Genomic DNA, 69209 nt, shown 5'->3' with positions numbered 1-69209 from the left:
AAAGGTGGGCATCACCATGGCCAGCTAGACTGATCTTAAACTTCTCCCCAAATACTGGGCCTACTTGCTTCCTGGTTTTTGTGAACTTATTTCCTCTATTAGAATACAATTTCCTTCTTCATCTAGCTAACTCCTACTGGTGATTCAGTTTTTGGATTATCCCCAAAACTTAGTAACATACAGATTCCTGGGTAAAAAACAGGTCTGAGGTGGGCCCTAAAAGTGTGTTCTTTTAACAAGCTGTCAAATGGCTCTGATGCAGACCAGCTACTGAGAAACAATGGCAATGTTTACCCCTAAACTAAGGTATCCTGCTATTCTAGCACCTTACACTTATTCCCATTTAATACTTATCATACTGATTCTATAATCAACCTATCTACATACCTCTTCCACTTAAGAATATTTACTACATACCAAACACCATACCAGGATAGATATGGATTATCACGTTTAATCTTTATGAGAATTCTGAGGTAAATACTGTTATGATTTCTTTTCGAAAGAGGGGAAACCAAACTTCAGACCTTTGCAACAAATTTCTGCAAAAAAATTTCAGAGATTTGAAATCAAATCTCTCTGGCCTCAGAGATCAAGCTCTTAAGAAATCCTTCAAGCTGGTTCTCCCACAAGAGCAAAGTTTACTACTCCAAAATCAGTCCATGCTAGAGTACCCTGGGCTGAAGGCAATGGAAAATTACAGGAATTATGACTCCTAGCAGTGGGTGGGAATCCTCCAGGACCATGTAGCAGGTGGGAAGAGGCAGCAGTGACCAAACCTCTGGATGACTTGAACCAGTTTTCTTTCTTAGAATACCTGGGACAAGTCAGCAGGTAAAGTAAAGTGGGGTGGAGGGGGGAAAAGCACCATTTCTTCTATTCCAGAACCCTTTTCTTCCTGCATTCCTTTTTGACATTTCTCTCCAAGCATAAGTCCAGGCAACATGACACTGTAACAGAATGCAGAAGCAAAAGCTGCCACCATACACCAGCATGTACAAGCAATGTGCCAAACTCCTTGTAGGCTTTGCTGCATTTCTTCCTCCTTTCAGTCCTTTATACAGATATTATTTCTCCCATCCTACATGTGAGGAAACTAAGATTTAGGGGCCCTTATATGGTTTGTCCCAGGACACATAACTATTAAGTGACAGAGTTAGGATTCTAGTCCAGTTGTGTCTGACCTGATGACTTGAGCCAGTTTTCTAGGATGCATACAACTCAACCCCAAAGCTCAGTAACGTGCAGATAGGTTCTTTTAACAAGCTGTCAGATGACTCCAATGCAGACCAGCCACTGTGAAATGTACTATGGCAATGTTTTCCAAAATTGCATTTCTCAGGAATGCTAATATCACAAAAATGACTGATATAAAATACATATTCTATTTATTTCTGGAAGAGTTACAATGTACATTAGCAAATTAAGAATTCTAATCTGTCGTATAATGAATAAATCTATTCTGCTTGACATAGTATTTCCCAAAATTTTTGACCACAGAATTCTCCTCTATTAACAATAACTATTAACATCTCACAAGACTCAGCAAATGGAAAGGGGTTTGGGAAACACTGCTATGATACAATTCCTCCTAACCTAGCCCATGCTGGTCTCTCTAAAGAATTCTAAGTTTTAGCCCTGGTGTCACCCTTATTTGCTATGTGTGACATCTAAGCCACTTAACCTCTCTGGGTTTGTTCCTCAGTGGTAAATTGGGGGTAACAATCTCTGTATGACACTTGGGCCTTCATGATAGGTGTAATGGAAGTCCAAATGCCCTGTAAACTGGATATAGGAGTGCACCTTCTGGAGTGAGTCTTGCTACATTTTCTGGCGTGTCAGTTGAGTTTAGTAATATCACATTTGATCTTGTTTTCCAATTTTTCCTGCATGAAATTTATCTCCTAAAGTACTACATGATTTTGGACAACTTAGAACCCCTCCTGAGATTGTTTCCTCCTCTGTAAAATGAGGGGGCTGTTTTGAGGGCCTCCCGGAAATGACCATCTTAAAAGTCTAGTAAAAGGGCTGGGGTTGTGGCTCAAGCGGTAGTGCGCTTGCCTGGCATGCGTGCGGCCCGGGTTCGATCCTCAGCACCACATACAAACAAAGATGTTGTGTCCGTTGAAAACTAAAAAAAAAAAAATAAATATTAAAAATTCTCTCTCTCTTTAAAAAAAAAAAAAAAGTCTAGTAAAAATCAAAACTCTAAAAGGCAACATGTTACACCTTGCTTTGTGCCAAATGCTGTAAAAGCATCACCTCATTCTTTTCAAAACTGCTCTGAGAAAGATCCTATTATTTGGCCCTAATTTAGAGGTGGACCCTCTAAACTACCCTATCAACATTCTGCCACCTAACAAAGCATTTTGGCCACAGAATCATATTATGGTGTTCTTGGCTGGTTTGAAATAAACTGGAAAGTAAGGAAGAGGCATTTGTAGACAGCCCAGGTTCTGTCGTTGGCTCTGCTGCCTAAGTACTTGGTGACTTCAGATAAACTGTGTCTTCTCTGGTTTTCACTTTTCCTAAGTGTGAAATGGAGACGTTGAGCTATGTCAGTGATCAAACCAGCTCAGTTGAGGATCTTGGTACCACCACAATTTCTCCTGATTATTCTGAAGCAATACGTGAGTAGGAAAATCTGTATTTCTTATCCGACTCCCTAATGACATCGAAGGAACCAGAGCGCTAAACACCTTATCAGCACGGAAGACCCCGCCCAGGGCGTCCACGGGAGCCTTGGGAGGGTGTGGAGCCCAGGACGGGCCCAGACCAGATTTGTGGGGTCCAGCCTGAATCTGTAGGGTCTGAAGTTTCCCAAATCATCCCAATCGAGGCGTCAGATGGGGAGGGACACGACTTGAGCAGGGTGTGTGACGTGAGCCGGGTGCGACCGATAGTCCCTTTTTCCTTCTCCCTCGCGCGAGGCCTCGCTGAAGCGAACCTCAACGTGAGGAGGCGCAAACAACGCCCGGAGAAAGAAGAGTCCAGGGGCCGGGACTGGGCTGAGCGGGGCTAGGCCCCTAGCACACTCACCTGCGCATACGGATAGCTGGCCATGGCGACTCTGACGTGATACGTTAGTGATAGGCGGGGCTTCCTGCCCTCAAAGCCACCCCTCGCTGGGTCTGGGGGAGAAGCCGTATCTGAATGGACAGTCGGATTGTCAATCTTCGGCAAAGTCGGCCGACGGAAGTGACGCTACAGAGCGGTGGACGGGTGTTTCTTCGACTTACCAGAAATTCTGAAAGACTTGTAGAGGGTTTCGGAGGTTCTGAGGGTTGTGCCGGCGCGCTTGTTTCTCCTTTTCCTGTCCAGAACTAGGTCCCAGGGCTGACCAGGTCAGGATATTTAGTGAGAAGCCTGGGTTGGGTGTTGCTGCGGTGGCCATGTTATAACCTGGCAAATTGGACGCATGATAGTGGCGTAGTTGCTGTCCTTCTCAAGTTCCCGCCCTAGGATGCCTTGACTACTGGGGAACTAACTGAGGCCTCCTGGAAAGGGTAGAGGCGGTGGCGTCATGACATCGCTAGTGTCAAGACGCCGGTACCAGTTCGAACCCTTGGGGTGATGCACAGATCTGTGGGTTTTGGAGAAAACCTCAGACTGTAAGAGTAGGAAGAAAGGTTGTTGGTACCTCTTCATAAATGAGGAAACAGGTTCTGAAAGGCAGCGACTTACTTGTCCTAGTTCACAGTGAGGTCGCGGCAAATTGTGGCCTAGAACTGGGGTCAGGACGTCCAGGTCTCAGCAAGGAAGTGTAATTGGTCCCCTTGTGTGCGAGGGGGCAAAATTGGGATGCATGTAGTGGAGAGGGAGAAATAAAGAATGTCCATGCTTCTGCCCCTTTCAGCGCTTTATTCACTCAAATTACTCAGTATAATTTCACTCTATAGGTTCTTTTTTTAAAAAAAAAATATTTGTTTTAATTAGATATACATGACAGTACAATGAACTTGACAAATTATACATTTGAATCAGATGGGGTATAATTTCTCATTTTTCTGAGTGTACAGGTTGCAGAATCACGTTGGTCATGCAGTCACGTATATACCCACAGCAATAATAATGTGTATCTTATTCTGCCGTCCTTTTCCCCTGCCCCTCCCCTCCCCTCCCATCACTTCTCTCTACCCAATCTAATGTGACACACTTATTTTTTTTTTCTTTTTCCTCACTTCGTCATACATGTATTCTATATAACAATGAGGGTCTCCTTCCATCTTCTGTGCAATTCCCCTTCTCCCTCCCTTTCCCTCCCACCTCTCTTCCTTATTTATTTATTTATTTTTTTAGAGAGAGAGACTTTTTTAATATTTATTTTTTAGTTCTTGGCGGACACAACATCTTTGTTTGTATGTGGTGCTGAGGATCGAACCCAGGCCGCACGCATGCCAGGCGAGCGCGCTACCACTTGAGCCACATCCCCAGCCCCTCTCTTCCTTATTTAGTGATAATCTTCTTCTCATGCTCTTCCTTCCTACCCCATTTTGAGTCACCCCCCTTATATCAGAGAAGACATTCGGCATTTGTTTTTTAGGGTTTGGCTAACTCTCTATAGGTTCTTAATCAAGAAAACGATAATCCTTAATGCTAGGTACTGCAATAGACATAATCAATACACAGCAAACGATTCTAGATTAGTTAATTGACAGCAAACAATTCTAGATTAATTTTTAAGCAGTGTAAATATACTTCATCATGACAGGCTAATGACAGACATTCCCTCTGCATACTAAGTTCAAATGTCAGATCAAAAGTCTTAAGTCCAGCAGATGCACACTCAGACCACGGTGATCAGCTCCAGAACCAAGGCAGGCTTCTCCTGGGGTGGAGTGGATGACCGGTTGAGGAGAGGGTAATATGGAGAAGTTGAGGCTCTCACCAAGGTCCAGATGAGGCAGTAGAGTTTGAGAGCTGTGAGGATCACACAGAGGATCAGGAAAACGATGACAAGTGATGGGATGTCAGACCAGGTCCTCATCAGGCTCTCCAGCTCGAGTGCATCCTTGTTTCATCTGGCTGAATCCCTGTTCATTAACTCTATTATTTATACTAAATAATAATTTGGGGGCTTTTGACCCCTCTTTTAATCCTTATCAGCCACCATTGGATTTCTCCATGACATCATTTACCCTGAGGTCAGAAACATCTGGTCTGGTGGTCTCCACCCTGATCTTCTCTCCTTTCCCTCTTAGGTGAGGATAGCCTGCCAGGGGCTTCACTCTGTTTATCAGGGTGAGGGGAACTAACTTGTCTGAGGCCATACTGGAGGGCTCTGTTAGGCGTGCCTGATTAGACTGGAGTTTTCAAACTGGAGTTTTTTAAATTGAGTTGTTTAGGCTCAAAAAAAGCCTAAGGCCATCCTCACACCTTGATAGATCAAATCTTTGTTCCTAAGTGATTTCAATATTATGTACTTGCCTCTTGGGGTTCAGGTTCTATACTTGTTTGCCCACTTCTACGGTTGTTTTGTTAATTTCTTCCACTCAGACAAGAATTGTGTCTGGTTTTACCTGTCATTGTATCTGCAATGCCCACACTGTGCTTTTTAAATAAACAAATGAATAAATTAGGGTTATAAGGCGTTACCCAGTCAGGACCATCTTATCATATATCCAGGCATTTCCAAAATTACAATGTTGATCATCTACTTGCCTGTGGACAGCCTGCAATATGTGCTTCTCATCCACACTGGCAAAATAAGGCCAATCTTTTTTTTATCACTTTTCCAGTCTTAGGTCTCATAGTCAACATTCCACCCTCCTACACACAATTCCACTTATTGGACACTTTTGTTTTAATACGAGGATCTTAGTTTTATCACTTTCTAATGGTAAGATCTTGGGCAGATGAATTTTTCTTCTCTGAGTCTGTTTTCTCAGCTGTGAGATACAAATATGTAAATTTGAAAATGAGAGTTTTGTCCCTGCGCAGACTTAAGGTCAAACCACTCCTTTCACTCTGTGTCCCAACTCCAGTCCCCCCCTCTATTAACCCTCCCACATTCCCTCCAGCTCCAGAGCTAGCCACTCTTGCCAGTCTGCCTTTGCACTTGGCACTGTGGCTGTGCCATGTTCCGACCTGCCTTGTATAAGAGTTCTCTTTGATGTTTTCCTCAAAACCCATTCCTCTCCATCTCAGAAAATCCACCCAGTTTCTCAGGCCAAAAACCTAGGCTCATTGTTGTCTGTTTCTCTGCACACTCCCCGACCTCCACTTGCTCTAGTTAAAAAAATATGCCATGTTTGCCCTTTTCTCCCTGTTTACACTATCCTTCCAGTCCAAGACACCATCATCTGTAGCCTGAATCGCTACAATAGCCTCCTGACCAGTGTTCTTGGTTTCAGTCTTTCCCCCACACTCCATTCCCATAGGTAACCAGAGTAATCGTCTTAAACTCTGAGTCACATAATGTTATTCCCTGTCTTAAACTCCCAAAGGTTTCCCATTACTCTTACAATAAAACCTGAACTCATCCTTATGACCTTCATGGTCCTACATGACCTAGACCCTGCCTTGTGTTGTGGGCCTCATTTCCTGCCGTTGTTGTCTTTCTCCATTCCTTTCTGCCACATGGGTCTAGTTACCACCCCTGAAACACACTGAGCTCATTCTCACCTCCAGATCTTTGGTTTAGCTCTTTGCTTTTTCTGGAATATTTTCTCTTGATTTTCCACTGGTTGGCTCTTCCTGGTCATCCAGGTCTCAGTTGAACTATTACCTCAGTGGGGGCCATTCCTTGATACCACATCTAAAGTACTCTGCCTCCCCACACACGTTCCAGTCATCCATCACACCACTGAATCTTAATTTTTCATACTTGTCACTTGAATTATCCTCTTTTAAGGTTCATGTGCATATTGTAAGGTTTACATGTGTACAGTAAGGTTGTAATTTTCTTACTCATTTCTCTGTCGACAGCACCTAGAATAGGGCTTGGCATGAATTCCATGATTAATGGTTTTATTATCATCTTTGTATCAAACATACCCCAGGTATGAGAAATTGTGCTAAGTGGTACTTAGTTTTTGCCACAGTCTCTTGAGCTAAATACTATCACCCATTTATAATGCAGAGCTGAAGTTCAGCGAGTCTAAGTGACTTCCTTAATATGAAAAGGATAAGTGGATCCAGATGCAGTGGCACATGCCTGTTATCCAGCAACTTGTGAGGCTGAGGCAGGGGGATCTGGAGTTAGAGGCCAGCCTCAGCAGCTTAGCAAGGCTCTAAACAGCTTGGCAAGACCCTGTCTCAAACTAAAAAAATAAAAAGGGCTGGGCATGTGACTCAGTGGTTGAGCACCCCTGGGTTTAATCCCTAGTAACCCCCCAAAAAAATATCAGAAGGAAAGAAGTTCTGAAGTATGGGACTGAAGATGTAGGGGATATTTTCCCAGAAAGAGAATAGTGACACTTACAAACCGAGATAGCATGATGCATATTCATGACTCCACAAACACATTAGCCTATTGAGTTCCTAGCACTAGCCAGGCTCTGTTCTAGGTGCTGAGGATTCACCGCCTATGAGAATTCCTCGCCTCCATTCCCTCTGCCAAGCAAAAAGCTTAGTAGAACTTTCTGTTGGGGGGCCAGAGGAAGCCAAGTCTTCTGTCAGGCAGTTAGAAGTCAGACACCAGCCAAAGACAACACCCAGGACTGTGCCTCTGAGGACCTGCAGCAGGCCCAGGTGTGTTTATTTTGGAGGGGACTAGATGAAAGAGAGATCAGGATCTTCCAAAGATTGAAAAACAATCAACTCATTTCTAAAACCTCAACTACCTGAGGCAGACAGAGGTGAGTGGGGGTGTTCCTGTTGTTGTTTCAGTTTCAGCCAAAGGGAGAAACTTGGATTTCATCCCTTTGTAGAGCACAGAGTACCTTCCGGAGATCATGGGAGCCCTGTGGTTGACCCATCAGAGGTGAGACAGAGCTTGGTAATGGAAGGCCATCCACTGGAAAATATTGCCTCCCCCAGAGATGTCATCCCTGCTGCCTCCTGGCTGGGCTCCACATGCCTGTATGGCTTACTGAGAAGGAATGCCAACACCCAGCAAATGATTATGGAATTAATTCTTTGTACTCCAACTAGATCCAGTTTTGAAACTTAAATTCTAGTTGGATTTCCACAGAACCAAACCAAAAAATGAGAACAACAGGCACGGCAATTTGGACACATTCCCCTTCCATTGTGGGATCATAACCAGAGGACCCTGATATATTCTATTACCATAAATGATTCAGGACAGCAACAACCAAGATCTAATCTCATAAGGGGTTCACAGACCACATGTGAAGGAGTCTAGTTAGATTCTGTTGAATTGTGGTGATAGAAGAAAATATTAGGCAAAGAGAAATATTTAAACTCCAGAAAGCAGTGAATTTGGGTTTTTCTTTGCAGAAGAAATAGGCAACAGCCTTTTCTCCATCTTAAAGAACAGAGGTTTTCTCAAATTAAGGACCTTCCAGTTCATTCTTCACATTGCCATCAGCAAACTCCCCGTTAGGCAAACCAGTCAACGTACCTTTGTGTCGTACCCATCAATGGCTTCTCCCCTGCAAACACTCAGCAGAGCAACCATATTGTTCTGTGTCCCATCACTCAGCCTGCTGTGCTCAGCCGTCTCTAGACCTTGAACAGCACATGCTGTTCCCTCCGCTTGGACCCATTTCTCTCTGTCTAGACATGGACAGGTCCCCCAAGCAATGCTTACCCCTGCCCCACCATCCTACTTTGTCTTGTCTCCCTGTAGACTCTGTGGGGACAGGAAACATATGTGTCTAGTTTGCCTTTGGATCCCCAGAGCCTAGTACATTTCCTGGCACAAAGAGAGAAGAGGAAATGGACTCTTCAAGTTAGACTTTTGTCAATCTGAATGATCTCTGTGTTGCCTTAAAAGCCCGGAATAGACTAGGAAATGAAGATGGGAGAATAACAGGGTAGGAATGTGCCGAAACTGCCTAAGAGAAGCAGGAGGCATGTGCCCCTCCTTCTTTTCCCTTCAGCTTATCCAGCTCTTGAACTGATGAGCAAGATCCACAGATATTTTTTGCTGACCACAGAAGAAGAGACTATAAAATTCAGCTTCCCATCTGGTTCTTCATGGTCCAAGAAAATACAGCAATTTCAAACTCCGGGGAGACAAGCACTCAAATCATGAAAGCTTAAACCTAGCCTGTCGTAGAATCCCCGAAGAGCAGCATGAATTTGACTCAGGAAGAAGAGCGAAGGAAACATCATTTACTTTATAAGGATCGATTCCCTGGAGACCCTCTAAGGGGATGAGTTTGATGTTTCCATATGGCAATTTCCCCCTCTGGCCTTCAAAGCCAACCTGCTCAGTTCAACAGCTGGTCCTTGCTTCCCTCTCTTTCTACTCACGCCAACGTGTTCCCAATCTTGAGTCCCATCATCAGTTCGTTTCGCAGACGGGGCTGAGAGTGGAGCCTGGCTTTCTAGTGGGAGTGATTTAACATCTGTCCTCATCCACTGTCCAAAACCTGGCTGATACTTCAATGCAAAGATGATGTATTTGCTTTTTAATGTTTTCTGTTAGAACCAGGGTTAACTGAGAATTGCTGGTGAGAGATGAAAAAAGAATCGACTCCTCCCATATCTAAAAACAGCCTACGAGGCGCTCAGGCATGCTCAGGAGTCTGTCTGCCTGATTTCATTCCTCTGGCCACAGGCACACCTCTGTCCCTGATAGGAAAAAAAAAAATAGGGAAAAGGTTTTGAAGCCATCCATAGGCTGGTCTCCTGGAATTTGGGGCCCAACCAGAGAAGGGAATACTCAGAAATGCCAGAGCAATGCCAGCTCTGGAGAGGTTTGACAGCCGGTTTGAGAGCTTCAGGCAGTTTGGATAAACATCTAGACTTTGAATACATTTCTGAGCCTGCTCTGTGATCCATCCCTTTGAAGTTTATCCAAGTTGAATAAACCTTCCCCAAATCTGGGGCCAGTCAAAAAGCTTTCTTTGGAAGTCCCCTGGCCATGCCCTGCTGCCTTCTCACAGGGCAGCCACAGCTCATCAGGACAGGCGATCTGAAAAGTAGAGAAGGAAGAAGCTTGAGACAGAATACTTTCTGTAATGTTCAATTCACTCTTTTTTTTCTTCCTTTCCTTTTTACATACGGAGAAGGAGACAGCAGATGGGTCACCAAGCCTCCATTGGACTTTGAGGACCACAGGCTTAGATCTGATGGTGGCTTGCCTGTGACCCCTTCTCACTGATCCAGCCTGGCTGTCTCTGAAGCCCTAGGCTAAGATGTACAGGAAAAGAACCACACATGTTCAAATAACAAAAGATGCCATTTGCAGTCCAGAAAGTCATTGCCTGCAGCTGGAGAGCTGGTGAAAGATCCGTGCACTGGGATAGGCGGGAGGTTCCGTCTCATTTCTCCGAGAAGCAGTCCCTGGTTGCCTAGGCAGGGGCTGGAACCTGTCTTTTCTCCTGTTGGCCAGGATTTCTAATCACAGAATTACTAGAGCACGGAGAAGAGCCTGGGAGGGTTTCCAGGTGGACGAACACACCTCAGCGCTGGGTGGCACCTCCCAAGATACCAGCTGGATCAGGAAGTGAGGAGGGTGGGCAAGGATGGGTGGGGTACCACACACTGGTTTCCTTAGGAAAGAAACAGGGAGGGTCCTTTACAAGCTGGAAGTGGGGTCTTCAAACCTGCTTTTGGTTCCCTTGGGAGGAAAGACTGAGCAGATCCCCAACTTGGAGCAAGTGAGCCATGAGGATAAGACACAGGCCTGGAGGACCAAAGGATGAACCAGAAGCATCTGGAGAGGGAAATTAAGCTGGGGACATCCTATACAACAGCACCTCACTACGCCTTTGGCTGACCATGGACAATGACGTCTTTGTGGCTCTGGGACCAAATGAGAAGAAGAGGATGACTGGGAGATGTGGCTGCAGCACCAGGGGAATCCCACTACAAGTGGGACTGCAGATAGTTTTATTTCTTTATTGTTAAAAAAAATATTAACAGCAATTAACAATAACAACATCAACCACACAAACATTCACAACCTATCACAGAGTCCTGAACGCTTTGGCCAATTATTCCCAATGAAGTCCTTCATCTTGTGGCAGGTGGCGATTTCAGCCGAAAGGCCCCTTCATGTTTTTCATGGGTGGGTACTGCTGCTCCATTGGCATGGCCCCAAAGCAGTCTGAGGGGTTGCAGTGGCCGGCCTTGCCTGGCTGGCCCATGGGACCTGGTGGACCAGGGATGCCAGGAATGCCTTGCTGGCCCATCGGCCCAGTTGCACCCATCTTGCCATACCCTGGAGGCCCCTGAGGACCTAGGGAGGGAAGAGTCACAGAAGGGAAATCAGGAGACCAGATCACAAAAAGAAAAGAAATAATGGTCATAGTTAGTAATATATTTACATTTGATGCATATTTGTCAAGTCACAACTTGTTTTTGTGAAAACCTGATCTGAACCTCACATTGATCTAACAAGGACAACCATACCACTGGCTCATTTTATTGAGAGCTTCTGTGACCATGCAGGGGGCTGGGTGATTTGTATGCATTAGTCACTGAATCTGCACAACGGCTCCTTGAGGAGAGAACTATTATCTAATTTTGTGGATGAGGACACAGGCTCAGAGAGGTTGCACTTCAAGCTAAGTAATAGAGTTGGACCTCAGAGCCAGGTCATCAGACTTTGGCTATTCTCTTTCAGGCTACATTGCCATGCCTGCATTTTTGAAAGCGACGCTGAGGACCTAAGTGACCTCTTCAAGATTACACAGCCAGTAGGATGCCGAGCAAGACTTGAACTTGGGTTCCTGACTCCCACTGTGTACAGCTCTCTCCCACTACATCATGCTAGCTCAGCTTAGAACTAAGGACAGAAGCTGGGTCTTTCTTTCCACCCCTAGCAGAGTGTCTTAACACAGTGACATTGCTGTAAATGATGGATGACTGCCCTGTAGATATTTGGAGTTCTACACACTTTGTTGTTGAAGGAACATTAAGAAATGGGACCTATGCTGGCTCTGGATTCATCAACTCAAATGCTAGGTTTTCCTACCTGGGGGTCCAGGGAGACCATTTTCTCCTGCAACGCCAATGCCAATGTCTCCCTTTTCACCTTTGGTACCAGGCAACCCTGGACAAGAGAAATAAGAAGTCTTATCTCTGAGCAGAAAAATGATAGAGTCCTTGAAACACACATACAAATACAATGCTCAGGCCAGCCCCCAGAAGGCTGCATATGCCCATGGGGAACCAGAGGGCAGAACTACCTCTCATTCCTGGCAAACCCTGTCGTCCTTCTCTGCCAATCTGACCGGGGAGTCCGGGTGATCCTGGAGCACCTGGCCGACCTGGGGCACCATCCTTCCCTGGCGGCCCTGGCCGACCAGGAGCTGCTGCTATCTCCATGGGGAACTGCATCCTGGAGGTGTAGTAAGCCATTCGCTCTGTAGGAAAGGACAGGGCAGGTCACAGGGGGCTCCAGGGACTCAAGACCACAAATGCCATAGACATGGCACCAATATGGAACAGCCTTTCTCCAAAGGACATCAGGATACGGAACATGGGGATTGGTCCCAGATCTTTGGGGAGCACAGATCTAATTTCAGCATCTCACTTCTCCAGTACCCTTCACCGGTTCACTGTTGGCTTCAAAATAAGTCGACTCCTTGCTCTTCATGCTTCCCAAGCAGGATGCCCAGCCCCCCCAGGACAGTGTGCCCCCAGTCCCCCAGCACATCAACATTGGATGAAAAGTTAAAATAAACCACAGCAGCCATCTTTCAATTGCTGCTTGCCCCTCTGTTTAGGAATCATTCCCTGCAGGTTCATTTGAAATCAATTTTCTTGTCGGCCACCTTGATCAAGTAGAGACCAGGAGGGCAGGACGGAATCCTTTTATCTTTGAACAGAGCAGGTGACAAGGAAGGTCGGATGGATAATTGAACACATGTCTGTCATCCCCTTGGCCTCTAAGTGTGTGGGCGGTGGAAGGGAGGACATGGAAGCTTTAAGGGAAAGGAGGCCAGGGCTGGGTGGAGAAGTAGCTGGGAAGGGCAAGTGGCCCCCACTGCCACCCAGCCGGCTGCCACTTACCATCAAACATTTTAATGATCTCTTGTCTGATGAACCTCTTGATTTCATCATAATTCACCATGTCTCCCTGAGGGAAGAGAAGAGAAGCTGCCTCAATTTTACACTCTCTCCTGGGAGCAGCCTTTATGGAAATAAAGGAGGGTAAAGGTCCAGAATCCTCCCACAGATTTTAAATCCAAAGTCCTACCTTCCCTGAGATGGTACTCAAGCATTTTGTGCAGAGCATAGTTGGCTGGGGAGAGGGACCTGTAACCCCCACCCTCCCCATGCAGTTAAGAACCACCTAGACGGAGTCATGCTCTTTCCTGCAGAATGTCAGCAAGAGCTTCCAAAAGGACCCATGCTCCATCGCACATGCCTGCTCTGGGACAGTGCCCAGAGCTGCCAGCCTCTCCTTACCATGGAGCCAGGCACACCGGGCAATCCAGGGCTTCCCGCAGGACCTGGAGACCCAGGGTGGCCTCTCTCTCCTGCAGGACCTGGTGGCCCAACAGGCCCCATAGAGCCACTCTTGCCAGGCCCGCCAGGCATGCCAGATCTTCCCTTCTCTCCTGCCTGGCCCTTCTGTCCTGCGGGTCCTGGATCACCCTACGAGAAGAGGAAGTCACAGTCCAGCATTACCAGCCACCACCAAGACTGTGTCACGATGTCTCAGCAATCTACCCCTTCTTCTCCCTGTTCCCACCAGGTCTCCAGCATCTCTCCCTACTCCGCTTCACTGTCACCAGAGCAGTCCTAGTCCTAACGCTAACCCTAACCCTTCTAGAAATCGGTTCTCATGGTGTGGCTCCCAACTGCCCTTGGTATAAAGACCCCACTTCCCTGCCAAGCACTCAAGGCCATTGATGACATGCTCCTGGTCACACCTTCCTCAGCCTCATCTCCTGCCCTCCAGTTCCAGCCAGCCCTCCCTGGTTGTAACTCTCTGATCCTGCCATACTGTCTAAGTTTTCCCTGCCTGGACACCCTCTCTCATCTCTTCCACACCTCCTCCCCAGCTGAAATGCCCCTGTTCTTTACACGGCCTCTCTCAGCCCCAGATCCCACAGTGCTGTGTCCAGTCTTCTATTAAAAAAAAAGAAAAGTAGAAAACTTGCCCTACTCTAGGGTCAATATGACTGGACTGCAGGGAGCACCGCTGCTCAAGGGCCTCTTTTTATCCCAGGCCAGGAAAAGGGGCTGGGATGTGAGTGAGAGGGAGCAGAGATTTCCATCCCCAGCCACAGCTAAGAACCCTGGAATGGCCCCATATGAGGCGGACTCACAGGTGTGGCTGCTCCCAGTCCTGCCCGCTGGCCTTCCTATGTCCCTTCTGTAGCTAACATCATAGCTTAGAGCTGGGCTTGATTGATACATGAGTCAATCCTCTCAAACCCAGCTGCTGCCCACTCACCTTTGGACCAGGAGGTCCATAGAGTCCCTGTTTTCCAGGGGGTCCCTAGAAGAAACCAAAGTCAGGGATCAAGTCTATGTAGCATCTCTGAGACCTCTGGGGAGGTCAAAGCAATGAAAAGATCATCGTCACTGGCCCAGGCCCCAGGCTGCATCTAGCTGGGCTCTGTGTAAGAAGAGATGACATCTCTCTGCCAACAGAGGGGCTGACAGCTGGAAGGGAGAATGATGTCCCCTGGGGCATGGCCTTGTTTGATCCTGTTAGCCGGGTCCCTCATCACAGATGAGAAGAAGTGAAAAGAAGTCAGAATGAGAGAGCCAGTCTGAGTCAGTGGAGGGCCCTGCAAGACCTGGTGCCCAGGGAACGCTGTTCTCATTACTGTCTCTTTTTGACCAGCTACAGGGTTAAAAAAAAAAAAAAGCATAAAACAAGACTCACTGCCATCCTTGTCCTTGTCCCCTAGTCTCTAGTTCCTCTCCCCCAAGGCAACAAGAATTACCAGTTCCCTATATACAGTCATTCCTCTGAATCCAAAGGGGACTGACTGTTTCAGGACCCCCCCTGGGCACCAAAATCTGTGGAAACTCAAGTCTCTTGTATTCAATAGGGTAGTATCTGCACAAAACCTATTCACATCTTCCTATGTAGTTTAAATCATCTCTAGATTACTTATTTTTTTAAGAGAGAGAGAGAGAGAGAATTTTTTTTAATATTTATTTTTTAGTTTTCGGCGGACACAACATCTTTGTTTGTATGTGGTGCTGAGGATCGAACCCGGGCCGCATGCATCTCAGGCGAGCGCGCTACCGCTTGAGCCACATCCCCAGCCCTAGATTACTTATAATACTAAGATAATGTTAATGTTTTATAAATTCTGGGATACTGTATTGTTTAAGGAATAGTAACAAGGAAAAAAAATCTATATATGTTCAGTCCAGCAATTTTTTTTTCTGAATATTTCAATCTCAGTTGAATCCATAGACATGGAACCTGCGGCTATGGATTCTGTCTGGAGATGGTCTGCACACGCAGGGAGTGCTGACTGAACGAATAAGGAGGGACCAGGGCAAGCTGGGAACTAAGAAAGCCAAGCAGCATTCCCAAGGGTAAAGGAGCCAGCATAACAGTACCTCTTTGCCGGCCGCACCATCTGCACCAGGTTCACCCTGGGGAGTAGAGAGCAATAGACATGTGATAAACTGTGACCCAGTTTGACCCTGCAAACCTCACCTTGCCCACCAGGCACAACCAGCTCCACCAAGAGGTGCCAATCTTGCATCCCTCACCCTCTGATGCCTCACATTCCAGCCTGGTCTGGGAGCCCAACTGATGGCTCCCAGCTGCCTCCTTGACTGATTTCTGCAAGGGAAGAACAGACTGTGCCTCTTCGCTTGGGATCCCAGCACCTTGCACACTCCCTGGCTCTGAGTATATGGTAAATGTTTGCTGAAGGAACACATGAACTGTGAGCCTCTGTCCTCAGTGAGATTTGCCAGGATGAGCCTGAGCCAGCTCCCTCCCCACAACAGGAGAGGTTGCCCACCCCCTGCTTATCTGCCTTCTGGCGGGCTGCTAGGGACAAAGAATCTGTGACTGCCCAGTGAGTAATAGAGCTCTGGGGTTCTGGGGTTCTGGGAGCTCCTGAGGGAAGGACCTGTCCAGGATCCTTGGCAAGAATCAGAATAAGCAGCAGAAGCCACCTAGGCTGTCCTGGCACATGGGCTGACTGCCACCTCTACACTAACTGACTGGACTCATCCACCCCATTCCAGGCCCCCAATCTCAGGTCATTGTGACTGCTACCTGAAGGAGAGCCCACATGGTGGAAAGAACTTGATGGGCAGGGGGTGGGGCTAGAAGACCTGAGTCCCTGTCTCCTAGAAGGCTATCATCCCAGAGACTAGCAATCAGTTCCAGCTGATGTGGGTCACCTTGTCTGGATATTTGCAGACTGGGTAAGGACTCAAGATCTAGAATCAAGTAGGGTGGGAGTCTAGCTCTTCCACTGTGTGACTCTGAGCAACCTGCTTAGCCTGGCTGAGCCTTGGTTTCCTCATCTGTAACACGGGGCCAACCAGATCCACTAAGTGGGGCTGCCATACAGAGTAAGACAAAATGTGCATCAAGCACCGAGCTCACCATTCAGCACATGGTCTGTGACCAATATAGCATCACTCAGTGCTAAACATGAGCTGAGACCACGTTGTGGTTTCTGAGGAGCTCAGAAAGTTACAGTAATAGCACTGCATTTCTGGTTCCTGACATTTTCAAAGACTCTGTGGTTGCTGGCAAGCATCCCTAGGGCCGGGGGGTGGGTGGACAGGGACAGAGTCTCCTCTGTCTGATAACTCATTGAAGAATTTGCATGAGGTCAGTGGCGCATCTTCAGAGGCAGTGACCTGTGTGCACTGGCTGGCAGGGCCTGTCACTCCCAGTGTGCAGTTGTCCCAGGTATGGGCTCCTTGATGTGGTCCTGCTATACTAACGCCTCTCCTCCCCTGGAGATCCCAGGTGTGCAAAGCTGAGCCCAACTGGCAAAGCCAGCTGACCCTTTCCTCTGACCTGTGCTATAAGATAAGGGGTCTTACCGGGGGACCAGGGTGTCCAGGTGGGCCAGGCTGACCTGGAAGGCCCACCATGCCCCTTTCTCCAGTGGCTCCCCGGTCTCCTTTCAGGCCCTAGAGAATAGGAAGGAGAATGGTGGGTGGGGGTAGAAGTGGACCCCACCAAGCCAGAGGCAGACTGTCCACCATGTACCAGGAACCATGTCCCCACCTCCTGGGCCCCACATGAGGAGGGGTGCTGCCTGAATTTGCAGCAGGGCCCTGGGATGGCCTCCAGCCTTTGAAGCCCTAGCCTCATCCCAGAGTGGGGATCTTTGGAGGTAGGTAAGGCGGATGGCAGAAGTGGGGATGCAGGCAAATTGTTTTCCATCTCTCTGGATACCTCCAGAAGGAACCTACAGCAGAACAGGGCAACGCTCCTGGGAGGGAGGAACGATGGGAAGTGTCACTCACCACTGCAGAGATCCCAGCTGGACCTGGCTGGCCCGGAGGCCCCGGAGGCCCCTAAAGAGAAGCGATGGAATCAGTGGGATGGAAACAGGCTCTCAAGATGAGGGGCAGAGGGCTGAGAGCTTGAGCAGGCCCAAACTGCCCCATTCCATGCTCCTCCTGAAACCCTTCCTTCCCTCCGGGACACAGGACCCTCACAGCTAATGCCCACTGAGTGGTACACCTGGAAGCTATAGCCAGAGGCCAAAGGCAAAGGGCCCAAGAGAATGAACTACTGGCCGGTGTCTTCTGAGACCCCTGCTTTCCCAGAGGCAGCCTCACTTCCTGCTATTCTAAGGAGGAAGGAAGACCAGGATCTGGGGTCTACACAGCAGGGGGCGAAGGGTGGGGGCTTAGCACCAACCCAACACACACTAAGAAGCTCAATAGCCAGGCACTCAAGCCCAGTCTCTTGGAACCCTCTAACCCTGGGACAGTGAGGAACCCCCAGGAATGCTCCTTCCTGCTGGGCTGTCCCATCTCTGATGATCCACATCCTTGTCTCTGAGGCACAGCTCAAATGTCACCTCTCTGGTCACAGTGACTCTTCTGAACCCCAGGGCACTCAGTTCTCTCTCAGAGCACCTTCATCCACCTTCACAGATGGAAAGTTCCAGAAGCCATGGCCTCTGTTCCACTCATCTAAGACTCCTGGGATAGAAATGTCCAGCACTGGAACTCTCATGCAGCAAGGGACCTGGGCTTCACATACAGGAACAAGAGGAGGAGCCCTACACCTCCTCCCGCAACACCCTGACCCCTGTCCCTTGAGTCTCCACTGGGGCCACAATACAGAGTATGAGACTCCTTTCATCTGTAAAGTGAGGAGGAACTGGTCTAGATCTGGGGTCCCCAGGAGAGGGCTTCTGGACCCCTTCAGGTACATTAAAACATCCACGGGGACTTGAGAATTCCTATTTTTTTTTTGGTCATGAACTATTTTTAACATTTCTAAAAGCCTCCTGGAGATTATGCAGCCAGCACAACAGGGCTGCAAGAAATGCCAGTGTATTTGCTGTCCCTGGAGCCCTATCAGCTTGATGCCGTCACACTGATCAAAGGCACCAATTGGCAGCTATCTGTGCTACCGATGAGTAAAGTAGATGGGAAATTCATTATTGCTTAACGAATGTCCTCTCCGAGTCTCTCCATCTCGTAAACACACCACCTACTTACCTCACCCAGGCCAAACTCAGGAGTCGTCCTTAATTGCTCTTTCTACCACTCCACCCTGCCTCTGCCCCAGACCGCCACCGCCAAGCACATCCTAGATCCATCCTGAGTCCCCTCTCCGCTACAGCCACCCATCCACCACTTCCCTGCACGTCTTTCCCACGCTCCTGATAGCACCTCTGAGGGCCTCCTGTATGTCATAGTGTCCTTCTCAAGGCTCAGCTTTCTGACCCCACTCTCCACCCTTCTCAAATGGCACTCCAGCCATGCAGACCTCCCAGGGTTCCTCAGACACACCAAGCTTCTCGCTGCTTTGGTCCTGTGCATCAGCAGACCCCTCTGCCCTGGGCTCTTCCCCTGGACTCCTCAGAGCTGACTCGTCCTTTTCTTCAGGCCTCAGCTTGAATGTCCCTTCTCCACTAAGTGTTCCTCCAAAGCCAGCTCCTGGCCCCTCTGTAATATCACCTCTGCCTGATGCTTTTGTACCAGTCTGGTGCCTGCCTTGAAGTGCCATGAGATGAGGGGGCCTGTCTGTCTTGCTCACTGCTGTCGCCCCAATGCTTGGAACAGTGCCTGGCAGGGAGCAGGTGCTCCATAATTATTTGTTGACTAACCGAATGCCCTTTGTGATAAGTGAACATGGACGTGCCCAGAAAACAAGAGGCGGAGAGCTTTGGGACCGCTGAATCGGGTGAGCCCACAGCCCCTTGTAGCTCTCTATGTCTAGGGAAGCGCCCTTTCAGGCCATCAGTGACTTGCCCACCACCACCCACAGTGGCTTCCCAACATTCCAAGAAACAGAGACAAAACCAGTTTTAACTCACAATGTGGCCAGGGGGGCCAGGTCGTCCTTGGGGTCCCATGGCACCAGGCTCACCCTGTGGGAGACAGAGAAAAAAGATGACACAGACACAGATTGCCTGGCACACCTGTGGCTACTTAGATGGGAGACGGGTGAGCAGGGAGGTGGGAATGCCAATGGCCAGAGGAGCATGCTTTCCTTGTAGGTGAGTGGCCCAGCTGTTTCTTGGGAGGGGACCAGTTACAACACTTGAGAGGAAGATGTGCAGTGTGGTGAAACTTTGCCCCAGAAGGCCAGGAGAGAAGCAGCCACTTTGGGCAGGAGTGGCAGGAAGCGGCTGCATCCAGATTCAGAAAGCCCGCTGTGTGCACAGATCCCACCTTACCTCCGCGCCGGGCCGGCCGCTGCTACCAGGGGGGCCTGGTTGGCCACAGTCACCCTAGAAGAGAGAGGGTCAGCCAGAGCTTGGGAAACCCACCCCAAATGGATCCCTCATCAGAGGCACCCTGCCACCTATCCTATCTCCAGCCACAGTCCCTCTGGTGCCCTCAGGCCAGAAGGTGGCAAAGAAGAGAGCAGAGAAGACTTGCTCTCCAGAAGTCACCCTTACCTTAGGTCCTGGGAGGCCAGGGTGTCCAGTTTTCCCCTTGAAACCCTGGAAGAAAAAGCAAGGAGCAATCACATCCCTCACCTCATCCAGAGGCTTCTCTCAGAACCTCCTTCCTCGGGTTAAACAAATGGAACCAATCCAGTCATGACTTGGTGCACGGGGTCTGGAGGATGGGAGCTGCCCACCCACCCAGGCTGAGGCTGCAGCGGCTCAGCCCCTTCCTGCAGTTCAACTTACCGGGGGTCCCATGAGTCCGGGGGGGCCAGCGGGACCAGGGTCCCCCTAGGGAAAGAGACCAGACATTGTGGCAGAGGTTTTGTCCAGCCTCTACCCAACTCATTCACCATTGCCATCCCTGCTTCAGCCCTCCCCGGGCCAGCCCAGCGTGGCGGCAATGTCACGTGGGGCAGAGGAGGAATCGACCTGGCCTGACCTCTCACTGGCTGTGGACCCTGAGAGAATCCCAGGCCTCTCTGGGCCTTAGTTTTCCTTCTTCTGGGTACAGTGTGGGGGTAGTGATCTTGATGCCCTTTGCCTGGTCCCACCCCCGCAAAACTCCGCCCAGGGAGAAGGGCTTGCTCAAGGCCTTCCATGTCTGCAGCCGGATTCTCTCCGAAAGCCAGCCTAGTTTCTTTAGTTGCCTGAGTTTCTATTTAAAATGTCACTGTCCTGCCTTTGGTGAGCCCCAGCTTGTCTAGCTTGGTGAAGGCCATTTGAACTGAGAAACCAGGGAGGGTGCAACAGGAGAGAGCAAGGGGGGAGCGGACATCCCGCGACAAAGGGGAGGGGCACTTCAGTTCCCTTCACCAGGGCTCCCTTGGCTTTGGCTCTTAGAGAAAGAGAGGAAGAGGTGCCTGCCCGCCCTGGCCACCATCTCACCCTCAGGCCGGGCTTGCCATCCTTCCCGTCTAGACCGTCCAGGCCGGCGGGGCCCTAGAGACAGGAAAAAGGCGATTCTACAGGCTGTGTCAGGGCCCTGGGAGGAGGGAGAGCTGACCCAGCCCGACTCCCTGCCCCTCACCCCATTCCCACCCCCACCACACACACACACACACACACACACACACACACACACAGCCCTCCCCTCCAGGCTGAGGGCACACACACCTACCTGAATCCCAGGGGGTCCTGGTGGCCCAGGGGAACCAGGCAAGCCTGCTGGGCCGCGAATCCCTTCACTGCCCTGGAAAGCAGCACCCCAACAGTCAGCAGGGCCTGGCCCCGCCCAGGAGACTAGGCCTGGGCCCAGGGTTCAAGGACCTCTGGCTTCTAGTCCTCATTCTGTTTTGACCTAACTGATCTAGTCCACACTCAGGAGAAAGATGAAGATCTGGAAATGGTCACACACCTACTGACCAGGCTCTCCGTCTGCGGGATGGCAGGGCAGGAGAGGAGGCTGGGGGAGTCACGGCCTGACTGAAGGCCTGAACGCCATGCTAAACTTCACCAAATAGGCAAGTGGTTTCCAAACTGTACTTCTCAGAGCTCTGGGGGCTACTGGGGGGACCCTGGAAGCTGGGGAATGAAGTGGGGACCCAGAAGGTGGAACTCCAGGACCTTATCCTTGTCTTAGCCACAGCAGCTCAGATTCTTTCTGTTTTATAGGTTGAGGTTTGAGTGGAAAAAGGCTCAGGGACTCTAAAATTAAGTCTAGAGGCACTGGGGAGCCATTGACGGTTCAGAACAGGGAGGTGATGAGAACAGATGTGTGAATTGGAATGTTTACTGAAGAAAGAGGGGGTGGCGAGAGGCTTAGAGGGAAGGACTGCTGCGTTCCCCAGTGGGGAGAGGATGGTGTCTTGGGGTGGCTGTGGGGGTTGTTGCCTAGCTGAGGGAAAAGCTCTTGGGGGGCATTGCAATGCCACCAGTCACCAGAAGGGGTCAGCACAGCCCAAGTCAATATCAGACCCCACTGGGAGTTGAGAGAGAACCATTGGCCAGAGTTTGGGATTCTCTGCTGCCACCCGCCTGGGCAGGAGCTGCCTCCGGGGTCCTCCACAGAGAAGGGAGATGAAGGGAGCTGGCGATCTCCAGTGCCCAACCTTGACTGATGGCTCAGGGAGGCTGGGAGGGGCTGGGGCCTCTCCTGAGCTGGGGGAAGTCTCAGTGCTGGTGCTGCCAACACGCTGTGCCCTGGGATGCCCCTGGCTGTTGGGTCTTTCCTTGCCTGTACAGTGAGAAGTTGACTTTGTGGTTTCAAAGGAAAAAGCTTCCCAATTCTGCAGTTTCCTGCCCTCCCTCTGGGCCCCAGCCTCCACCCTAAGCTCAGAAGTCAATCTTGGGGCCACGTATACCACTCATCGAGCACATCACATCGAGGGAGGCCAGAGGCTCGGTGACACAGGGATATAAGCCCCAAACCACAGCGGAGCTGTGTCTCCAAAATCCATGAAGCCAAACTAAGAGGCAGCCAGTGTGAGGATCCCCAAGTTGCTGTACCTCCCCACACTTGTCAACAGGCTCCTTCTGCCCTCTCTGGGCCCTTGGGGACAACCCAAGCATGGCTGTCTGAGGGAGAGGCCCATCCCCCTCCAGGTTGGTGTCCTCCTCCAGGGCTTCCTGGTCTCAGATGTACATCTCCTCCCCGGCTGGCCCGAGGATGGCCTGACACATTCCAGGTGTCTGCCTCCACCATACCCTCTGCCCCCTCCCCACCTTCCACCAGCCTTTCCCCTCTCCCAGCAGATAGGAGCCAGGGTTGCTCAGAGGCCAGCAGGCATGCTGGGCCCAGGGCCATCCAAGGACCGTTGGCCTGCCACAGCCTCTGTTCTGGGTCCAGCAATCACAAGTTCTGATGCCGTGAACTCTGTCTTTGAACTTCCCCGGGGCCTGATTTGAGGGGTGGGACACGGCATGGAGGCTACAGGGCTCAGATCCATGACTGGCCACCCTGGGGGTCCTGCTCACCTTCTCTGCTTGGGGCCCAGGTGGGCCAGGTGCTCCAGCTTTGCCTGGGAATCCAGGGGGACCCTGTGTTAACAGAAAAGCAGTCAGGAGTGAACGCAGGCTACAGTGGGCAGCACCCCTTCTTTCCCTTGCGTGCACATCCTACTGTTGTCAAGGGATGGATTTTGACTTCCTAGAAACACCACCCGGTGCTCATTACATCTGCCTGGCCCACTGGGCCCACCCAGGAAGCCCCAACTCCAGGTCCCACTTCCTGGAATCAGGCCTGGCCACCCAGGCTGTTGCTCCCCTGCTCTTCCCTCCCCTCCCCAAGCCCAGCCTGGTCAGGCCTGCCCCTCCCCTCCCGAAGAGGCCACAGCAGACAGAACAGCTCTGTGTCTTTACTCACCGGTGGGCCTGGGAAGCCTGGCTGGCCTTGAAATCCCTAGGAGAAGACGCAAGGGACAGTGTGGGTGTCACTCCTCTCTCCGCCTGGCTGCCCAGGTGGAAAGAGTGACAGGGTGAGGCAGCCTCAAGCCCATGGGCCAGCAGGTGAGGCTCTGGGAGGACCAGTCATCCCTGCACCCCAGCCAGGTCCCAGCCCCACTCACCTGGTCTCCCTTTTCACCTGAGTTCCCTTGGGGTCCTCGCTCTCCTCGGGGACCCTGTCACCACAGAGAAAAATGAAATTGGAATCCCAGTCTTCCTGTCCTCAGACCCCAGGGTGGGCCAAGCAGGGGCCCATGTCCACATCTCCCGGCCTCCTCCCTCACTCACAGCTGGGCCTGGGGGACCTGGGAGGCCTTCTGTTCCCGGCGGGCCCTGGAGAGGGGAAGAAGCAGAATCACTCTGGGGACATGAGGATGGTTGGGGGTGGCTGGGCATGTGGTGGGAGGCTCCTTGAGCTGGCGGGACCCTCTGCCTGGTCTCTTCGGGCTCCCCTCTTGTGTGAGCTGTGGTACCCGCCTTGTAACTAGTCCTGCCACCTCCCAGCTCACCCCAATCCAGCAAATGGCTACCCCCTTCTCTTCCTCCAGCACTGTTCTGATTAAGTCACTCTCGTGCTCAAAAACCTTCCATGGCTCCCCTCTGCCAACTGAATGAGGCACACAGTTTCCATCAGTGCTGGGAGTCGAGGCTCCCTTCTCCCACCTCAGGTCTGTCTCCCCCGTTTCCATCCTGCTCAGGAAGGTCACTATTCCTGGAACTGCTCTATCTGTTCCTACCTGGACCTCTGTGTGGCCACCCCTCTGCCTGGAATGACCACCATCCCCCCCCCCCTCCTTCTAGCTGTCCTGAAACCGTGTGGGATCATGGGATGGCTCCAAGCTGTTCCTACCACGCCCCACCCGTGGCCTCTCCCTCTGGGATTCCCCAGTGTGGACAAGCATGTGACTCCCTCTCCCTCCATTCAGATCTCAGCTCAAAGGCACCTCCTCGGTGGGGACCTCCCCTCCAGCCCCTCCCCGCTCTGTGTGCTCTTGTGTCCGGCTTTCATGTTTATGCACCACGGCTGCCCGCTCGCTCACCACAGTATCCTCAGAAGAGGGCCTGGCACCCAGCAGGCCCAAAGAACTTTCTGTTATTGAATAAAAGTGTTGCTGAATCCCACTGAGGTCTCACTGAAATTTGTGAGGGGGAGAGGTAAGACTCCAGTCCCCGAGTGGCTGATCCCAGATCTGAGGTCTGTCCCCAGATGGACTTGGGACCCAGCCCAGGCTCCGCCACTAACTCGCTAACTGGCTGCAGGACCCTGGGTGAGTCATGACATTGCGAGCCTGTCCTCGTGTGATAGCAGCCCCCTGGCTCCTGTGCTCGGCGTGGGGCCTCTGTGAAGGGTGGCTCTATTGGGGACAGAGACTCAGGCCTGGCTCTCTCTCAGGCTGGCCCTCGCCAGCTTGCCTTGGCAGGAGCAGGAGGGGAGGGAGGAATTCTTCTGCCAGCTGACTCGTTCATGCCTGGCTGCATGAACCTGCTGGGATTCTCCTCACAGCCTCCGCCTCCGCAGCCACCAGCAGGCGCTGGGACACAGCTGGAGCTATTTGGGGGCAGGGGCAGCAGGGGTCATGGGCTCCTCCTCATGGCTGCTAGGAAAATCTCCAGCGGAGGTGGTGGCCTGGCCTTTCCTCCGCCCCCGCGGGAGCCGCTACTCACCGACTCGCCCTTCTCTCCCGCGGGCCCCGTGTAGCCACGCTCCCCCTTGATGCCCTGACAATCCGCAAAGAAAGAGCAGAATTAGCCCGCGGCCCTGCCTGTCACGGCGCTAATAGGAGGGGTGGAGACTGCAGCAGGCACCCAGACTGGCACTTGGAGGTCGAGGGCACCGAGGGAGATGGCTGGGGGAGGAGAGACTGGGCCACAGTGTCCTCCCCACCTGCCACTGTGGCCCTCAGTGGAAAGCAGGGACCCGCCTACCCAGCGGGCACCTGAGAGGGGGTGGCACCTCCCAGCTGTCTCCCCAACTCTCCCAACCTCAGGAGGTAGATCTCAGTTCTTGCCATATCTGGGATTCCCAGTGTGCTCACAGAGACTGGCCCCCAGGCAGAGTGGGACAGACCATGCTGCCAAGGGGCTACAGTCGGGCATGCAGGGGACTACACCACCGGCCTGGCAGAGGCCAAGGCCAAAACGCTCCGAAAGAAGGAGCCTGCTAAGGGATGCCAGCCCGGTCCTGTCCTGATTACCAGCCCAAGCCTCCCGCACCCCCCAGACAGGACCCCCTTACTCACTGGCAGTCCCGGGGGGCCCATGGCACCTGGGTAGCCAGGTTGTCCTGGAGGACCCTGCAAAGAAAGGCAGACAAAATGGACAAGCCCCCCCATTTTGGTTGGGGGAACAAAAAGGTGACCTAAGCCAGAATATCCAGAGCTGCCATCTAGCAGGTGATACCCAGCCGGGACCACCTCAGGCCTTTTCCCAAGCCCCAGGTTCTTTTGGACATGACCATCACCACCGACCCAGCCACGACAAGCCCAGGCTGAACTGAACCCTGGGAGCTGAGCCAGAGAAGGCCCAGACAGGCCGAGGGGAGAAGAGCCCCCAGGGAGGTGGAGAGGGCAGGACGGAGCCGTGCACCTCACCGGGAGTCGGGCACATGGAGGTCAGGGCACCCGGCAAGAGGGGCAGAGCCCCATGACACCCAGATCCTCTGACCCCAAGAGTGCCAAGACCCCATGCTGAATGCCTCAGGGCTTCACCACCCAGTTTCTGCTCAGCGGCCATTCCTCAGGGCTCGACCTCTCTCCCAGGGCTCCTGTCCCCCCCAGCTCATGCCATCTCTTCTTACCGGTTCACCTTTGTCTCCTGTCAAGCCCCTGAGACCTCGTTCTCCTTGAAGACCCTTGGAGAGAAAGTTCATGAGAACCTGCCGAGGAGGGCAGTCCCCGCCCAGCCCCTGATGGCCCCTGCCCTGCAGCCTCTGATCACAATCTCGGCAAAGGTGGACGTCGCTAATGGCACTCAGGATCTGTGCTCCAGAAGGCTGACTCTCAACCCCTACCTATGGGTGCCCATAGGAGCATGCCCTCAAGACAGCTGGCTCTGGAGAATCGCCCCTGAAGTGCGTGACTCTCAGATGGCACCTCTCACCTGAGTGTCACATGGGTGTCACCGATGTGTCCTACCATGGTAGCTAGCTGGGGTACACATTTAAAAGGATGACAAATCAGATATAATCTCCTTCTGAGGGGCAGCTGTCAGGAGAGGTGCACCTAGAGTGACTTCCCCATGAAGTGCATCGTGACAGACCACTTACCTGTCCCTGTCCCCATCAAGCCCTAGATCACCTCCTTTTAGGGACGCAGGGAAGAGGCACAGAGGGCTCCCTCCAGAGTGACCCCTGTCACTCAGTAACGTGTAAGGGGATGTCACTTTCGATCAGAGCCAGAGCCCCAGCCCTCACTCCTCACCCTGGCCTTGGTAGGTCGGCCACGACATTAAGTGCACCTTTGCTGTCCCTTCTTCCTCGTGCCCTCCAGAAACGGCGCCCAAACTTTTTCACAACACAAGACAGATGGCTAGACAGACAGATGGCCCCTTCACCCAAGCAAGCAGAAACAGACAAGGCCCGGCCAGAGATGAGGACGTGGGGACAGATGGAACTGCAACAAGGAGGGGCCCTGCTCCCGAGCCTCCGTCACCAGGCCTGGGAGGAGAGGAGCCAGGCCCCAGGAACACGAATCTGACAAACAGGAGGTTAGCTTCCGTGACCCCGGAAGGAGCAACAGCGAGGATGGGGGTGACTTAAACACACCTGTGACGATGATGAAGGCAGAGCAATTAACGACACCTGGCAGAAGGAGCGGACCAGGGCACCTGGCAAGAGGGGCAGAGCCCCATGACACCCAGAAACCTAACTGGCTGGTGTCACATGCCCAGCCTTCGAGCAAACTGGGGCTGGAGCCAAGGAAGAGGAGGAGGAGGAAGCTGAGGGTTTCCTCCAGCAGGAGCGAAGGGTGCAGGCAGGGCTGCCTTGAGTCCCCGGGGGGCCGCTGGACAGCCCTGCCAAGCAGCAGGGCAGCAAACCTGTGCCAGCCTGCAATGTGAAGCCCTAAAGCTTTGGCATCTCTGCCGGGCTCAGAGCCAGTGCCTGGCAGGGCCCCAAGAACTACTTTCAGCAAATCTTCAGTCCACACGGCAGGTGGTGAGAGGCAGGAGGCAGGAGTGAGAAGGGCGGAATAAAGGGGCTCCTGGGGGCACCAGCTTCAAATAAGAAGGTGGAAGAGCTCGGAGGACGGAGGGGGAGGGACGCAGCGTGGCAAGAGAAGGAGGAAAGGAAAACAGAAAGAAGTGAAAGTGAGAAGATGAGAAGCAAGCAGAAGGAGAAGGGAGAGTGGGAAGAAGTCAGCGACCGGGAGGACGTCCAACTGCTGGGACCTCAGGGAACCTGTGTCGTTAGCTACCGTGCCTGCATGGGACAACGAACACGGAGGTGAGGGCACACAAGCAGAAGCCACAGAGACCTGGCTGGTGGGGAGGGGAGCGGGAGCAGCACTAGGTTCTTACAGGCAATCCGGGGGAGCCAACAGCACCAGGAAAGCCTGGGGGGCCCTGGTGGGAGAAACAGCAGGTCACATCTCACAAGCACAGTCACCCTGGAACTGGGGGGCCATGGGGGGAGGAGGTCCGGGGGGTGCTCTGAAGGCAGCTGAAGAAGAGACTCTTTGACCTCCGCGGCCCAAAAGGCAGTTGCTCCTCCTCGTGGCCCCAGAAAGGATGGCCCCTTCATTGGCAGAGACGCAAAACAGCCCCAGAGTCCATAAATCCTTCCCCAGTTTTCCAGAGTTTCCTGAATGCCCTGGCTGCAGTGGAAGCCCATTCCTTTGGTCTTGCCCAGCCTGCCTGCCACCTGCCCTCCGCCGGCCCACCCTCCGGTGGGTAGATCCCACCAGCTCTTTTTCTCCAAAGAACACAGTGCTGGGCCCTCCCAGATTTCTAATCATTTCTCTTTTCCAGCCTTATCAATACCACGGAGGACACTGGGTGGGTGCCCCAGGGCTGGGCTTTATAGACCTGTCCTAGAGATGGCCCCGTAGAGCAACCCAGGGTAGCTCTGTCTCAGCCCCACAAGGGCACAGAGAGATCTGGCCAGAAGGACACAGAGCTCCCTGGGTGCCGAGGTGAAGACGTGCCCAAGGATAGAGCTGGGCAGTTCCAGGGGACTTGACGGTGGAGAGCATGGTCCCCAGAGCTGCTCTCGGGAGAGAAAGGCAAGGACGGTGGGTGTCCCCTCTTTGTGCCCTGCTGGGCTTCTTGGACAAGGCAACAGAATGACGTCTGAGCGTTAGGACCCCTTGCAGAGCTTCTCAAGCAGCCAGGGCACCACAGATACTTACAATTGGGCCTGGAGGACCCGGGGAGCCCCTCATGCCTGGCGGACCCTATAAAGGAAGCCAAGGGAAACAGATGAAGAGGATGGGGCCTCACAGAGCCCCAGGTCACAGCAGCCTTCCTCCTAGCTTGACACAGCTGGAGGCAACAGAGGGCCGATGTCAAAACAGGACAATTCAGCTGACATAAAATGGCTTTCATTTGGTTCATTCAGTCACCCAACAAACATTTATTGAGCAGTTATTATGTATTGGGCACTGGTCCAGGAGCTGGGAACACAGCCATAAACAAAACACAAAAATCCCTGCCTCACAGCACTTATATCCTAGAGGCAAGGTGGACAGTAACACACAGAACAGGGCTGGCACATGGTTGGTGCTCAGGCGCTATCCGTAAAATATTCCTGAATGAGGTAAATACAAGCAAGGCGTGGCAGAGGATGGTGAGGATGGTACAGGCGAGGTGCCGGGGGTGCTGCGGTTGTGTGGAGCTTCCATTTTAAAGAGGGTGGTTAGGAAAGTCTACTGAGGGGACATGGGACCCGACTGCTGAAGAAGTGTGGGCAGAGGAAGCAGCAAGGAGCCAGGGTGCCAGGGGAGCAGGGGGCACTCCGGGCCACAGAGGCCTTGAAGGCCCCCGGGGAGCTCTCCAGGGAAACCGGAGCTCCCACCCCTGCCCAGAGGAGGGCCTGCTCCCTGGCCTTACCTCTTCTCCCCTCTGGCCTGGCAGTCCCGGAGGACCAGGGAGGCCAGGGCTGCCCACACAGCCATTATCGCCCTCGATGCTGTCTCCCTGGAGGTGGGACGGAGGTGGCAGAGTGAGCAGCAGATCCTCTCCTCATGGGGCCCGAGGAAGGAGGAGAAGCGAGAGCTCACTCACCCTCGCCTCCTCAGCTCTCGGGCGCTCCCGCTCTGAGAAGCACTGCAGAGGACAGGGAGGCGGTCAGCTGGAGCAGCTGGGAGACCCCCGAGCCGCACACGGGCTGCCCCAGCCCAGGCCCTACCCGAGCGCAGTTGTCCAGGCCTGGCACACCCGGGATGCCCTGGTCTCCCTTCTCTCCTTTCTCCAGGAGGGATGCTGGGTGGGCCGTCGGGCCCTGGACACAGTCCCCGCAGATGCTCTGAAGACAAAATGGGGAGGGTGGAGGGGCCTGGGTCAGAGCCGGCCAGGGTGGGCCAGATGGGGAACTCCGCTCAGAACCCAGGGCGGGGCACCCTGCCCAGGAGCTCTCTGCCCACACTCTCTCCCTCCCCAGCCACGTCCCTGCGGCAGCTTTGCTCCATCCTCAGGGGACCCAATCCCAACAATTGGCTTTGAGTTTCCTCCAGGAAGCAGCTCTGGTGGGCCAAGCCACAGCACTTTGCAGACAGGCGTGTGGGAGGAGGCGCAGGGGCCCACAGAGGGACCATCTGTCCCGGCTGTTCGTGCAACCTGCACCCACCGTGAGGACAAGCCACGAGAATCTAGGCTGGAAAGACTGGCTCCAACAGCCAGTTCCCCTGCCTGAGGGAGCCAGGGAAGCCGGTGCAGGAGCAGCAGAGCCCTCGGCCGACCTCTGGGGAGGGCCTGCCCTCCGCTGCCCAGAGAGACCAACTGTCAGAGGCTCCCCAGGTCACTGGGCCTCTACAGGCTTCCTGAAGGAAGAGCTTCCTCCTACCCTAGGCGTTTCCTTCACAGACCTCTCTGACCCTCCCTTCCATCCACTAAAACCCACCTGTAAAACCGGCCTGCAGTTTCAAAGGACTTGGGGATCTGGAGCCTCTCTCTGGCCTGGCATGGCGTCGGGGACCCCAGGCAGGAGCCCCCATCTCACCTTCACTGTTCACTGCATTGCCCAAGGATAATGCTGTCATTTACTCAGCTACGAGGCCGGCCCTCCTAATAGGCCTTAGAGCGTTATCACAGTTAATCCTCAGGGCGCAGCCAGGCGGGGAATCTCCTGAGCATTGTGGAGCTGAGGGAGCCTCTCTTTTGAGAAAGAGGAGATGCACTTCTTCTAGGTAAGTGGGAGCCTGGATTGGCCCCGTCTGTCTGCAGCCAAGTCTATGCTTCCTCTGGGTTGTGGACACAGCCATGGCCAGGGCTCCTGGAGGCACCCAGGCTGCCACCTGACCTCTTCTATGGGCTATGTTCAGATCCTGTTTGGGGCCTTCGCTGAGCATTTGATTACGAAGCCCACAAGTGAGATGCTATGAGAAGCAATGTCAGATCCTGGGTTTGGCCTGATTTCTGCTCAGGAGCAGGATTAACAGAACCCAGGGTTGACAGAAGCTTAGGAAATGGACTGAGGGTGCAGCTCAGTGGTAGAGCATGCTTGCCTAGTATGTGCAAGGCTCTGAGTTCAATCCCCAGCACTGCAAAAGAAGAAGAAGAAGAAGAAGAAGAAGAAGAAGAAGAAGAAGAAGAAGAAGGAGAAGAAGAAGAAGAAGAAGAAGAAGAAGAAGAAGAAGAAGAAGAAGAGAGGAGGAGGAGGAGGAGGAGGAGGAGGAGGAGGAGGAAACCGCCGCTGCTGCCTAGAGAGAGGAGCAGGGGCCTTAGTGGCACAAGTGTACTATGATCCAACATGTGGCGGCTGCCAGGTCAGCCAACCTCCTCTCCCAGTTTCTTCCAGAAACATCTGAATTCAGAACAGGAATGGACCTTCCCTCCACTGCTCCTCAGAGGCTCCCCAGGTCTCTGGACCTCAACAGTTCTCCTAGAGACAGTCCCCATACTCCGCCCTGACCAAGGCCCACCCAGGAGTGGGATGTCCAGGACACTGACTAGCTAGCCAGTACTAGGAGAGGGTGGCCAGGATGGGAGCTTGGGGGAGACCCTGGAGGCCAAGGCACAGTCAGGGTCCAAAGCTGCTGGGCTGGAGGAGGAAGTCCAGGTAACAGAAGGCAGCCTTTAGCAATGACTGTGCTCTAAGATCTCGAGGAAACTGCGCAAGGCAGGGCTGGGGGAGCCTGAGTTACTATGGTCTGGGTTTTACAGCTATTCAGAGGCCTGACACGGCCGACTCTCCTCCCAAGCACCATGTCCCCTTTCTTATTGCTAGAATTGTTCCCCAAATCCCTCTCCTCCCTGAAATACCCAGTCTGGCCCACCCAGGGTCTTCGGAGAACCTGACCTTCATAGCCTCCCACCACTGCACTGTGCCTTGTGCTGGAAGCTGCCGGGCCCTGCCCTGGTGTGACCTGAGTGCTACAGGAGCTCATTGCCAGCTGCTGCAAGCAGACTTCAGGGTTGGATTCTGCCACCAGCATCCACCATGTGGGGACCTTCACAGGATTCCTTTGAGCACTCATTCAACAAATGTTGCCTGGGGGTCTGTTACAAGCCAGGCACCAGCCAGGCCCTCTTAAGACAGATGCTTGGAATGCAATCCCTAGAACAGGGAACCAGCAAACTAAATCTGTGCTCTCCATGAGGTGCACACAGCTGAGGGTTTACTATGAGAATTCCCTTGGGAGACAACCCAGCCAGCTCCTGCCACCCCCCACCCACCCCCCGTGGCCTCTTACCTTAAGAAGGTGCTTCTCAATGGGTAAGGAGCCCTGCAAGAGACAGATGTGTGGGTTCTAGCAGGTGGGAGAAAGGGGAAGGAGACTTATGGGATCAGGTGCAGTCTCAGGATGTATCATGCCATCTGGGCCTCTCCCAGCCTTGGAAGGGGGAGAAAACAGGGACCCTCACAGCTGCCAAAGGGGTGGGCGTGGCCAGCTCAGGCCTGGGAAGGGCAGGGAGGGTGATGGACGGTGAGTCCTGGCTGGTACCCACCAGTTCTGCAGTGAGCCCAGGCTGTCCTGGCAAGCCGTTGTTTCCAGGCACTCCCTGCGCAAGAAGACACAGACACAGTGAGCAGGCGCCTCCCTGGCCCTCTCCCTGCTCCCTGTCTTCAGCCCTTTCCCTCATCCTGCAGAACTGAGAGCCCCGGCCAGCACAGCACAAGTCTGCCTCTATTCTTAGCTCAAAAGTTTCCAGACAGCTCAGAAAGAGGAGCCAAGGAGGCTCAGAGGAGTGACCACCGAAACCAGCCCCGCTGGAAGTGTCTTCCCTGTGCAGCAGGGGAAGGTCAGCCATTGGTCAGCGGGTCTCCCCTAGAGGAACTGCTGTTTCTTTCTGTACTAGCTTCTTGGTATTTTCTCATTGAACCACAGCTATCTTGGTGAACTCGGTGTTTTACCTCATCTTAGAAACAAAAGAAAGACCTCAGAGAAAGAGTGTAAAAGATCACAACTCAAGATAACCACGGAGCTGAGATTCAGAGTGAGGACCACCGGCTTCTGACCCTCTTTCCCACTATTCCACGTCATCCCTCAAAAGACATCTCCAGAATACGGGATGCTGGCCAATCAGTCCCGTCTAGGAGCAAACCTGGCTACACCTATAACTTGGGCAGGCTATTTGGGGAGGGGGCGGGAATACTTCCAAGCTGCAGTTTCCTTATCTGCAAAACAGTGATAATTTACAGCAAGGCTTCAAGGAGATAGTGGCTATGAGGGGCTTGGTACAGAGCCTGGGACGCACCCAGACACTCTTGTTAAGTGAGCACCAGGCAGCGCTCAGCTCCCCTTGCAGACTGGCAGTTCACATTTGCATATTAAATCCTCTACAGAGGCAGGGAGTATACTCCATTTTGAATCCCCAGCGCCCAACATGGAGGAGTGCGCATTAAATATGTGTTGAGTGAACGCACCGCCGCTCAGCCTGCTCCTCCCTGTGCAGGATTTCCTTGGCCCACTCTGAGATCTGGCCTCCCTTCAAGTCCCAGCTTCCAGCAAGGAACACATCTCCTCCTCCAGAGCAGCCCTCCCTATCCAGGGCAGGCTCTCCCAGGCCTGGGTCAGCCCTGAGTCAGCCTCCACCCAAGCCCCCTCTGTTGCCCAGAGCGATCAGGATTTAGAACCCTGCCGGGCACAGGGCAAGTGCCTTGAATGTGATGACGACGGTGATTCACCCCCTGCTCCATTCTCTGCGGCTGGCCTGTTAGTCCCAGCCTGAGACTTTGTGATTCTTTTCCTGCCCTCCCAGAACTCAATGTCCCTGTGTTGTTCCACTGTAGAGGAGAGTAGTGCAGCCCAAGTTTAAGTCTAGGCTCAACTGCCTACTAGCTATACAGCCTTGGGCACATTTCCTACCCTCTGTGCCTCATCTATGAAATGGATCGGGATGAAATGCAGTAATTAGGCACCAGGACTATGCAGTCTTGGGCTGGTAAGGACTATGCATCTCTGAGCCTCTCTCTGAACCCAAAGGGAGGAGCTGCTCGGCCCTCCTGCACTCTGCCTGGCCCACTTGCCAGCAGCAGCCTGGGCTTGGTCTCAGTCACTGGCACCACAGGAGGACGCTGGTGCCTGGGACCACTCAGCATTCGGGCTTTCCCACCACCCCCCTCCAGCACAGCTCAGCAGGATTCATAGCACATCAGCCCTCCCTTGTTACTGGGTCATCAAGAAATGATTCTCAGCCTCCCCAAGCAATTGCAAGCCCCTCTGCAGACAAATTACTACTTCCTGGCACTGTACAGGAAGCTTGGACACTTTCAGCAACTGTGGGGCTGCCAGACACATGGCGTGACTGTAGCTCCTGGTTGCACTGTCCTGAGACGCAGTGGGCGGGAACAGAAAGTGCTTTGCAGGGGGAAGCCCCAGTCCAGGTTGCCAATTCTTGGGCGTGTGACCTTGGATACTATATTGCAACTCTCAGATCAGCTTGTCCAGCTGGGATGACTCCACCTGCCTCTTGGGGCTGATGTGAGGCTCAAATGAATGAAAAAAAAAATGGATGTAAAACAATAAAAGCAGCCATCGGGACAGTTATGATAGCTGATGTTCTCAAATGTTTACTCTGTGCCAGGAACAGTGTATACTTCACATGGATTCTCTTTTTTAATACCCACAGAAAGCCCTATCAGGTGGGTGTTGTAATCATCCCCAGATGAAGGTATTGAGTCAGAGAGAGGTTAAGTAACTTGTCCAGCGTCACACAGCTAGGACATGGCAGAGCTGGGATTCCAATTCAGGATGCCTGGCTCCAAAATGCAAACTCTAATCAAAATGCCGCACAGGTCTCAACTCCCCGCTCCCTATCTCTGGCTTCCTTGCTGTTCCTCAAACCCATCAGGCACCTTCCCACCTCTGGGCCTTTGCACTGATTGCTTTCCCTGCCAGAAACAGTTTCCCCCGTGGGCTCATTTTGCATTTCCTAAGTATTGATTCAAATGTCCACTTCTTTTCACAAACATCTTTCCTGCCCTCTTTCTATTTCCTATCCTCACCCTGCTTTATTTTTCTCCTTGGCACACACCACTTGCTACAAAACACTATATTCTATTTCTTTATCCTGCTTATTGACTGTCTCTTCTATTAGGATGCGAGCTCCGAGAGGGCAGAGGGTTTCATTTTTGTTTGCCGCTGTCTCCTAGCACCTAAAACAGTGCCTGGAAAATAGAAGATGTGCAAAATGTGTGTTGCATGAGTGAATGGATGTCAAACTCTGCTCCAAAATGGAGAGCTCTGTACCAGGGTATAGGGCTTTGACTTGACCCAGATTCTGAGAGTTGACCAAGGTCTGAGCTTGGTACCCATTGGTGAGATGCCTGGGCATTCCTTTAAAAAGGGCTGAGTGTGCGCACGGCCTGGCCTGAGGCATCCATGTGTCCTCCATGTCACCCTGGCAGGCAGGAACAAATGACCAGCAAGACATGACTGGCATATGTGGCTAGTGTAGGGGATCAGTGTCCTCAGGGTCCAGCATGGAGTGGCCACCAAGAGTGCAAGAGCCTGGCCCCCCCAAACTCCTCATTCTCTTCTCCCCCTTACCTGCAGCCCGGGCATTCCTGGGGGGCCTGGAGGTCCAGGGACACCTGGGGGACCCTGAGGGAGAGATGGTAGAATCAGAGCCAGAAGAGAGAGCTCACCCCATTGCTGGGGCAGCAGTGTCCAGTCCAGGTGGGCAAGCCGCGGGGCGCTGGCGGACAAGAGGAGAGACAGAGGAGACAAGCGACACACACCTGCGGGCCCGGCTGCCAGGAGCTGCCCATCCAAAGTCCCGGAGCACCCTGGGTGGGAGTGGGAGTCGCAAAAGAAGGGGAGAGGTTACAGGCAACGTCTACACCAAGCGCAGGGCTGCGAGGGGAGGCGGCTGGCTGGGGCGCAAAGCCCTGCGGGGCCCTCGCACACTGGGCACCAGGCGAGGCTGGAGGCCAGGCCTCTCCCCCGGCGGGGAAGGCTCTCAGCACCACTTACCGGCATGCCAGAGAAGATGGGGTCTCCTCGAGGGGGGCAAGAGCACTCCCCTGGCTCACCCTGGAAAGACAAGAGCCTTGGTTAGAGGCGGCAAGGATGGAGGGCTCTCTGGAAACGGACATCTGTGAGTTAGCCTGGACTCTAGAGATGGAGAGGCCAGGGCTTAAATTCAGAATTACCCTCGGGCAACCTGTGGAGCTCAGTCTCCTCATCTGTAGAATGGGGATAACGATTCGGACTTTAGAGGCTCTCATGAGGTTGGATTAATGTGTATAGCAGTCCTGCCACCTGGCAGGTATTCAGCAAGTGACGGGCGGCTGCTGCTGTTACTGCTGTCACCTAGTCGCATCACTGTAGCTACACAGCTATTCTCACCGCAGCTCCTCCAGCTGCAGTCCTGCTTCTAGACCCTTCTGTCTGGACCCTCACCTCTCTGCCTTCTCACTTCTAGTCCTTCCAATTTACTTCCTGCCGTATCCTCTGACTCAGACCCTATTTGCAACTGCAGCTCCTTCTTAAGAGGGCCTTGGAGTTCTCTGGCCTCCTGGGATCCTGGTTAAGTCCTGGGCAAATATGTAGAGTGGGAAGTACCTGGGGCTTCTGGACAGCAAGGAGTCCAGGGTGTCTCCTCAGCTCCTGTCCTCCGGTCTGGGGACACTACCATGTGCACAGGTTCCCCTGGTGTGGGGCTGTAGGGGCTGCTATTTCCCCCAGAGCAGTGGCCACAGGTCCTTGGAACTTACCTTCTCTCCTCGAGATCCCTTTTCACCCTGCAGAGAAGGAGCAGGCAGTGAGGAAGCAGGGGCGCAGAGGCAGGGCCAGCCGGGGCTTCCTGCTGCCCGCGGCCCACACTCACCGGCGTTCCTCTGGCCCCCGGAAGTCCAGTCTGTCCTTGCTGCCCATCAAGGCCCTGGAGGGAGAGAGCTCAGAGTGAGTGGGTGAGATCAGACAGTGGCCAGCCATCCAGCCGCCTCAGAGAAGGGCAATGGCGACAAAGAGAAGCAGCCGGTCTTGCTGGAGGAGACTGAGGCCAGGAGCAAAAGAGAAGGGAAGGAGAAGAAGGCTGGCTGGTGGCACTGCTCCCTTCCACAGGTGAGGAATCGAGGCTTGGAGAAATTTCACTGTCAATCCGACAGCACAACAGCACCCAGGCTGTGGGGCCCCAAGTCCCTGCTCCCCATTTCTCACTTGAGTGCATGGTACACGTCTCCCTGTCGTGAAAGTCACCTCAGTTGACTGAGCTGGGAGAAGAGAATTTCAGCTCCTATTCTTATTACCAAGGAACTGGAGACTCTGAGATGTTGTCACTTGCCTAAGGTCACACAGCTAGTGAGTGTGGGATGGGGCTGCCTTCCTAGGGGACCCTCGATAGTCACACCTGGGACTCAAAGCTCCCCCAGGACCAGGACCCATCTCTGCCTTCACCTTGTGGCTCCCTGGGACTGGGAGGATCCCTGACTGCCCAGCTCTGCTGAGCATCACAGACTGGCCATGTGCCCCTGGGCAAGTCCCCACCCCCTCTGGGCTTCGGTGCCCCCTCAGGAGGAATCCATCAGTGATTCCCAAACTGGAACAAGAATTTCTCTAGGGATCCACAAAGATAGAAAAGGATATGGTTCACTGGGCTATTTTCAACATCACCAAAAGCTCAAGAAAAATTATACATTTGCCCACGGCCCAGCATGGCCCGAGCCAGCTGAAAGGTAGCATTTCTTTGATTTAGGCTAAAATTATATCATCTTGTAAAGTTCTAGTGGGTTCATGTGGAGTGCAAGCTGACTATTAGACAGGTCTTTGATGACTAAAATGAGAAAATGCACTTATTATGACTTAATCTATGTAATTTGTTCAATGGAAATGTCTTTATGACCGGGAATCGTTTTCTTGGGCAGTGCAGCACAGGTCCGACCATTCTCCCAGGGAGTACTGGTATAGACGGTCTCTAGCGGCTCCAAGGTTGGAAGTAGGGTCAGGCTTCAAGTTCTTGGCTTTGCCCCTTACTCTCTGGCCTTCCTTATCTAGGGAACAGGGACAATAACAGTTCCCTTCAAGGGCTGTTGGGAGAAGAAGTGAGGCTGTGTGTTCAGAGCTTAGCCCCGGGCCTTAGCACAGCTACTGCTCACAACACGGTGGTGGGCACGTTCTCTCCTCGGCAGAAACTAGAAAAGTTGATCTCAAAGTGGAAGAGAGTAAGCTGGGCATGGTGACGCATGCCTCTAATCCCAGCAGCTCGGGAGGCTGAGGCAGGAGGATCGTGAGTTCAAAGCCAGCCTCAGCTAAACCAAGGTGCTCAGTGGGACCCTGTTTCTAAATAAAATACAAAATAGGGCTGGGGATGTGGTTCAGTGGTCAAGTGCCCCTGAGTTCAATCCCCAGCAATTTCCATGCTCCCCCCCAAAAGTTGAAGAGAGTAGAAAGGTGATTTCTAGAGGTTGAGGGGGAAGGACGGAGTGAGGCTGAATAACAGGTACCGAGACACAGGTAGACAGGAGGAACCATTTCTAGAGCTCCATAGCACAGTAGGTGACTACAGTTTACAATAACCTATTAAACATTTGAGAAGAAGCAGAAGAAGAGCTGAAGGCACTGAACCCAAAGGAATGATATGAGATGGAAATGCCAAGTACCTGATCTGATCGTTACACATTGTACACATGTATTGAAATTATCACGCCGCACCCCATAAATAAGTGCAATCACTACACGTGAATTAAAAGGAAAAAAATTAATAAAAATATTTCTAAAAAACCACAGAGGACAGTAAAAAGATTGTGGCGATCGTTTTTGTTACAACGCAAGAGCTCTCCCCCAGAGCACCTTCCTTCCCTGAGGCTGAGGGACGCTCCCCTCTCCTGCTCAAGCTGTGGGACAGGCAGGGTCAGCTCCGTGCCCTCCTCCCAGCAGCAGTGTCTTGGTTCCAGCAATATCCCCAGCATAGAGCACAGAGGGAACTCTTACCGGAAGTCCAGAAACACTGGCACCAGGGGGTCCCATGGGTCCGGTGGCTCCTTTCAGCCCTGGAGATCCCTGGGGAAGAGAGGACACAAAGACTGCAGGGACAGGCTTAGAGCTGTATAATCCAGCAGCTGTGATACATCAGACTGGGTCTTGGACCATCCTCCGATTGGCATCACTCAGCCCCCGCCCCTGTGTCCCTTGGGTCCAACGCCCACAGAGGCAGAGGCTCACCTGGTTACCCTTTTCTCCAGCGGGGCCAGGTGGTCCTCGAGGTCCCGGAAATCCCTGTAGATGGAAACACAGTTATTTCTTATCCCAGACTGTCCCTTCCTCTGCTGGTCTCCATCACGGTCTCCGTCAGGCCCAAGGCAGACATACCTGCATGCCAGGCACACCCTGGGCTCCAGGCTCTCCCTGTAAGTTAGAAAGGGCAGGCTGAGACGTGGCAGCCCAGCCAACCTGCCCCGCTGGCCCCATCCCACTGGCAGACCTGGCCATGGTGGGGGTATCTACCGGCTCAATGTCAGGAGAGCTCCCCAAGGAGACCCTGAGGGTCAGAGACATGGGGGTTAAAGCCATGACCCCGAGAGCAACAGCAGGTCAGGGCTGCTGGCCCACCCCTGGTTCCAGAGGTGGGCCCTTGAGTGTCTGGGGGAGGCAGAGCTCTGTGCTTTGGGGAGAGGGAGGGAGTGGGCTACTGACAGGAGGTAGAGAGAGGTAGGTAAGGGCAGGAGAGGGAAGGGGGGTGGGGTACAGGTAAGGCTGGAGACTCACCGGGGGCCCCTGGGCTCCCATTCCTGGAGGACCTGGCTCCCCCTGAAGAGGCAGAAGTGCATCCTTGGCTCAAGCTTCGTAACTCACCCTTCACCCTCTTCCCAGCCTCTTCTCCTTTACCTCCTTAGCCTTCACCTTCTCCCCACTCTACACCTGTCCCCGTTCCCTCTCTAAGCCCTCAGCCCCCCCAGTTCCCCTACTCTGGTTCACACAGCTGCAGTCCAGGCCCCAGACTCACACATACCTGTATGCCCTTCAGTCCTGGGGGTCCTTGAACTCCTGGTAGGCCAGGCTGGCCCTAAAAGACAAGGGGCCTGTGGAATCACCCCGGGAAAGGGTGGGGGGCAGGAGGAAGAGAAGGCAAAGCCCAGGAGGGAAGGACCAGAGGGCAGGCAGCTGGAGCTCACCGGTTTGCCAGGCCGGCCCACACCTTCTGGGCCGGGCTCTCCTTTGGGGCCAGGCTTCCCAGGCAATCCAGCCATATTGGTCGGCAGCCCCTGCAGGCTGGGGCAGGCAGTGCAGCCATCACCCTGCTCAGAGATGGAGATGGGAGCCAGGGAGCCAGGACTAGCAACCAGGCCACAGGCACTTAAAGGGGTTCTCACACCCCTTTGAAAGTCCTACCTCTCTACTGCCCCCATGTCAGCCTGGGAAACCAAAATGGGTCCCCAATGCTCCAAGCTAAAACAAGCTCCGGAGCCTCCACTCAGTGATCCCGGCCTCCTTCGAGGCTCATGCTTGCCCTGCAATTCCTCCTCACTCACTTCCACCCGGGTTCTTTTTGCCCATGCAACAAACTGCGCCCCTTGACTGACCTTTTCTCCTTTTGGCCCTGCAGGTCCCCGAACCCCAGGCTCTCCTGACAGCCCTGGCTGTCCTGTGCTCCCTGGAGTTCCAGGGTCTCCGGGATTCCCAGCATCACCCTGTAAGAAGTGGGGCTCAAGGAGTGTGGGGTGGCCCAGTTGGGGGCAGGTTGCCCCCTTAGGACCTGCAGGCACTCACAGTCCCTCACTGGGGCTGGGGCTGGGGCTGGGAAGGGAGTACAGTGGGCACAAGGCAGCCAGGAAAAGGAGGGCCTCCGAGAAGGGCTGGTCCCCCCCACATGCCCGCCCAGGTTCTCTCACCTTCTGCCCCTTCAGTCCACGCTCTCCGGCCTTGCCCTGAGGAGAGAGCGTTCCCAGCACCCATTCACCCACGCTGGACACACCTGAGCACCCAGCCCTGTTAGACCAGGGGATGTGACAGAAAGAAAAACACTCTCTGCTCTCAGCTAGTGGAGGAATCTTGTGTAGGTGACGAGGAGCCTTGAGCCACACTCCTTGCCTGTGTGACATGGACAAATTACCTTACCTATGTGCCTCAGTTTCCCCATCTGTCAAATGGGGGGTGATAAACTAGTAGAGCTTCTGCCCATGGGGTTCTTGTGAGATGTGATGAGCTGATGTGCGCAGAGCAGCACATGGCACATAGTGTCCCCTAGGCTGCCATTCAATGTTAGTGTTACTATTAAAGCAGTGACGAGAGTAATGCTCAGGGCCGTAAGTGTCGCTTCTGCTGTGCCTGTGCCTGCTGCTCACAGCTTCACACAAGGGCAGCTGACCACATTCTACGGGCAGAATCCAGAGGCACAGAGAACAGAACTGATGCACTCAAGCCAAAGATCCGGGAAAAGGCAGAGCTGGGATTAGAAGCCAGGTCTGTCTGGTCCAAGGGTGGTGCCCCTCCTGCCTGCCCTGCTGTGTCCCAGGCAGAGTCGTCACGACACCTTCTGCTAAAGACAGAGGCGCCAACCCCTCCAGGTACTTCCAGTGCTCTACTCTGCCCAGGGAGTCAAGAGACGCCAGAGGGACTCCTCCGCTCTCTCCAGCCCTGCCCACAGCCACCTCCAGAGGCCCCCAGACTCACCTGCTTTCCTGGTAGGCCAAAGCCGGGAAGCCCAGGCTCCCCCTTCTCTCCAGTCGGGCCAGGCAAGTGCACCACACGGCCATCCCCCTCCTGAGGCCTGGACAGCGCCAGGCACGGCTCACAAGGCTCCCCCTGAAGAGCAAGGGTGCCGGGTTAGGGGTCCCTAGGCCCCGGGGCCCTAGGGCTCCACTTGGGATCTGGGGCTATGAAATATAGCCAGAGCTGACATAGCTCCTCTGCTGGGCAGGGGGCATCTAGGAGAGACAGTGGGAACACAGGAGAGAAACCTGGGTGGGGACCAGGTCATCAGGGTCTTGACACCGGGCTAAGGAGTTGGATTTTACCCTGCAGGCAGTGAGGAGCCCACAGGGTGAACAGCAGAGCGAGATGAGTGTCCACCCTGGGGGGGTGCCCACCGCACACAGGGAATGCCCCCGACTCACCTTTGCTCCTTTGATACCTGCTGGTCCCACTGGTCCTGGTGGCCCCTACACAAGAAGGAGCCAATATGATGCCCAGCCTCACCCTGGGCCATGCAGAGGCACAGCCCAGGCCTATAAGGTTGCCAAGCAGTGGGCAGCACCCCGGCCTTGTCCTCCCCCCTGGCCCTGAGCTGCTGCCATCCAACCATCCTTACCGGACTGCCGGCTGGCCCTGCCTCCCCGAAATTACCCTGAGGGTCAAACAGAGAACAAATGGTCAAAGGCAGGAGGCGGCGGGCAGAGGGCTATCCAGAGCCTGGAACTGCAGGAGCAGCCCCCTGGGATGTCTAGGTCACCCTCTTGTCTCCTGCCCGGAGAAGCAGAGGCCTGAAGAGGGGAAAAGGAGTTCCCCAAGTCCCCAAGGGAGCCTGTGGCAGCCACAGGCTAGCAACTATGTTTCTGCTTCCTGTCTCACTTCAGAGCCCAGCTCCACCCTTGCCCGGGATCCAGCACCCAGAGGGCATCAATTCATTTACCCAACAGCTGGTTATTGAATGCCTTTCTGTACTGGGCTCTGGCTGGGTGCTGGGTTTGTGCGCAGCACAGACAAAACACCTTGTGGAGACTGCACACTTGGAACTTTTTAAACAATAATCAAAAACAGTGATGAATGCTATGAAGGGGACAACCAGGATGATGAGACAGAAAGATGGGAGCTCATTTTAGACAAGGCAGTCAGAGAAGGAACAACACATTATATTGCCAGAGAGATAAAAATAAGATCAGCTGGTAAAAAAAAAAAAAAAACCTAGGGGGAAGGTGAGGAGGAAAAATGTTCTAGATGTTTCTAATGGGAGCCACCAGTAGAGAATCTAACAGGTGGGAATGGTCTTGAGGTATTCCAGAATGGAAGGAGGGCCAGTATGGCTAAAGCACAGTAAAGCAGAGGAGGGAAAGACCAGACGAATTTGGAAGGGGAGGCAGGGTGGGGTCATCCAGGGTGAAGCCCAGTAGGACTGTGGCACAAAGTCAAGTCCCTGAAGAATTGTAAGCAGGGGAAAAAATGTGATCTGAGCTCCTTTTTACAAAGCCACATTAGCTACTGGATGATAAATGGACCGTTGAAGGGCTGCAGAGGCCCCAGGCAGGTCAGAGGAGCTGCCGCCATCCAGGTGAGAAATGATGGGGACCCAGACTGAGGTGGCTGCAGCGGAGGTAGAGAGAAGCGAGCTGACAGGACCTGCTGGAGGGGATGGTGGGGAGGATGACAGAGGGAAAGGAGGAGTCAAAGATGACACCACGTTTGGGATTTGGGGATATGAATACATGACATTTGCTGACATGGAAAAGACTAGAAGGAGAAGCAGGTGGCGGGGCGGGCGGGGAGGCGCACAGAAACTCTGAGAAATGCCATGAGGTTTGCCCGTTCGAGTCGAGTCTGCACACGTGGCTCGGTATTTCTCACACTTGGGTGCTCGTACGCCCACAGAACCCCTCATTTGAGTAACACCCCATTAGAAGTTCAACGCTGTCATTTGTCTCCCACACAATCATGAATACAAACGTTAACACGGGCACTGAAATTGAGTGACCCGGCCGAGTAGTGAAGATTATAGACTCTGGAGCCAGACTTCCTGGGCTCAAATCCCAGTTCTACAAACACCCGTGTGGCTTTGGGTAGCTTCCTCTGCTTCCCTTTCCTCATCTTTAAAATGGGAATAACAAACAGGGCACCTTCCCCATAAGGTGCAGGGAGAATAAAAAGAAGTTAATGTATGTGCAAGACTTGGAACAGTGCCCAACACATACTAAGCAGAAAAGAAATGCTAAATATTATTTTACTATAATATAGTCTTGAATGTGCTTAAGGGTTTTAGATTATCATCAAACACGACAGAATTCTCTTGGAGAACATGAAGGCTCTCAGAAATCAATTCTTTGTCTCTGGTCTGCAAAACACTGATGAGTGCATTTCACTGTGAATTTACAGCTTGATCTCTGCCCCTGTGCCCTGCCCAGGGCCACCCCTGCCCTGCCTCCCTGCCCTGGCACCCCTCGCATCAAGCCCAGGTCTCACCTTCTCTCCTTTCAGCCCTGGAGCCCCAGATTTCCCCTGAAAAACAACCAAGACAGAGTCACAGCACCTGCCTGTTCCCAAGACCCCAATGTCCCAGTGTCCAGCCAGAAAGAGGAAGGTCTGATGCCCACCCTGCAGGTAGCTGGACAGTTTCTTCTGCTACAAATGGCACCTCCAGGGGCTCAGAGGAAACCCCAGGGTAAATAGCCCAGGGCAGCGCAGGGATGGAGGGAGGGATCAGGATACAGGCTTGGGACACCTGCCTCATGGCCCGCCTCCTGGTCCCTGCCCAAAGACTTAGGGCCTGAATAGCCAGGAAGGCCACCAGCATGGCAAGGGTGGGTCACTCACCGGGAGGCCAGGCAAACCAGAGCCAGGAAAGCCCACATCTCCTTTAGCCCCTGTAGAGGGCCCAAGATGCTGGGCTCCTACAACTGGGCTGCACGACGAACACGGCTCCCCCTGGGGAAGGAAGGCAGGGATCAGAAAGGCTCCCTGGAAGGCAGACGGGCAGCCAGGGCAGGGGCTCCCTCACCTTCTCTCCTTTGATGCCTTGGATGCCAGGGTCTCCCTGTAGAGAACAATGGTTTATGAGCTGAGACTGGGCGTGTCAGGGCACCCCAAATTCCACAGCCATACATGAGGACAGCAAGGTGACCCAACACATGCTCTTCAAATACCCAGGGGTCCCAGGGTTCAAGATCAGCACCGCAGAAAGATAGGTGTCAGCCAGCCCATGTAACAAATGAGGGAAATGAGGCCAGGAGAAATCACCCCCATGGAAAGCTCCTGTACGTACCCGATCACCTTTTTGTCCGGCAGTTTGCAGGCCCCCCTGAAACAGAGGATCTGTGAGACAGTGGGGTGGGGAGACCAGGCCAAGACCCCAGCCCAGCCCAGCCCTCTCCCTTCCTTTGCCTCTGGCCAATAACAGGCTGGGCACTCACAATAAGGGTTGGGTCCACCCCAGCTTCCCCAAAAGGCATCCTAAAGTCTCTTGGAGAGTCCTAGAAGGTTGCCATGGAGACCTGGGGTGACACTCTAGTTCATCCCTAAGCTCTATGGTTCATACCCCCTTATGGCCTTGACCTTCTGCCCACAATCTCTGTGGCCATGAGAGGCACCGAGTCCCTCTGCCCCATTCCTCTCTATGATCATGCCCCCAAGGTTGGTCTCTGTGTGTGAGGTGTGTGTTTGAGGGGTGTCCCTTCGTGGCACTTACCCTGGCTAGTGCAGGATCACCAGGTTCCCCTTTGGGCCCTGGCTTTCCAGGGAGCCCCACAAAGTTCTGGAACCCTTCAGGTAGCGTTGGGCACACTTCACAGGGGTCACCCTAGAAGAAAGGAAAGGCCACAGGAGCACAGGATGGGGCTGAGACCCCAGGGAACGTCAAGTGCCTCCTACTTGCACCAGCTCTAGAGATACTGGGTAGGTGGCCAGCACACTGTCCCCAACATTGAAGTGGACGGAAAGGCTGGGCGTGGCGGCACATGCCTGTAATCCCAGCATCTTGGGAGGCTGAAGCAGGAGGATCAAAGCCAGCCTCAGCAACTTAGCAAGGCCCTAAGCAACTTAGCAAGGCCCTGTTTCAAAATAAAAAAAATAAAAAGGCCTGGGGATGTGGCTCAGTGGTTAAGCACCCCGGGGTACAATCCCTGGAACCAAAAAAAAAAAAAAATGTGGACAGCAGAAACACTGCAGGGGCCTCCTACCCGACACACACCTCCTGGACGTCACAAAACTACACCCCACAGCAAGCCATAAGGAATGAACGCGTCCCGCTGAAGCTTGGGTTGAGGGGAGCTAGTTCATTGACCTGCTTCATTCATAGACCACCTGGATGGCAGAGCCACATACCACACGTGCATTCCACAGGAATAAAGAAGAGGAGGGACATGGAGGAAGGCCTAGCAGCCTAGACCCAGAGCCTCGAGGCTGTGTTATCTGCAGAGAGGGGCTCCCACTCCCACCCCAACCTTGGGCAACCAGGCCTGGGACTCACCTTCTCTCCCTTCATCCCTGGTACCCCTGGCTTCCCCTGTTGGAGAAGAAGCAGGGGGCATTAGTGACAGGGTGGGGGCACTGGGGTGCCAAGCCCAGGGACCTAGCCCCCACCCTCAGAGGCCTTAAAGAACAGACCAGGCATGCTGGGTAGGGACACCCTCCCCCACCAGATCAGGGCCACTCACAGGTTTGCCACCAGGGCCTTCCTTTCCCGGCGTGCCAGAGCTGCCCTGTGGTCAGAAGAAGGTTAAAAGATGTGACCTCAGCCCATTCTCCCCTTCCCCATCCAGTCCCTTCTTTGAATGGCAGGACACTCTCTGCCAGATCTCCCATCTGTTCAGTAAACCCTCCCTTCCTGTTCCCTGTTCTCCTCCATGTCTAACTCAAACAAAAGAAGATAGAAAAGGAGGCCTCTGTGTACCTTTCCCTGGGGTAATAGGTGAGGAGGTGACCTGAGTGACCCCAGAGGAAACAAACAAACAAACAGACATTTTCAGGGACAGATATTTTCAGGGCTTTTTGCTCATCAAAAAGGAGCTTGGGCCCTGCAATGAAAGCCAATTTGTCATTACCAGGCTTAGGCCTGCCTGTCCCCTGCCTGTCCCCTGCCTGGAACACAGGCCAAGGCCCACCTCAGTGAGCACCAAGGGCCTGGCCAGGCTGAACTAAGCCACCTTAGTCAAATGCCTGGCCTCCTCTCTGGGACACGCTTGCTGCAGGAACCCCTCTTCCCCATTTCTTCCCTTCTAGACTGAGCAGGAGCCCCCCTCCATGTGCCCAACCCTGCCTGGGCTTACCTTGTCTCCCTTCGGGCCTGGAGGGCCACCTGGGTCCCCCTGAGGGCAGAAACAGGGTGGATGGAAGTTTCCCAGGGACCCATCACTGTTGCACAGTGACATCTTTCACCCTAAACCCTTTCCAACCAGGATCCCTGGACAGGCCTTACCCTCCCCAGCCATGGCCAGGGTGAGAGGGGGGGTCTCAGAAAAGGACAGCAGGAGAGACAACAGGGCACTCACTGGGGTTCCGGGCAGTCCTATCCCAGGGGGCCCAGGAAGACCGGGGGGTCCAGGCTCTCCTGCCAGACCTTCAGGCCCAACAAAGCCGGGGTCTCCCTGGCACAGACACAAGTGGGTGTGAGACAGTGGCCACCTCAGCTCTACTGCCCTCTGCACCTCCAGACCCTCACTCACCTTCTGCCCCTTGGGCCCAATGACACAGATCTCTCCAGGCCGGCCCTGTGGGGAGGAGGGCAGGGTGGAAGGACAGCCTGACACCTCCCCACTGAGACAGTACGTCCATCCTCACTGCCTGCCCCCTGGCCCCACTCCAGGTTGTCAAATGTCATCCTCAGGACACTGAGGCAGGGGTCTGTAGGCCTGGGTTCCGGGCCATTTCTTCCCCCTTCTTGCTGCGCCTCCTGAGCACAGCTGCTCCCCTCCCTGGGCCCTGTCCTCCCAGCTGAGCAAGGGCCGGTGGGGGGCATGCCCTGGCTAAATTTTAGCCTTTCCATCCCAGGCTGGGGGCTGTAGTGGGGGAGGGTCCCAAGCAACATACATCTCGGCCTGGCTTTCCTGGCAAGCCCTTGAGGCCTCCATCACCCTTCTCGCCTTTCTGGCCCTGGGGAAAGAAGAGGCAAAGTGACCAGGAAAGGATTGGAAGAGCCTGGGAAGCTCCACCTGGGGGAGGGGCGACAGCCTTCCAGAGCCCTGGTCTCTGCCTCCCCTAAAACTGAATGGCTTCCACAGGAGGGCAGAGCTTCAAAACCAGCCAGGCCACTTACTCAGGGAGTCTGTGACATTTTCCTCTAGGTGGGGTGGGTGTTGGGACAAGGTGCAGGGGCTGGGAGGAATGGGAGGGGACTACCCACTCTGCCCACTGTCACCATCCTCCAGGAAGACCCTGGACACCTCCCTCCTGCTACAGGGCCTGCAGACCACCCCGACACCCGCCACTCCAAATCTAGGCCTGTTACCTTCTGGCCTGTGGAGCCAGGGAGTCCTGAGGGTCCCTGAGGCAAGGAGGGGGACACAAGAGGAGGGATGAGGAAGGAAGGGAGATGGTGGCCCTGACCGCCACCCCTGCCCGCTCCCTGCTCCCTCACTCACCGAGCCTCCTGACTCCCCCTTCTCTCCTTTTGAGCCTTCTGCACACTGAACAGGGAGACAAGGTGTTGAGAGGGCCCCGGGCTGGCATGATGGGGTGCAGAGAAGCTGACCCGGTCTTGGCCCTCAAGTGGGCCTCACCTCAGGTCTTACCTGAAGTGGAGCATCCGGGGAGATCCGAACACAGTCATTGCCCTGGGGGTGAGGAACGGGGATCTGAGCTGGGGCTTCCTGGGGGAGTCACCCTAGACCTGCTATATGAGGAAAGGCCCAGGTATTCCTGGAAAACAGAGGACTCCACACGCTGACCCCCAGAGGGACCCTGCCCTCAGCCCCCACTGGGTCAGGCTTGATGCTGAGAGGATGGGGTGATGGCTCACATCCTGTCCCACCCCCAGGACCCAGCTGGGGCACCTACCCGTGCTCCCTTCTCTCCTTTGGAGCCTGATGCACCAGGCAGGCCTCGTTCACCTTTCCCTCCCTGTGGAGGAAGCCAGATGGTGTCTGTGACCAGAGGGAGCATGTGGGAGCCTCCAGGAAGTGCTCCCCACTCCTGGGCTCCTCCAACCACCCATTCCATGAACGCGCACCCCCCCACACACATGTGCGTGCCCAGCATCCAGCCCCACCACAACCCCCACCGTGCACACAGCACATGGACTCCATACGCACCGTCCACATGCTCCTCCCACCCCGAGAGGCTATATTTGGCAAACCTATAGTCTCATGGCAAGGGTATCACGTCCACCGCGCCCATGTGCAGCTCATGCAACACATCCGGAGAAGTACACAGACACACATGCACAGTCACACACACGCAGGTGGAGAAGCCCACCATGGCTGAGGATCAGGCTGCCTGAGTTCACATCTTGCCAGCATGTGACTCAGGGCAAGTCATGTCACCTCTCTGAGCCTCAGTTTCCCCATTAATAAAATGGGGTTCATGCCAGCTCCTGCCTCGAGGGTTGTGGCAAGGAAGAAGTGGGATGCTACAGGCAGGGTGGTGGCACAGAGCCTGGCACACAGTCCACTGTCCCTGAAGTTGGCTCCAGGAGTCACATCGCACGTGAGCATAGGCAGGTGCCGCCCACCCCACTACCCACAGCTCTGTGGTCCCCTGGGCACAGGTACTCGGCTCAACCCCTGGTCACACATGCAAACATGTGTCCCAGAGAGGCATCTATCCATGTCCATACATACGGCTCTGATACACCCAGTCCTACACACATAGGCACAGCAAGGCCTCTTTCCCCTGGAGGAAAATGAGAGCACTCACCCTGCAGAACAAGCACTAAGCAGATCAAGAAGGTAATAGATGTGCCCACGTGTGGCCCCAGGCCTAGTGCACAATAGGGCATCAGAGAAGGGCAGCCCTGACATCTCTGTACACACACAAGTCCCTGCTCTGTCCAGCACACACACTTAATCACCCCACACTCATACCGTTGAGAGTCCTGATATAAACAGACAGCCACAGGGCTACACACTATGGGATGGGATGGGGCCACCAAAGAAGGCAAGACCACCTTGTTTGCTATCAGGACTCACCTTGGGGCCAGAGGGACCTAGTGTGACCTGAGAGGACAAAGAAGAGAGTATTATGCCTTGGGACAGGGGGAGGAAACCAGGGGCCTGGAGAGGGCAAGCAATTCAGCTAGGGTCACACAGCATAGTGTCAGGACCCCATAGCCTGAATCTCAGCCCCTTCTCTGCCTCCCAGGCTGGTCAGTATGCTGACTCTATTTCCATGGCTTTAAAACTGGGTCAGTGGGAAATGAGGGGCAAGGCCTGTTTCCTAGGATCTTTCAGAGGGGTCTAATCTACTTTCTCTAACTGCCTGGCTTTGGCTAGCCCCACCCCCCAGTTGCTGGGATAACATGGCACTCAGTTGCCATGGTAACCCCTGCACATCTGGGGACCATCAGCCTTAGATTTGGTGGAGGACAGGATAGGAAGAGGAAAAGGCAGCAGAGAGGGAGCTTCCTGATGTGTCCCTCAAAATCTGGGGGCTTGGAGCTGAAGGGAGGTGGGGCGTGACATGTCAGAATGTCAAACTATGGAAAAGCAGTGACTCATGCTGCCCCAGGAAGAGGCACCGTTGGGTACCAGCTGGGCTCACACAGAGCCCCTTTCCCTGGTCCTTCCGGACCCCCAAAGGGAAGGTGGGCTAGAGCCAGTTATCAAAGGGGAAGAGGAAAATCTGCTCAGGCCCTGAAATAATATGTGGCTCGGGGCTGTGTGAGCTGAGCCAGCTCGCCCCTTCCCTAGGCCTGCAAGGTGACGCGTGAAGCCTTCCAAACAGAGCAGGCCAGAGACCTGTGGGGAGTGCAGAGATGGGATCAGCAGCCAAGTCCTGATCCCATCCTGCCAGCCACCACCCCATGCCCATTCCACCCTGGACCCCAACACAGGGCAGGAGGCCATCTTCTACGCAGCCCTGGCTTGGTGGGGATGGGGGTGGGGTCAGGCCTAGCTCAGGGAGACAGCAGGGAGGGAGTGCGAACATGCACAAAGACCCCCTTGTCCTCAACCAGGAGGCAGCCCAGCCGACTCCAGGCCACATCCACGCCCAGCCCTCACCCACCCCATCCTGCACACCCTCCATTCACTCACGTTGCTCTCTCGGGCTCCATGGACACAGGGTGGACACTGAAAGGGGAGAACAGGCCTGGAGGTCAATTGTGAGTCCTGGGGATCAGCCCTCTGCACCTCACCCCTGCCAAACACACACACACACACACACACACTTATAGCACATGCCACACCCATAGAGCATCACACACGTCCTGGGTATGATCTGAGAGCAGCGTGAAGACAGAAATCCCAAAAAACAACCCTTGCCCGTCGCTTCCCACCAGCCTAGACCCATAGCCATTTTGTCATTTTCCAGATGAGGGGACAGAGTGGAACAGTAGTGGGCCCTGGGTCATGCGGCATGACAAGGCAGAGTGAAGAGAGAAATCAGGGGTTCCATGGACAAGGCTGCCCTCCATGGCTACTGACCCACAACCCAGGAAGAGGCAGTATACAGACAGGCCAGGCATCTCTGAGGAATGTGGGGTTGTATAGGCCTCCATCACCCCAATGTCCAGGCTCTGGGCCCCAAGGCCTTGTCCAAAAGTTTGTGTGATACCCCTCAACTGAGTTCTTTGGCTAGCCCACATGGGAGGCTTACCTCATGGGCTGCTGTCTCCTGATGGACCTGGGAAGAGGGGAACATGGGAGTGGGCAGGGAACTCAGGGGTCAAGCACTCTTCCAACACCCCTGCCCAAGAGCCAGCAGGAGTGGGCTCTCTAGAGAGGGCCAGGTACTGTGTCTCTTTCCTGCTCAGAGCTGGCACCTACGCGACCTGGGCTCTGTCCAGGCAGGAAGAGTGGGGGTGTCTTCTCCAAGGGGTTACACAGGGCCCCTACAGGGCAGACAGAGGGCACTGCAGGCTCCTCCCCCCGCCCACCATCTCTACCTTCGTTCCCCTGTCAGCCTTCTGGTTGATTCTTCCTGTCAGCTGTGCATCCACCTGGACAAACAGAGCAAAGGGAGACCCCCCGAGGCAGTTCTTGGGCCTGTGCTGGAAAGGAGCACCTAGGGAGGGCACGTGGGCCCCAGGTACCCCCTCAGCCTGGCATCTGGCACCTCCCAGGGTATGAGGCCACCCCCACAGGCGCCCCTTTCCCCCCGCACCCTGGTGCCCATGTGATGTCGGAGAAAATAAGGCTGTGAATCAATGGGATCCTGTGTTCCTGCAGCCAAAGGCTGGCATGCAGCCCGGGTGGATGGGAATCAAGGGCCCTGCCAGGGGGCAGGGCTGAGGGAGGAACCAGGCTTCCCTGCCACCTCCAAGGAACCTGGGAGTGGACAGGGCAGCTGGCCATGGTGCTGGGCGAGTGAGGGAGCCCTGGGGGGAAACAGTGCAACCAGGACTCTGACCCCAGGTACCCCTGCTCTGGACAAAATACCTGGGCAGCAAGACTGGTCCTGGCCTCACCAGAGGGTCTGGGTGGCATCAGTGAGGGTCTGAGCAGTGCCCGAGCTAGACTGGCAAAGCTCTCAATACCAACAGGTAGAAGGGGCCAGGGTCACCCAGTGGGCTGCCTCCCTGAACCTACAGGGTGGTATACAATGGACAGGGCATCCAGTGCCCTTCCTTGCTTGGCACGTGACTAACTGACCGTGGTGGTGACCTCAGTAGGTCAGGGGAGGAGCATCTCTCTGGTGCCTGCCCACCTTGCTGTTCTGAGGCTCCTCCAGGCAGAAGCAGCGAGTGTAGACCTTGCCCTCCATCTGTGGATTGATCTCGATGAGCTCATTGCTTTGTGTGTCCCGGCGGGCCTTGGAGGACTCCAGGGGGCACTGTTCAGTGTAGGGGAGGACTGGGGTCAATACAGAGGCAGGCTCATTCTAAGACCTCCCCAAGTCCCCTTCCAGACCCCCACCCCATCTTCAGCCCATTGTGCCCCTGGACAGCGTGCAGCCCCCAGCGGCTGTGTCTGGCCACCACTCACCCCCCCTGGCAGAATCTCACAGCAGCCCTCCTCCAGCACGAGCTCCGGGTCACAGTAGATGTGGGCCTGCTGCAGATCAAACTGCAGGGGATACACAAGTTAATTTCCTTTTCTTTTATCAACTAGTTCCTGCAAGCTCTCCCATGAGGCACAAAGATGTCCAGCCCACAATATGACCTCAGTGTGAGTCCAGTCTGGCCTGGGAGACCATCGAGAATAGAGCTGTCACCAAAAGCAAAACAAAACTGCACGTACAGGAAAGAGGGAGAGGAGGCTCAGAGTGACAGGCAAGAGGAGGTCCATGCAAGCTGCGCCGGCTCAGCAGAGGACGGTCTGTAAGGGAAGTCGTGCCAGCAGAGGTCCCCACGCAGGCCAAGGCACGGAGGTGGCAAAGCACTAGGTGAGCTGGGTGACGAGGAGGAAGTGGAGCCAGAGCAGAGCTGCATGGAGAGACGTAAAGGAAGATGGTGCCAGGGACCCTTGCAGAAACCAAGACGCCAAGGGCTTGAATGCCAGGCTAGGCTGCATCTGGAGGTCCCGGGGGAATCAGGGAAGATTTTGAACAAGGGCAGAACCTGGCCAGATACAGACTCCAGGGCGCTCACTCAGGCTCCCAGAAGGTGGAAGAAGCCAGGGCCCAACCCAGCACTCACCGAGACGGGTTTGCCCTGCTCAGCATCCAAGCCCAGAAATACGTGGCCCACAGGTCGCATGGGTCGCCGGGGCCCCAGAGGCTGGGAGGAGGTTGAGATGCAATCCACATGGACGGAGGCCACGCGTCCAGCCACGCTCAGCATCAGTTTGTGCCAACGCAGGTCAAAGAGCTGGGGCACTGGGAAGATGCAGGACACAAAGTCGCCGTCTTGACCCTGAGCCCGGAGTTCCAGACTCCGCTCTTGGCTGTTGACTTCTAGGGAAATCTGTGCAGAATCGGAAAAGGGGCAGGCTAAAGGTTCAGAGCCCTAGAACCACCGTACAGCAAAGCCAAGGGCCCTCAAATTTATTTCACCGGGTGGGGGAAACGGAGAAGTACATCCTAAATGAATTAGGGTGGACCCTGGTGGGGGTGGGGGGAAGCAGGAAAGCCCCAGGAGTCACACACTGGGCTAAAAGCTGTGCTGGATTGGCACTACCCTGACGCCCCAAGGAGCTAAGAGGGCGGAGGAGGGGGCTGGGCTCACCTGTGGGTACCCATCGGCATCGGTCACTTGGAACAAATACCACGTGTTCTGGTAGGTGTGCTTCTTGAGCAGCAACGTCAGCACCAGAGCAAACTCCTCGGGTAGGCCCCGAGGGAACACTCGTCTGGGGATGGAACACAGGGGTGCTTGAGGCTCAGGACTGAAAAACCCACCCAAGACACACACAGGCACACACCTCCAAACACACGGCGCTCCTTCCCTCCGCGCACATTTACTGAGAGCCTTCTAGATGCCAGACGCAGGACTGGCTGCTGGGGAGACAAGTGGCGAAAATACAGAGAAGGCTGATGGTGGTGGGAGGTGGGGAGGGGAGGACGGACATACACAAAGAATCCCCAGAAAATGATATTTCACTCCACTATGATTTGGGTGAGGGCTTCTGGGGAATCCAGGACGCCCAGTGGTGAAGATTTGGGCCAGGGGTGGAAGGAGAGATGCCAAAACCAAAATGAAACAAAAGAACATGGAGAGGGCTCAGCATGACCAGAGCAGAAAGAAAGAGGGAATGGAGCCCGAGGTAAGCAGGGGCCAGAACACCCAGAGACTGGTGGGAACTTGGACTTCACACACATGCGCGCACACACACACACACACACACACACACACTTGAGAGAGTCCTGCCTCCATCCTGGTGTTCTCATGGTGCCCAAGGGTTGCAGACCTGGTCCCACCCACTAGCCAGAGATGGAGGTAGGTCTACCAGGCGCCCCCTTGCAGCCCACCCTGCAAGCCCCAGAGGTGGAGATCAGGTTGATTCCTGGATGACATGACCCCCAGAAAGGCCCCTGGGCTTAGGCCCCACATTGAGTGGCTGGGGTGTGGCTGAGGTCAGTATCGATTCCCCGTGGTCACACTGATGCTTTTACCGCATGGGCTGGGTCAGTGGGGCTGCCCCCAGCCGCAGGATGAGAGGCCCCTTGGGGTTGCGGATCTTCTTGATGGCAGAGGTCTTCATGAGGTTGAGTCGGCGGATGAGGTTGAAGCCTTCAGGGGAGACACCAGAGGAAGAGCTCAGTGGGCAGGTGAAGAGGGCACAGTCCACTCCAGGAAGACGGCAGAGGGGGAGAGTGGGATGAGAGGGACACTCACCAGTCACGTTGGCTGATAGGTCACTACTGTGCTCCAGCTTGAGTCCCTCCTGCTGTGAAGGTGGACATTGCTCACCTGGAAGAGAAGGGACCAAAGGGCTTTAGGGGGACTCAGGATGGGGTACGGGCTAGCTGGCTCCTGGAGAACCTTGGAAGGGGCAAGTTTAGAGACCTCGTCCTGGACCTTTAGCCTGGTCCTGCCTTGAGGCCATACTCGCACTCTGACCCTGGCTGCCCAGGGATCCAGGAGGAGCCCAGTGTACAGCTGGGAAGACTGAGGCCCAGCTCAAGGTCACCGACCACAGGACCAGAACTCCAGGAACCTGAACCTCCCAGCAACCCCAGTCAGGGTAAGGCAGAAGTCAGAGGAGAAAAGAAACTCTGGGGAGCCCCAGAGCACAGGTGGAGTGGGGAGCCATGGATATCCATGAACTCCCTCCACGATATACACCAGGCGGGAGCAGAGGAGCACCTCAGGGTGAGGAAGGGTCAGGTGTGCGCACACTCCATGTTGTGTAAGAGTGCATGTGTTCATCTGCACATTTGTGAGTTGTGGACACTAGTGCTACTGGGGATGCCATGTGCAGCTGGCACACATGTTCTCTGTAATGGGTGGGGTTCCGATTCCCACATCCAAAGCAGACAAGCAGGCCAGACACAAGTCCCAGCTAACAGAATGACTTTTCACCTAGATAACCATCTAGTAAAACAGGGAGAAGAGACAGAGGGCTGCAGAGGACCACAAGCTCAAGAGCACCATCAGGGCCTCGGGTCCCAGGCAGGGCACACTAAGCAGGTAAAGGGTCCCGAAGAAGGGGATAATTTAATGCAAGTCTCCAAAGCCCTGAAGGGACAGGCGGGCGGCCATGATCCCTGTCTCTGGGGCTGACTGGGCAGAGTACTGAGGAGGTGCTACATCAGAGACATAGAGGCTAGAATCAAAAGGGCCTTGCCATCAAGGTAGGTGGGGAAGCTGGGGCAAGACAGTAAAGTCAGCTCCCAGAAGCCGGTGACCCCCCTGGCATCCTGTGTTCCTGGGCATGGTGACCCCACCGGCGTCTCCCTCCCCCAGGTCTGGACAGAAAGACCATCACTGTCTTCAGCATTGCAGCAGCCATGGGTGACTCACCCCTTGGCAATGGGCCCAGATTCCTTACAGATGTTGAAACTTTCTGCCCCAGCCCCCCAGGGGACCTAGTAAGAGAGAGGAGAACACAACTCCATACACATATGCAGAAACACACGTGTGGGCGCGCACATGCCCTCTCTCACGCACGCACACGCACAGAGCACACGGGATTGGCAGTCACACCTACCCCGCTGCACAACCCCTTTTCTTCTGCTTCCACACCTTGGTTTTTCTATCCCCTTGGCTGGCTGGATTTGGGCTCTAGGAGTTCTGCTCCCGCCTGGCTAGGCAGTGCAGCCACCCAGCCCAGAGGGCACCCAGCAGGGCTGGGCAGTTGGCCACGTCAAATTCCCCTGGCTTTGAACCCTCGAAAATGCCCCCCCTCTACTCTATCCAGAGTCTGGGGCAGACTTTACTTCTGGGCAGCCCTTTGTGGAAGACCCAGGTTGGGGTGGAGGAGGAGCACGGGGCTGGAGCATGAATTCTCCACCATGAGAAGGAGCAGAGGCATTTTCAGGATGCTGCAGCTGCTCTCTGCAGGAGAACACAGCGCTGGCTCCTCCCCACCCCACTGGCCCCAGTTAGGCACGCAAAGATGGGTTTATGTACTGGAGAGAGGGCTGTTCTCCCCCCAGAGGCCCAGGACTGTGTATACACGGAGAGCCACTCCAAGATGCAAACACAGAGGTGCTCAGGGACAGAAGCATACACAGAAACACACGCACACACTCTCCAGCTCACTCTCCAGGCTTGAGTCTGCCAACGCTTCAGGCCATCCTAAGCCCGGCCCCTAGACTTTCCCATGAATGCCCACGTGACCAGTACATACATGATCACATATGTGCAAAGGCCCCCGCACCTCAGGGAGCCAGTTGCAGACCTGTGGTGCCCCAGTCCTCCTGTGTTAGCTCACCTGTATTTGCCCCATGGCTGAAGGTGGCCCAGAGATTGAGCAGCCACAGACCAGGAGCCCAGGATACCCACATCCTGGTCCAGAGGGGTCAGCCACAGCCACAGCACCTGAAAACCACAGAGACCAGGAAGGCAAGGTCCTGAATTCCCATAGCATAACTCCACATGGGGGTGAATCCTGACAGCCCCCGGTGCCCTGGCTCTGGAATTGGGAGCCCAATCACATCTTGGGGTGAGCATCTGGGCAAGGATGATAATCAAAATATTTAACCACCAGTATGGCACGAACACTGGCCAGCCAGAGCAGAATACTGGCCAGAGCACTAAAACCAGGCCCTGGCAACCTCTGGCTGTGCCAGTTAAAGGGGATTGGTAGTTTTCTGGATTGAGAGAGCTCTAGAAAGGTCCTAGAAGGCCAGGAAAGTTGGGATAGTGATGGAACTTGAGGTAAAGGCTATTTATCAAAACAGTGAGAAGCAATTCGGTATTTGAGCACCGCGCTGGCAGAGAGCAGCCCAGTACCTGCCTAACTCCAGTTCCGGGCTCAGCGCACGCAGCCCTGCCAGGCACCCACAAGGTCAGGGGCTAGAGACTGGGATGAGTCTCCTGGCAGGTATTCCAGGGCTGTGTGTGGGCCAAGGAAACTTCCCCCATGGGTACAGTAGGCGGTAGAGCAGGTCGCCAGGGCTCCGGACCTTGGTGCCAACCTCCCCTGCTGATGGATGCTCGTCTTTTAGTTTTATTAAACCCTGATGGATGGGCCCAGATAAATCAATGCAGGCTCAGCAAGCGGCCCTCAAAGCCATACATCATTCAGCCTCTTCCAGGACAGGCAGCTCATGCGCACAGAGCCAAGTGTGTGTCAGCTCAACGCATGCAGATGCACAAGCACAGACACACGTGGTACCGGTGAGTGCATACAAGCCTACCTGCACACAGGTATGCTCACGTGTGTGACACCTGATAAACCCAGACATCCCAATTTGCATATGTACACATGCACACAGCCAGCCTGTGACCACCCCTCCAGTAGGCCTTCCTGTTGGGAAGTTCTTATGCAAGTTTGACCTCATTCCTTCCATTGGAATCCTACTTTCCCTCCCTTGGTCCTGGATAAGAAACGAGAACAGAAGGGACCCCTTGTTCCAAAATATTTGGAGGCAGGCTCCTGTCCCTTCTCCTTAGGACAGAAGTGTGCCCTCACCCTATTCTTCCCGGCCCCTACAGTGTGCATATCCCACCTCTCAAGCCCCATTCTGGCCTTCCGCTTCTGCCAGCCAATGGCAGAGCTGCCAACTGTGGGTGGCAAGTGGGTACATGTGGAGGCGTGAATGTGGATGTGTTCCTGTCCTCTTCCGGCTCCCAATCTCTGACCTCCGCTCCAAGCCCCAGTCTGACTGGAGAGCTACAGGGAGCAGACATGGAAGGAGACAGGCTTTCAAGGAAATGTCCACCTCAACACAGAGGGACAGATTTGTGGGCAGGGAAAGTAGAACCAGAATAGAGATTAGAGCTCATTCCTACCTAGCAAAGAGGACTGAAGCTCAGCGAGGGGATGCCACTTGCCCCAGGACACACAGCAAGTCAGGGGCAGAAAGGGCCTTTGAGCCCAGAGCAGGGAGGCAGCCCAGTCCATGCCCACTTACCAGTGGCCGGTGGCGGGGTATATCCTCACCTCGCTGAGCGATCCAGGCAGCCTCAGGGCAGCGGGCTAAGAGAAGCAGGGGCTGGGTTCCACCAGCCACCTGGAGTTCCTCGATCTGTCCCTGCAGGGCCTGTCCCCGGCTTCCCGGCGCCCCAGCTCTCCGGGCTGAGTGCAGCCGGCACACGCCTGCCGGGACTGCCGGCCACTCGGGTGGGGGAAGAGGGGCGGTTCCAGGGGCTGGGGACCTGCCAGCGCGGCTAATGCTTCCCAGCTGGGCCAGCCCGCCGAGCCCTAGGAGGAGGGAGGCGGGAGGGGCGGCGGCGGCAGGGGCTGCTGGCCGCGGTCGGACACGCACCCGCTCCCTCCCGGCCTGGCCAAGCGCCCGGGCCCGCCCCTCCCGCTTCCCCGCCAGGTGAGCGAGCGAGCCGGGACCTGCGTGCCCAGAGCTGCCCTGGAAGGGGCTCCTGCGGGCGGCGGGAGGCCCAGCGCCTGAAGAGCCAGGCCTGGAGTTGAGGGCCTCCGGGCCCCCCTTCCTCTTCCCCGCCGGCCGAAGGCTGGGGGGCGGAGACCCTCCTCCCAAGATCTTGGAACCCGTGACGTGGCTGCTGCGCAGGCTTCTGTGGTCAGTTTTTTCCAGTTCCTCGGCCTAACATGTCCGTCTGTCTGTCCGCACTGGAGCGGGACAGAGGATCCCCAGCTCCCCAACCCTGCGTTAAATTAACCCCTTCTGCTCTGGCCTCATTCGCAGAGTAGGGAAACTGAGGAATGCCCTGTTCCTTCTCAGTCCAGAGGAGGAGAGCTCACATCCCTGCCCTCCGCTGTGGTTTGTGGCTTCAAATGCACTTCAAATGCACTGGACTCCACTTGCCCATCTGTGAGATGGGGTCACCATAGTATCTGCCTCATATACCTTAGTTAAAGGAAATGAGTTAGTCTGTGAAAGCACTTAGACATGGTCTGTCACATAGGGGAGAAATATTTGCTGCTGTTTTCATTATTATTGTGATCCTTGGCAGAGGATGGTGGGGGTGGGGTGGTTGCTTTATATCCAGGTTCTAAGGAAGCAAAAGGAATTGAGGTTGGATGAAAGATGAGACTTCTGAGGAGGGAAAAGCAGGGGAGATGGACTAAGGTGAGCCCATGTGCAGAAGGGTCTCCCCCAAGGGGCAGCCAACAACTTTCTTGGCACCAAGATCGAGGGGCTTCAGAGAAATGGGTTCAGGAAGCCCAGGAGTGGTAAGGAATGATGTGGGGCTGAGCAGGGAGCAACTGGAGGGCCTTGATTTGGGGAGTGGGCTTCCTGCAGCGGCGTGTAGCCACAGGCCTGTGGCTCCGTCTAACCCAGGCAGGGAGAGACCGGGCCTGGGATTTCCCGCCTCCAGACTCAGAGGCGCTGAGTCAGTGGAAACCCCAACTACCTCAGGCCACAGAGGCGCCCCACTGTGGTCCCTGCGAGGAGCTGGGCCCAGATGTGGCGGTGACAGTGGTGGGGCCTGCGAAGTGCTGAGCTCAGCAGGCAGGAAGTGCAGGGGGTGGGACTTTCTGAGGCTCTGGCTTGAGGAGTGGGCAGGCACAGTCCCAGCAGTACTGCCCAGGGCTGGGCACAGGGAGAACTGGGGAAAACGTATGGGCCAGGCTGTTTGAACAATCCCACATCTGCCCTTCATCTTTACAGCAACTCTGTGAGGCAGAAGTCTATGCTCAACCCCATCTTGCTGTTGGAGAAAGGAAGCAGAGGAAAAATGTAACTAGCCAGGATCACGCAGCTAGTCCGCGGTGCAGCAGAGACCACCATCCCTGAGCCTGGACATCATCCTGTGTCATTCTGGCCACTCCCACCCCTACCCTGATCATGCCCCAAGCAGTGGGTGTCTGGGCCAGAGCAGCCAGAGTCAGGGACCCAGGAACCTGAGAAGGGGGAGTTCAGATGCCTTCCCATAACACCCCAAGTGCACTCACAACAGCCAAGCCTGGGACACACCCTCTGCTTGGATCATAAACGCAATGTAAAAATGTGCCATGTGCCTTCCTCACTCTGACCATGTGTACACAGCCAGATGCATTCTCTCGCAGCACTTGGGTTGCACACTCCACATGCATCCATAGACACTCATGTTCACACATAGGTGTGCACACGCACAACATATGCCCTCCTAAAGAGATACACAAGGACATAGGTAGGAACCAGGGGACCTCACAGAAATATATCCCTGGACATATCCAAACATAGACAGGCATTTCATTCTCAGAATGTATGCATACAGCAATGCATGTGTTTGAATGTGCAGACACAGCTACGTGTGTACACATAGACGTGTGCACACATATACATAGAATTATACCTGCAGGCATAATTACTCAGCTGTTCAAGCAGAGACCCCTGCACACCTGTGGTATATAAACACATGTGCACACAGACACAGGTGGCAACATGGACTCTGTCCCCACAAGAAGATCAGTCATGCACACACTGACGTGTGTATGTAAGTCCATGTATCGATGTGGACACATTTACATGCATTCGGCCCCAGAAAGTCAGCAAGTGGGGTATCCCGTGGGGCCAGGCTCAGTGCCCTCACCCCAGATGGCATCACAACAAGATAATCAACGCTGCTAATTGCCACCAGCTGCCCTGGAGCCTGCCTGACACTGCCGGGTAGAGCTCCTGGGCCTCCTGGGCCTTGGGTAATGTGCCCAGATGTTGGCAATGCTCAGGGCCCCCTCCCAGTACTCCCACTGGGCACTGGGGTAGGGCCTGGTCCCAGGATAGACCCGGAGCCCCCATACATCCAAGCAGAGGTGGCCCGCGTGTCCTCGTCTTGCAGTGGTCCTAGGCCTCCAAGCACACACACACTCTTAGGATTTGGCATAGGTGCACACGGGTGCGCACACAGACATGTCACACATGATGGATTGCTCTCTATGGATCTGTCCCTCCCTGGTTCCTCATCCTGGTAAGTATCACCATAATTCATTTGGATGTGCAGGCTGAAAACCTAAGCCTGGCTCCTTCCTTCCTCCAACAGTCCCATCCAATCTTGTCACTTCTACCCCAAAACACAGGACGCATCCGAGTACTCCTCCCTACCTCCGCTGCTACCACCCTGGCTGGAGTCACCATCGTCTTTGATGCAGCCCACTGCAGGGGCTCCCAGCTATTCCGCCCACTGCTGGGGACCACTGCTCTGCACCTGCCCTGCAGCCAAGGAGACACTCCCTGACCTCTACCTATGGGGTTTCGAGGTCTCAGTATACACAGAATAAAACCCCAGACCTTTCCTTCAGCCTCACCAAGACCTTCATGATCTGGCCTCTGCCTTCCCATTGACCACCTCTCCCCAAAAGCTGTGCCTCCCCGACTCCACCCCCCACTTCCTTTCTCAGCCCTGAATTTACCACATTGTTTTTGCCTCAGGGTTTTTGATCCTGCTTTTCCCTCTACCTAGGTTGGACCCCCAATCTTTGCCAGGCTGGCTCCTTGCTGTCCAGGGCTCCCCTCCTCAGCCAGCTCCTCAGAGTGGTCTTCCCTGACCTCCAGGCACGAGAAGCCCCCATCACTCCCTACCACGTGGCTCTGGTGGAAACCCTGCACAGCTCTGGTGTGTGTGTGTGTGTGTGTGTGTGTGTGTTGTCCTTCTGAGTGACCCTGGACACCATTACTACTGCCTTACTGATCCTGGAACCCACCCAGGAACCCGTTTCCCTCTGCTCCGGGACGCCAACTCTGTACCTCTTTCTCTTTATGTCTCTGTTCTCTGTCTCTGTCTTTTTTCACTTTCTGTGTCTGTGTCTTTGTCTTTGTCTCTATCTCTGATTTCCATGCCGCCATCTCTATGCTTCTGTATCTAGCTCTACCCTGACTCTTAGTGGTATCTCTCCCTATCTCTGTCTTCCCATGTCTCTGTTTCGGTTTAGGGCTCCATCTTTCTGGCCCTGTCTCTCTCTCTCTCTCTCTCTCTCTCTCTCTCTCTCTCTCTCTCATTCCCATGCTCCTTGCCCTAAATCAGCACTGCCACCACGTCTCCACAGCTGTCCGCGTTCCTGTGGCAGGGAGACCCATCTTTCATCTCTGGCTGGCAGCTTTATGGTCCTAGTGGGAGGGCCAGCACTCCACCCTGCTCATGCCCCATCTGCCCTATAGGGCCATGGCAAGCCCCTCACAGACACCCTAGGCCCTAACGATGGCCATCCATCACCCAGGCCCAGTTACCACATTTTACTTCAAGTCATTCATGTTACTAGGCACCTGCTAGGTTTGACCACCCTAGAGCAGCTGGAAAGGTGAAGCCAGACGCTATTGGGCATGGATGTGGACATGGCCACGGCCAGGGCAGGGAGAGGCTAGGGGAGGGCAACACTCCAGTTATCATGGGCCCCACCTCAGTTATCCTCTGGGCTCTGCCACCTGTTCTGAGGGACTATGGAGAAGTAGCAGGCACAAGAGTCTTCCCTCTACCCACTGCATAAGCCTGGGCCTCCAACCCTGTAGGATCCCAGCTTGACCCACCTTGCCTGGTGTTAAAAGCACCTGAAAGCAGGGCACCTGCTCACTCCACCCCATGGTGCTCCACAGGGAGGCAATACTCCCCCCAACCCAGGAGATACTGGACAGTGTCGGGAGACATTATTGATTGTCACAACAGAGGAGGAGAGAGGTGCTGGCATCCGAGGGTGGAGGCCAGGATGCAGACATCCTACCAAGCACAGGAAAGTCCTCTCTCAATGAAGAATTGCTGGCTCCAATGTCAGTATTTCCAAGGCAAAGAAGCCCTGCACTGCTCCCAGAGGAAGCTCCGGCTCTGCAGAATCCCACATTCCGTGTCCTCCTTTAAACTCTTAATCATACTCTGACCAGGGGTGGGAGTCATTAGAAGACTCAGGACACCAGAGTTTGATCTTGGCTCTGCCTTTAATAACAGCAGCTAGCATTTATGGAGCCCTTCTGAAGTGCCGGCTGGCACCATTCATGAAGACACTCAATTCAGTCTCATGACAACCACGGGAGGCCCAGGCACTATTGCCATCCCCATTCTCAGGGTGAGGAAACAGGAAAGGAAGAAACAGCTCAAGGTCACACAGAGGACACAGACAGAACCTGGATTTGAACTGGTCACTTGGGGACAGGTCCACCAGAGTACTGTCTGGGAAAGAGCCCACAAATGTGCCTGGGTGAATCCTTCCCCTCTGGGCCACGCTTTCTGTCTGATGAGATCCACCATCTCATTTCACCCACAACAATCCTAGGAGGTAAGATGCCACTGTGGCCTCCACTTCATCAGGAAGGCCAGGATTCAAGATCAGAGTCTCAATGTCGGGGGCTGGGAGCTGAGATCTGAACTCAGTTCTGCCTGATCCCATGGCTTGTGATCTCAAGCAATCAGGTCACCCACAGACTCCCAAGTGCTGTAAGCAGGGGCATAGTTCCTACACTGGGAGGACTTGGTACACATGGAGGGTCGGGTCCCATCCCTGGGGCAGCTTTTATTATTTTTATTATTATTTTTGCAGTGTCGGGGATTGAACCCAGGGCTTTGTGCATGGTAGGCAAGTAACCACTAAGCAAGTTCCCAGCCCAATTGGCCTCTTGAACCTTCCAGAGCTTCTGGTTTTGTAGAGTTCACTCTTCTACAAAGTTCCCAGGTGATGCTGGCCCCAGGAGCACATTCGAGAAACCCACAGCAGGCACAGTGGTAGACCCTGGTACCTGGGTTCAGATCCCAACTCGGGTTCTTGCTCACCCTGTCACTTGGGGATGTCACTTCTCTTCTTCTAAGAGTTATCTGCCACTTAGGGTTGCTGAGGGATTAAAGGAGATGGTGACAAAGGGAAAGCCCCCTTCCTGATGCTGGCACCTAGGGGATGCTCCTACTGTCCCACATCACGACCTGCAACACAGCCCACTGTCTCCTCCCCAGACATAAATTCCCAGAAGGCAAAGACTAAAACGTCATTTTCTCCTGACTCTGGCCACAGAAGAGCAGGGCACAGAAGACACTGAATTGCAAAATAAGCACAGGAGGGGCAGTGGGATATAGGCCATGTCTTCTCAGGCACCCCTTGGGGCCTCTGTTCCTTAGAACAAGGTCTCCAAGAGAAGGTGTGAGGGTGGTGTACGGGCTGCATAGAGGTCCCCTAGGCCTGCCTGGTCCCACCCCTAAGAACCTCAATCTGTCAGGGCAAGAGTTGGCCTCCCAAGGCTTTGTTGTCATCGTTTGTACCCTTACTCAAGCATCCCTTTGGCTGCCAACCGACTCAAGTCAGTCCTGCTGTGCTGTGTGACCTTGAGTCAACCCCTAGGCCTTTCTGGGCCTTAGTTTATTCTATAAAAATTAAGTAAGGGTTATATTGTGATAGTGTGTTCATGTACAAATATATACCAATGAATCCCCCTGTTATATAAAATTATAATGAGCCAATAAAAAGAGAAACATTTCAAATAGAATTTTATAATAAATCAATTAAGAGCTTAACATAGTGGCTAAATGTGGGGGCTCCATCCCTGGAATACCTGAATTCGAATCCCACCTCTACCATTTACTAGCTGTGGACTTTTGACAGATTACTGCATCTCCTGGAGTGAGCCTCAGTTTTCTTGTTGGTAAAATGGATTTGTCCCTCCTCACAAGGATGTGGTGAGGGTCACTGAGAGGGTACATGTAAAGTGCTGAGCTTGATTCCTGGAACTCAACAGATGCCAGTTACCCCAGACAGACAGGGAGTGTGTCTAACCCTCACTGCACAATACATGCAGTCTGTGGCTGGCTCCCCTCCGCCCCCCTCTCCCCACAGCATTTAGCTTTGAGACTGTCTTTGCCTCTGCGGGTAGGAAAGGCAGCAGGGACCAGTTTCTCAGAGTGGGTAGATCTGAGCAGAAGCTTGGAGGAGGGAGGGGTATAATCAGTTACTGGTTAGTGGTGTGTCAGGCTTCTGGTGCTCTGCCAGATCATAAGGCACAGAAGGACCTGCTTTTGCTACCATTTCCCCAAGAGCCCTGGAGAGTCCAGGTACTTTATAAATACTTGCCATGTGAATGAAAGGGACACTCAGCATCTCCTTCATGAAATGCAAACCAAAGAGCCTCCAGGTGAGGCTTGGGGAGGAGAGGGGCAGCCAGGGGACCCCAGATTCCTTCTTTGCACGCAAGCGCCTCAGACTGTTGAACTGATAATTCTTAGAATCCTGGGATCTTGGGGTGGGGTGAAGCTTTGGCTGCTGCTCTGCCCACCTCCTCCCAGGAGTCAGTCCCTGGGCCTTAGCTGGGGAGGCCTGACAACCGGGCTAGCAAGATGGGCTGCCTGACGGGGGCTGGGGAATGTTCAGGGTGCAAACCCAACTTTTCACCAAGGCAGAAAATAAAATCAAAGATATGAGAGGGTCTGACCTTAGCTCTGCTACTTCCTGGCACTGATCTCTTAGGCCAATCCCCTTTACCTCTTTGAGCCATAGGTTCCATATGTGTAAAATGGAGATATCGAACCACATGGAATTGTAGTGAGGATTAAATGAGATAATGCATGAAGACTGAGCCAAGCCCGCAGGAAACACTCAAGGATGTTAATTATTATCATTTGAGAGGGCTAGTAATTTACCAGAGACTCTTGCTCTGCAGCTCACACCCATGTTCATCTCTGATATTTCCCCCTCCCCCGCATTTCACTATTTACATAGATGACGTCATATAGTTTCTGACAGATAGAAGATAGAATTTTCTGTGGAGTGGCCTATATAATATGTAAAAAAATAAAACCAGCTGGAATATTTGTCCTCCTTGACCATTCAAAAAGGCCTGATGCTGGTATTTTGAGGTAAAAGAGGAAAGCTGGTTGGAAGACGTGGGGTAAGACTTTAGGATTAAGGACCTGGGTTCAAGGCCAGGGTCTGTCTAGATGCATTTGATTTTAGGGGAGGTTGAACTTGGGAATGCTTGAGCCCCTTCCATTCCTCAAGTCTGAGGCTCTTAAACCTATAATGGCCCAAACATGCCCCGACCTTGGAACGGGGAATGGGATGAGGTAAAGCCAGACCTGTGTGAGGCCTAGGATGCCATCCCTTCTCTCCCCCCACGGAGGCTTAGTGTACCCCTCACAATTTACCAGCGGTTCCGTGTCCATCCAGTTTCCCCACACCACCTTAGCTGCAAGGTGGAGAGCTGCGCACACCACACTCATTAATCCTGTTTGGTACTGGGAGGAAAAGAGGTGCTGGAGGTGGTAACTAACTTGCTGGGTGTGACTGCAACATGCTTTTTAAAAAGTCATTTTAATCGGTTGGTGGCACATATCTGCAATGCCAGCAATTTGGGAGAATGAGGCAGGAGCACTGAAAATTCCAGGCTGTCCTGAGCAACTTAGTGAGACCCTGTTTTGAAAGAAAAAGGGCTGGGGACTTAGCTCAGTGGTAGAGTGCCCTGGGTTCAATCTCCAGTACTGAAAATAAGAATAGGAATCATGAGAGAACAGGCTTTAAAAGAAGTTAGGCAAGTGGTCCTCTTAACATTTCTCTGCAAGAGGCAGAGCTGCGATTTGACTTCGGGGCTATCACCGCGCACTCCTGTGTGATGGCCCCTTCCTCAATTCGGAACTCTGTTCTCTATCTGTAGAACGGGGATGTTTGCTCCAGAAGTTCTAAGCTCCCAGTAGGGACCTTTGGTCCCAGTCCAGGTCTCCACCCAGAAGCCCAGAACACACTGGTGAGCTTAGGCTCTAGGGAAGGGCAGGTGCAGACGTGATGGTCCCGCCAGGCGGGGGCGCCGCCCGCCAGACACACAAAAACAACCAAATAAATCAGGCCAAGGAACTCCTAATCCTTCCCGGCTGTGGCTGCTACCGGCTCGCCGGGCCTGGGAGGAGGGCACCGCACAGCCAAGAGCGCGGAGGCGAGCCAAGAGACTCGGAGTGATGCCCGGCCATCAAGACGGCCTCCACTCCCGTGGGGGGAGCGGGGGTAGGCCCGACTGGGTGACTCAGGCCTCCCTGACCCGCTCCTGGGTGGGCAGGTCCCGGCGCCCCGGGCTATTTTTAGAGCCGGCTCGGGGCTGGAGCGCTGAATGGCTGGGAAGTGGGGCCTCGTGGGGGCGCAAGCGCCGGACCAGCTCTTCCCTCTCGGGCTTCAAGTTCCATGCCCTCCAGCCGTCCACCTAGAAAAGGGCAGAGGCTCGTGGGGCAGGGCTGTCATCACCTGCCCCGGGGGTACGACTTAGGCCCAGAGGTGCGTCCCGCGTTCCCCCTCCCTACAAGGTCGGGCAGCTCCAGAGAGCTGGGCGCAACCTCCTGAGGAACGACCTCTGTTAAGTGGGGCCAAGGAGCCTCCAGATGGTCAGTGTCTGCCTATTGGACTGCAGGACGGGGCGGGCGGAGCTCCGGCGACGGAACTGCCCAGGGTGGGAGAGAGGAGGGACCCTCCAGGTTCACGGGATCCCGATCCCACCCTGCGGTCTACCCGGCCTGCAGCCTACCCTGACCACGCCCCCATTGGTCACGCCCCCGAAGCACTTTGGGCTCCACCCATAGCCCTGGTGCGGACTGAAATCTAGATCCCGCCTCCTAGGCGGTACCGCCCAACCCTGGCCAACCTTCGATCCTATCCCAAGGTCCAGAGAAGCGTGGATGCAGGGAGGTGGGACAGGCGTGAGGGAAGGAGGCCCTATCCCCCCGCGTGGATTCAGGGAGAAGGAGAGTGTTGAAGGGAGGGAGGGAAGACGCGGTTACTAGAAGCCTCTAAACTGCAGAACCTAGGCAGTCCTGGAGGCCAGAGGGACCGAGCGCAGAAACCACCTTGGACAGGTGGGCACCAGGAGGCACACGTGGCACTTGGGCAGAGGTATCTCGTCAGATTCCCTACTAATAATCCTTGGACCATGAAAACACTTCCTAGGAAGTGAGGGCAGATAGACACATATGATCTCGTGGCGAGTTCAGGGACCCGCGTTTGGGGAGGCCCAAGTCAAGGCCCATCCTTCTTCGGGAGACGGGTGGAGGATGGGAGGCGGAGCCCGTTCTCCCGGCACCATCTAGTGGGAAGTTTGGGAATTGCGCAGCGCAGAGATGGAGGTGGGGAGGCGCGGGTAATCCTTCCTCTCCCTGGATGTCCCTCCTGCCCAACGTGCTCAAACTCCAGAATTCTCCCCAGATAGAAATCGGCGCCATCCTAAGGTCACCCCCTGTCCCGTCCCCAGCCTCAAGTCCTCCTCATATCTCTAGAACCTGCCTTCTCTCCATCCCAGCCACTGGTTCCTGAAGCATCTGCCAACTGCTCTCCCTGCCTCCGATTTTACTTTCTCCCTCATCCATTCTTCATAGCCAAGCCTGTTTCTAAAACAGAATTCTGGCTGTGTCGCTCTCTTGATTAAAATATCTCCATGGCTTCACATGGTCCTGATAACTCCAAATCTTGGCTCTTCACCACCCAGCCCC

The 69209-nt window shown here is 54.3% G+C and overlaps 2 protein-coding genes across 5 annotated transcripts in view; both read right to left on the bottom strand.

Moving 5' to 3' along the window:
* Pef1 (penta-EF-hand domain containing 1) overlaps positions 1-3188 on the bottom strand; it is a 16419-nt gene extending 13231 nt beyond the window's left edge. Inside the window, exon 1 of the mRNA XM_015485353.2 lies at positions 3040-3188. Coding sequence (XP_015340839.1) covers positions 3040-3063 — 24 coding nt within the window. The 5' untranslated portion in view covers positions 3064-3188. The remainder of the gene's footprint in view (positions 1-3039) is intronic.
* A 7775-nt stretch (positions 3189-10963) lies between these two features.
* Col16a1 (collagen type XVI alpha 1 chain) lies at positions 10964-59378 on the bottom strand. Of its 4 annotated transcripts, none has more exons than XM_015485350.2 (72): positions 58799-59378; positions 57154-57260; positions 55113-55187; positions 54890-55007; positions 54003-54126; positions 53475-53741; positions 52822-52902; positions 52544-52669; positions 51783-51836; positions 51494-51520; positions 50932-50967; positions 49867-49893; positions 48737-48799; positions 48472-48513; positions 48322-48366; positions 48189-48224; positions 47771-47833; positions 47407-47451; positions 47233-47328; positions 47011-47049; positions 46399-46443; positions 46212-46247; positions 45432-45542; positions 45009-45044; positions 44745-44780; positions 44561-44671; positions 44210-44245; positions 42348-42383; positions 42154-42198; positions 41711-41842; positions 40930-40965; positions 40621-40728; positions 40213-40335; positions 40050-40103; positions 39806-39847; positions 39410-39445; positions 39263-39316; positions 39032-39100; positions 36930-36983; positions 36817-36843; positions 36074-36133; positions 35839-35886; positions 35648-35701; positions 32604-32657; positions 32348-32380; positions 29845-29961; positions 29721-29762; positions 29547-29633; positions 28847-28891; positions 28017-28061; positions 26299-26352; positions 25742-25795; positions 25167-25220; positions 23790-23834; positions 23624-23677; positions 23422-23457; positions 23034-23096; positions 21238-21309; positions 21006-21059; positions 20364-20408; positions 20127-20171; positions 19902-19955; positions 19539-19592; positions 17506-17556; positions 17077-17166; positions 15619-15654; positions 14489-14533; positions 13495-13683; positions 13096-13162; positions 12270-12446; positions 12056-12133; positions 10964-11317 (listed from the first exon to the last, which is right to left on the bottom strand). In XM_015485350.2, the coding sequence occupies exons 2-72, from the start codon at positions 57224-57226 to the stop codon at positions 11115-11117; spliced, it is 4869 nt and encodes a 1622-aa protein (XP_015340836.1). In that variant the 5' UTR covers positions 57227-57260; positions 58799-59378; the 3' UTR covers positions 10964-11114. The 4 variants fall into 4 exon arrangements, with proteins under 4 accessions (XP_015340836.1, XP_048671843.1, XP_015340837.1 ...); XM_048815886.1 differs by having other exon boundaries at positions 58828-59378; XM_015485351.2 differs by lacking the exon at positions 35839-35886 and having other exon boundaries at positions 58799-59377.
* Positions 59379-69209: the final 9831 nt, after the last annotated feature.

The sequence above is a fragment of the Marmota marmota genome, unplaced genomic scaffold (assembly GCF_001458135.2).
Source record: "Marmota marmota marmota unplaced genomic scaffold, marMar, whole genome shotgun sequence".
Taxonomy (NCBI): Eukaryota; Metazoa; Chordata; class Mammalia; order Rodentia; family Sciuridae; genus Marmota; species Marmota marmota.
Note: the sequence above shows the minus strand (reverse complement) of the source record. Positions and strands in the feature narration are given on the sequence as shown.

Excerpts from the sequence above, each read along its gene's own strand:
- Col16a1 (XM_015485350.2), bottom strand. The coding sequence starts at position 57,226 with ATGTGGGTATCCTGGGCTCCTGGTCTGTGGCTGCTCAATCTCTGGGCC. Across the intron at positions 23,835-25,166 it reads CGGGAGAGAAGGGCGAGTCG|GGCCCGCCGGGAACAGAAGG; the intron begins GTGAGTAGCGGC and ends TCCCCTCTCCAG. Across the intron at positions 17,557-19,538 it reads CTGGCCCCCCTGGCCACATT|GGGCCTCCGGGGCCTCCGGG; the intron begins GTGAGTTAAAAC and ends GCTTCTCTTTAG.